The sequence below is a fragment of the Notothenia coriiceps genome, unplaced genomic scaffold, assembly GCF_000735185.1.
Source record: "Notothenia coriiceps isolate Sejong01 unplaced genomic scaffold, NC01 NC01_scaffold00028133, whole genome shotgun sequence".
Classification (NCBI taxonomy): Eukaryota; Metazoa; Chordata; class Actinopteri; order Perciformes; family Nototheniidae; genus Notothenia; species Notothenia coriiceps.
This window is the reverse complement of record NW_011360834.1, coordinates 655,270-727,358: the sequence shown is the minus strand read 5'-3', so window position 1 is coordinate 727,358 and position 72,089 is coordinate 655,270. Positions and strand designations below refer to the sequence as shown.

Sequence of the window (72,089 nt, the reverse complement as noted above, 5' to 3'; positions counted from 1 at the left end):
CCATTAACCTGGACATTTTGGACCTCACCAGAACCAGACGAAGCTCCAGTGTTTCACTAGTGGTGTGTTTCAGCAGAACAGAGGTGAGTGTCTGTGTGGGCGTGTGCGCGCGCGGCGGTGTGTGTGTGTGTGTGTGTGTGTGTGTGCGTGTGGGTGGGTGGGTGCATGTGTGTGCAACATACAGTAGCCGAGTTAGTACCTGGTACATTAAAGCGTGTTCAGGATTGGTGGCTCGGCCTGTGAGGTGACAACAGGCCCATAAACCTCTGAAACGCAAAGACAGTTAAAATGTCAGCATGTTAGTCGTTAAAACTGTTTTTATTTTGTTGATCGGTATACATTTGTTCAGTCATTTTCAGCTGCTGATTCCTAAAGATGCAATAATTTGGAGATAATCTCGTACATGCAGTTATTAATTTTCATGATATACATTAAGGTCATTTTCTATTTAAGGCTCAGAAAAATGTTGAAGGGGAGGGGTTTTCACAGTAGTCTCCTGGTAGACCAAGCTAGCTACAACTGTGGACCAGTAGATAAAAAATGTATTGATTTGTGGAAAATTATTCTGGCAAAGTCGAAAAGGAAGAAGCTAATTGGTGGAAATATAATTAATTGATGACGTGTGTGTAAATCAGAGCTTTTCAAAGAGCTGAAAGACGTAAGAGGAACAGTCTCCAGCAGGTTTGTTCATCACAGCTTTTCCTCGTTGGTGCAGCTGACTTGGGTAAAAAAAAAAAAAGCACAGATTGTGCTACTTACCCATACTGCGTGACTGAGGATCCAGTAGAAGTGGAGAGCTGAACACATGTTGATAGGTGAGCTGTTGTGGATGGTCCACTCTGCCACTGTGCATCCACTCAGTCTAGTAAACAGGCCAAGGTGACCTCTGGACAGCTGGGTTTATACATCCTGTGGTGGGTTGTCTACGTAGTGTGTCGGTGGGAGCAGCGGGAGGTTGACGCAGACTCTGAGCAAGGGATCAGCTCATCCTATTTTATGTGTGTGTGTGTGTGTGTGTGTGTGTGTGTGTGTGTGTGTGTGTGTGTGTGTGTGTGTGTGTGTGTGTGTGTGTGTGTGTGTGTGTGTGTGTGTGCCAGTGTAGTGCACACTTATGTGTCTTGTATGCATGTGCATTTTTCTGACAGACACGTGGTTAACACTAAACACTTTCTGGTAGAAACTGAGCAGTAAATTAATGCATTACTGCTCGGAATATGCACGGTTTGTCTCAAATATAATCCACATTTTCCACCATATATCTCGGTTAAAGGTGCAAATTAAGAGATCTCGTTCCTGCGAAATGTCTTGAAATTGATGTAACCGCCATCGCCCGACAGGAATATCAAAGAAATGCGGCATAACCTGAGAAGACATTTGGACCAATGCAAATGCAGACAAAATGGCCGCTGTTGCTAAGCTAACAGGGAAGGAGGAAGATGGGGCTGATGCTCTTTGAACGCTGTTTGAAAGCAGCATGCTCATAGCTTATTTTCACAATATTAAAGCAAACAACACACAGAATGCTCTCATTTTTAATGGTGCTGTTTTGAGCTGGATAATATTAGGTTTGGCTTCCCTTGTACATTTTGGTCAGACGTGCAGTACGTGTTGTGTAATGAAAGTGGTTCACTTTTTCTAAGGTTTCATGACATCATAGACTTTTAAAACACGTTTTTTTTCTTAGCATGATGTTGTTTTTATTTCCAAAATTTGGAGAAAAATGCAGTAAATAAAAAAAGAATGCACGCTTCAACAGACTTCAATATTAGAACGGATGACTACTTAAATATTTTCAGCCAGAATTGTGAGTTATGAGATGAGTAAAATGTGACAGCTTCATATGAAAGTCTGTTTGAGTCTTTGCAGTTGAAAGCCTTCATAGTATGACACAAGGAAAGCCTTCATATTTGTTCTCTTTTTTTTCCAGATTTAAAGAAGGAGATTGGTAACTTTCTTTCCCAGTATACTTTTCAACTGATCTCAGATTTTAAAGTCTAGATTTAAGTGGTTAGTATATTTATTTTACAATATGTTCCAAAATGATTAAAGTTTTGTTGAATAAAGTAAATTACGATTGCGAAAGATAAAGAAATAAAGGATAATAAGAAAAAAATATATATAATATCAAAATATAATGGAAATTCTAGTTTGTATCTTAAGTGTTTAACCCACTACTTTATATTAATGATGTTCTTAAGATTTGACTGTCAAATTAAATTACATAGTGGCATTACAGCAGTTTGCGTAAATAATACGATTTGAATTAACATCATTTTCTTTAAAATGTTTATTGTTCGCGCTTTCGATAGAATTGACCCAGGTGTGTAAATACAGTTCGAAGGCTTTGTATAGAATAGTAGATTTTTGTTGTGGCAATGTCTAAGTGTCCTGATAAGTAGGAGGGACTTTGCTGACAGTTCAACGTCCTCTCTAAAGATGAACATACGAAAAGCAGATGGTGGCCTTTCATTCTGCATACTGAGAGAAGTTTCACATTTCAATCTAGGAGAAACATCTGACTTGACTCTCAGTTTTTGATCAAAAACTCTGCTTCTTATTTATCATTGCATATTATTTGATTATGAGGAGAGCCTACAATTCTAGACAATGTCCCTTGAAGAAATAAAAGACTTGAAATAAAAGAATCGTCTGCTAGTTAGATACCACCTTGAAATAGAGAGCTAATGAATTGCATTGTCTTTTGATGCGGCGCATGAAGTTTTGCTAATGAAAAAACAATTAAAAAGAATTACAAAGAAACATATAAACAGATGGCTTCTTCAACAAACAGCTAAGCTAACACAAAGTATGCATAATCACTTTCCGATTGTTCTTGCAACTACATTTCGTCTGACATAAGCTGGAAAAGTTTTATATCTAACTTTCTTTTCTCCATCTGATAAGACTGGGACAAATTATACATTTCATTTAAAGTTTTATCAATCAAGTAAAAAAGCCTTATACTTATTTAATCAATATGATAAATTAAAAAAAGGTATGCATTGTTGCTCGTTTAAATTAAAACACTGTAGATATCCAGCTTTTAATTGTCGCTTAATTTTTTTATTGTTTTTTTTTGTCTACTTTTACATATTAAACCAAAAACAATGTTTTCATAATATAAAATCATTACAGAAAAGTGAATTTCTGACATAAAAAAAAATAAAATCCACATCACCGTACACAGTTGGGTTATGTACAGTTACAATATCAAATGAATGGGACTTACTTTGATTGAATTGATATTATAAATTCAACGGTTATAGGGTAATACTTATTCGGAAAATGTGAAGTTTATCTTTGAGCGACATTGGACAGAATCATGTTTACCATGGCGTAATAGTATTTAAATGTATTCGTTATTACAAAAATATTGCATTTTAAAAAAAGTATTGAAATTAATATTTGTACACCATCTGTGTTTAGTTCAATTAAGCGATGAATTGTAGAAATTTGCTTTAGAACATATATGTTTAAATGTTTTGGTACCCATTATTACACATAAAGGAAACAGAGATGCTAATGATCATGATGATGATGATGATGATGAAGATGAGGATGATGATGATCATGATGACTAAATGTATTGAGGACACAGTATTAGTATCTGTAAAGAGAAAGCACTCAAAAAGAGGGAGGCCTGCTTATATCACGGAGGCCCGGCTTTCACTTTGGTTAAATTGATTCACCTGAAGGTTCTGGTCACATATTTCTTTAACTGTACCTTACATTAGCCAGGCTATAATTCTAGTGTACAAAAGGGACATGTCAGAGTCACACAATTGATGAGAAATGAATAGGGAGTGGGTTTTTGTGGACGTTCTTCAAAGGCACTCCAATTTCACACCATCAAATTAAAGCACCCTTATATTTTAGTTCCAATAGTGTAATTCCTGCTTTCTGGTCTTCAGGCTTTTTTCTTTGACATAGGTATAATTTAGGCAATCTGCAAAATTACATTTTGGAGTTTAATTGATAACAATAATGAAAAGATATATACACATATATATGTGTAGTAAAAATAAAATGTAATAACTAAACAGTGTAAGTGTTAAATTATTATTTGACATTTAAATGCAGTACATGATTTTGGTTTTTATGTGAGTTTTGATGGATTGACTCTTTTTGATCGCTGCTTTGGTTGCAATTAAAACAGCCCCAGTTAAAAATGTAATCTGTTACAATAACTGGTTACCTGTAAAAAATGTATCCAGTAACATTATCTAAGTATCACCTGATTATTTTCCGTGACATGGATTACATTAATATCAAACGCAATGCAAATAAATAGAAAATGAATATCAATACATTGGCGTATCAGGTAAGAAAACTGAACGATATATAACATTAGAAAAGAGGAATAAAAGAATGTGTCCTCTAATAGTTTAACAATTACAGTAGATTAAGCTCCCGCAACCTATTTTATGAACATTTGGGTTCACTTACTGAATTATAATAAAAAAGATATAGCAACAAAATAACCAAACAGAAGTTAAAACCATAAAGCAAATTCAGGCAGTATGCGTATATTTGGATCTAAAAGGAGACAGCACATTTTTGTTTTGTTCACTGAAGTATGTGGATTAAGAGCACCCTTTAAAATGTATTGCATCATTAATCCTGCTAGTAATGTTACTGTAAGAGATTACGGTTAAAAACAATTATATCGCGATTATGTCATCCTAGTCACATGTAATGCGTTACTTCCCAACTCTGGTCATTTCTGGGTAACATTTGAGTTGTATTTGCTATTTATCAGAATTATTTTCTGATGTATATTTTTGTATTCAAATATGTTATCAATGTTGCTACCTGTCCTTCCATCACAACACATCAAATTATGACACTTTTCAGTTTAGTGTGTTGCCAAACATCACTTTTTTTTATGGGCATATCCGCTGCATGTCACTCAATATTTACAAAATATGACATACATGATATGTGACCTGTGCACATGTCATTGGAGATGGAGATGGTGCTTATTTGAAGGACTCTGACATGCACGTTTGGAAGAAGAATTGCAATTGACAAATGTGGGGAGATTTAACAACTTTTAGCAGGCTTACATTTTCAAATGAAAAGCTAGCATCAACGAACAAAGTGGTGTCAGAATGTTAAAAGAAAATGGAGAATATATGAACAAAGTGAAAATTCATAAATAACAAAAACTTGTTTTTCCAGAATTGAGATTGGTGCATTACACTTGAGTCCTACAATATTTTTTTCAGTTAAAAATGGGCCAGCATTATATAACCAGGAAGCCGACTGCCAACGTCCTGCAGCTTGTTCATGGTGACATCTCATTGCTTGATCGGCTGGCTCCTGCTAGTGTGCGTCTTTATTAGTTTCTATGCACTGCTGGTTTGGGCACCCCAGCAGCAGCAGTGACAGCCCTTATCCCTCCTCTGTGCCCTACCTCATACTAAGCCCTGGATTTGAAGGACAGGCAGCTCAGGACAGAACAACTGCGCCAAAGCAGATTGTAAGCAAAGCTTCAGAGCAAAAGGCCAGATTCCTGTGTATCTTTCCTGAACAACAAGTACACACTCACTGCCTGAAGAAGACATGTCACAGTTATTGCTTCATCTGCCCTACAGACAGGTTGAGCGAAAAAAAGGGCAACAGTCATGAGTAGGAAGCATGAGAAAGAAGATATCTGTTTGTGTCTGAAGTGGATCTAAAATTTATCTAGCGACCCAAATCTGCAATCCTTACTTTATAGGCGCCATAGTCATACATAGGCCTATCCTGGATCTCAACAGCAAAATCATTACCAGGCAAAAATGCTGCGTTAATCATGAAATAACAGAATGATAGAAACAAAGTAAAACAAACTGTTATTACCTTTAAATCTGTGGGCTGGATTATTTTTTCCAGAAGGAAAAGTTTCCTCCCAGGGAGCACCAGGAGGTGCTGTAAAGCAGTTAGCCTTTGATAGCACCGACAAAAACAAACATGGCTGATGAGGGGGGCAGGGCAGACTGTTAACGTATGGGCTATTCAGGGAATTATTGAAACGTTAATGTTGGAGGCAATAATGAGCCGGAGTTTCGACATTAAAAAAGGTCCCCCTACCTGAGCTCCTACTCGGGCTCAGATGCACCCTGGTATGACCTTTTCTGAAAAAATGCAGTCATGTCGGAAAATGTAGCACTGATGCTAGCATGGTTGCTAAGAAGCATTCAGCAATGCTAAGCTCCCCACAATGCAATATGCGTAACCTATGTAAAGATTCATTTTAGTAAAACAGGCATATAAACACTGGCAACTCAGCTTTTGAATTCACTGCATACAATGACCTTTTGCACCTTTTTTTGTTGTTGAAATGTCAGCTGGTTACCTGTATTTTATTTATATTTTCAAAGCATTTTGGATATAACAAGAGCATTATTCATATTACTTGACACTCTTGTTATGCAGTAACTTCGTTAATAGGATAGATGGAGAAAGGATGAGTTTTGCTGCGAGAGGTCGGATTGATTGACAACAATAAGTGTTGAAGGCTTGTTTCAGAATCCCACATTAGGCCCATCGGAAAGTGATAAACTAAAAGACGAAGCGAGGCGACCTGGTCCTCCCTCGTCCTCATCTGAAGTGCTAAACCTCACCCTGACTTTGCAACGCTGAGGCTTGTGAGTCACAACTGTGAAGATAAAATGTTATTTAAACCCAATCTGTCACCAAATGGAGTGAAGAAAAAAATGCTTGCCAAGTGCACAAGTCCAACATCACCTCTTTCGAGAGACACTCACTCACTCACACACACACACACACACACACACACACACACACACACACACACACACACACACACACACACACACACACACACACACACACACACACACACACACACACACACAACACACACACACACACACACACACACACACACACACACACACACACACACACACACACACACACACGCAAACACACACAAACCAAACACCACACACGCGTACACCTCCCTATTGCATGTCATTACACTTGCAATTAATGAAAAGAGAACTCATGGAGTTGACGTTAACACAATCGCTATTAAAGGTCAGGTTAGACATTAAGGAGTAGTGAAAGAAGTATCAACACTACTATATGAATTAATATGTTACAATTATGATAAATAATTAGTCCCCTAACCGACAGGTTAGTTTAGACAGTAGTGAGAAAAACATTGGCAATATTTTCTTGATATCATTTCATACAATAATGAATAATTTCTCTGCAACCGACATCCTGGCGTCCCTCTTGGGTCTTAGCTGATGCTGCGGAGCGCGACCGGCTTTGCCTTTTAAACAAACGTTGCTAATTTTGACAGCTCACTTCACAAGAACCCAACCCTTAACAAGTCTGCCACCTTCGGCAGCATTACTGAAGATGGTGACAGACAAGGAGCAGTGGCATGATGGTGCCCTGATGGTGCCCAGGTGGTGCTGATATGCATGCTGCCACATGCCCATGCAATCTTCAGGCCAGAAAAGTAAACTGTTTCTAACTTATATAAATAAAGATATTGGCAGTAGGAGGAAAAGTCTTCTGAAACTTTAAGTAGTGTACTCTGTACTGACTTTGTTACAAGTCTTGTTTTTAAAATGTTACTCAGCCTGGCAGACCTGATACCGCATTTATCCCTGTGTTGTAGTTACAAAAAGTTGTTATTGAACATGGTGATTATAAAGAATATATGCATGTTATACTGTTTTGAAAAAATGGGTTCTTATCCTTCATAATCCGTAAACTAATAGAAGGATTTCCAAACTTTTTTTAAATTTTTTTATAAAGTATTATATTAATAAAACAGTACAAATATCGTAAGGGCAATTTGAGGTTGAATCATAGTCTTATAAGTCTATAACAACATTTCTGTTGTATATTATGTATAACTTGAAATAGGAAATGACAAACGTTCTAATGCACCTCCACACACCTCGACACACAGCCGTGCAACTTCAGAAACAAAGCAGTCAAACTTCATATTTTAAAGTCGCACTCACATACATTTATGTTGTTGCCACAACATTTCACAACATTTCACAACATTTCACCAACCTAAATATGTTGTATTTAGTTTCTGTGAAGTTTGTGCTGATGGTAATTTGTTGAAAGCCGCAAAGCAGCCATCTTTGTCTAAAACATAACGTATCATTTTATGAACTCACCATACAATAATGTGAAAAATAAAAGAGCTGCTATAGCGTGGGTGGAGTAGCATGAAAAGTATTTCACCTGGTAAAATATATTTATTCCACAATCACTATCCAAAAAGTCAAAAGTTTTGTATGCATCGTTCACATGCAAACAACACAAATAATATATATAATGCTCAAAGGAAGTACAAGTGCCTCAACATTTTAATTAAGTACTGCACTTGTGTTATGGATAGAGCGCCATGTGTGTGGTTATGAAGTCAATGTACTCATCGTGTAAAAAGGCCTCATGTATTTTGTATCATAGTTTTGCAAATGTGTTCTGAAATATATGTGCTTTTTTACTCTGTAATAAATGCTGACAGAGGTCAGCATCATTTGGATTATTGTTACAGTTTGTGTCTTTGTATGAAGCAATTCAGGCTAAAGGGATTTCTTTTTTTTACAAAAGGGTTATTATAGATGGCAGAGTCCTTGGATTCCTTCCTTTTAACATTATATAAGAGAAACTATTCAGTCGTGTTGAGCTCTAAAACCTGCTCAGTTGGTTTGACTTTGTCTTTGTGAAGGTCAAGTGATTCTGTTGAATTACTTTACGTCAGTTTGTTTAAATCAGCATGTCTGCGGTATAATAGAATGGACTAACCTAAGTACACTCTGGATATATCATCCAGGCATATGAATTCAAACTGCAGAGTGAAGCGATATTTGCAACCTCGGGCCACATTAAGAACCGAATCAACATGGCTTCTTCGCTTGAAAGAATAATAATAATCTAAAAGAAAAAATTATATATTGCCAAAATGAAATTGGCAAAGAAAGCAGGGTGTGCACGTGGCAGTGAGCTACTCTATAAAGACATCTGCTGATTACACAGTTTGGGGAGACCTGGTATAGAGGAGCCTGGCAGTGAAAGGTGTAAAGAGATTGGGACCACACGATGACTGCTGAAAGAACACAGCACTCGGACACTCACAGCCAGTCACTCTGAGCATGAATCCATAAAGACGTGAAGCGGAAAGTTGCCTTCACTCTGTTTTACACACAAGAGAACCTGGGCTGCAGGGTGGCCCCCGAAATCCAGTCATATTGTTTGGGCCTACTGCTCGGCAGGCACACCAGATATTCAACACAGGCTTTCCCACTGCTACTGTGTAGTGTTCCTATACTAGAAAAAAACCTCTATTTTGATGGGGCAGTTCTGAACATGCTCTCTGCATACGTCAAATGTGCCTCCCCAACATGGTGGTAAATTGGTGTCTGTCTGGGCTGACAGGGACGTGCTTGCAGACAGGTCTGCCTACTCACATGCCTGTGTGACGTTGTGTCAGCGCTCTGTGTGGCAGGTGGAGAGAGAAACCTGCTTCAGGTGGGCCGTGTGCTGAAGCTTGGCTCCCCGGGGAGACCCGCCATGGTGCCATTCTGTAAATGTCTTCCAGAAAATGGTAAAAGACCACCAGCTTCCAGAGCCTTCTACCTAACAGGGCCAGATCACTGGGCATAGACAACGCCCGCACACTTCTGCACACTCCTTTTAGATTTCATGCTGAATCAGCATTGTCACCTATGTAGTCATTCTAGTCAACCTCATCATGCAAACATAAGCCTCATAAAGCTGACTTGGAAGTAAGTAAACAGGAAAACATTTAGTTCAGAAGTTGACAACATGTTTAACTAAAACAACTAAAACCCTGGTGCATTAATCAAAGGTAGGCTAGGGTTCAGGATTAACTCAAAATTAAAACTGGTTCCTCTCCTTTATCCGGTGTATCATTGCTGCAGCTGCATCTGAGAAAAATGTTCATACATTTTCTTCTTGGCTATGTCTCTCTGGATAATTACACACAATCGACATAGAGATTGAGAGAAGCAACAGATGGACAAGAGAGAGTCATCTATCCAGGCTTTTATCTTTTATCACATGTCGATAAATAATGGCTGGAACAACCTTTCCTCAGTGGGCCTCAGGTACTCTTTGTTGGAGATCAGTGTTATTTTTAGGATACAGCTTGTAACTGCACATTTAATATTTTATTTTTATATAAGATAACCAGATGAAAATAATGTTACTGTCTCTAAATTGTGGTTTATCTCTAGATTAAGCATCACATACGCCCAACACATACTGTGGTGCCGTGTTTACATTGAGCTTATATTTCAACTGGACATCTGAGGGCATCTGGTTCTACCTCAGCTGAGCCATATGTGTCTCTCTGATCATGTTTAGCCGATGCGTCCTAGGTGTATTTTCTCTGAGCCTCCTCTCTCTTTGCCTGACCTCTCACCCAGGCTCTCTCTTTTGCTTTGTTGTGCAGGTCAGAGTCCATGCACCCACGCCTACACAGCAGCATGGCCGCGGTTTGGTATGCAGATACACAGACGCAGGTAAGTCTGTTCCAGGTGCTCCCCACAGTGATCATGACCCATTCTTATTCACTTCGCAGCTCTCAGGTCAGGTCGAGGGCCCAGCAGGCTCCCAGCACAGGTCACAAAGGGCCTCAACATCCCAGAGATGAGACTCCAGACTGGCATGAGAAGGAGTGTTTGATGTGGCCCTGAGCTGGACTGTGTTACCATGTTGCTATGCGTTTAATTAGCTCCAGCAGCTGCTACTTCCTGGTTGACAGGGCCTGGCACACTCCGCTGTCACTGTAATCTCTTACAGGTGACTGTCAGTTGCATGTCAGCTCGCTGTATAGTATAGTGACAGGCGGAGTGTTCTTCTTTAAGTCAGGTGTTAGAGCTTTAGAAAGCAACACCGCTGTTTACCAAGCTAATTAACTGTGAAGTGACTGTAGACAAGATGTGAATGAAAAAAGAAAATCACTCACACTGCTATAATGACCACAGCATGTTTCCAAATATGTTATGCAAATATATCTCCAAGCACCAATCCCTTGCCCATTATTTTTTTTCTTTACAACTTTTGTGTCTGTTTTCTGAGGATACAATCATGATTAAGAGACTACCAAGTTCTCCTGGTGACAGTAAAAGTGCCACTCTGCATTCTTTATCTGGATTTCCAGCTTGCACAAAGACATCTTAACCACTGGAAATTGCTCTCTGAGGACTGACAGCTAGAAATTGATCTCAGATTAGATGAGCGTACCTCGTTCCCTGCTCTCCTTTGTCACTCCCAAGTTGGTGGATCTTTCCTTAAAACTCCACTAGAGATGAAAAAAGGGAAACTTTGCAGCTGGCTTTGGCATACTAATACCCTGGACTCATTAAATGAATGGGGGCCAGATTCCCCCGACTGAATGTACACTGATGCCCTTTGAGTTTGCCGGGGCTAGAGGGTGTGCAGCACTTTCAAAGCCCTGACCGGCATATTGAACGCGTTTTAATAGAACCCTTTTGAGACTCCTGGTAGGATGCACAGTAACTCTTTGCCTTTAAGTTCCCGCGCCTCTCTGTGTGATCTCGTCAGATAGCCACTCTATCCTTGGATTCAGGCCTGAAGAGGGGGAAGGGACATTGCACGTTAAATGAGGCCAGAGGTGCCCATATCTCAGCAGAAGCCATTCTTTCCTGGAGATGTGAATCTTTGAGACATGGTGCTGAGCAAGCTTTGATGTAGGAAGGTGCTCGGCGTAAGACTGGAACAGGAGGCTTACAGGCCGACACTCAGTGGGATTCCCTCCTGGCCCCTCATTGGACAGTCGTCCATACACTGTTGATTTAATCACTCTATTCTGCTATTCACCTAGACACTAAGGCTGCACTATAAAATAGATTCAGTCCCACATATGGCTATTAAGAATGTCATTGCCCATTTCATGTGAAGACACCACTGTGAATCACTCTATAATGTAAGCGAGCCGCAGGAATGGAGAGGGTCCAGTAAAAGGCTTTTATTGCCAAGGGTGGCAAAAGCTGAATTTGAAGGTGTACAGGGCAAAGAAAAAGGTATTGTTTTTGATGTCAATATATTGGCTCTTAAAATAATGGGCAGAATAGAATATTAATGTATGAATTTAGCATATTTGCCCAAGAGCAAAAAAGATGAATTGATAAGAAAAGAAAGCTGGTTGATTTACATGACAAAAAGTCCCTTTAGAGTACTAATACCTCATGATTACCAGTACCTCAAGTGATATATTTTCAGATAGGGAAAATGTATCGCAAAGGAAATTAAGATATTAAGCTGCAGATTTTTCTTAGCTTAAAGTATTTTTCTTCTTGTATTGTTGTTTGGTAACAGCAGGCTAAAAGCATGTATCTTTCTCTGCCCCGAGCTGAGAGGACATCGTGATAATGATAATCTTGCTTTCAGTTCTGCTCTGTCATCTCGACTACAAGCTCTTGAACGCCATGAAACAGGAAAACATCGCCAACAATGATGAGATTATACACAGTCAGGAATGAGCTAGCAGGACTCGTCCCGGCGGGCTGACATACCCATTAAACCCAGCTAAATAAGACGAGTGAATACTGACAGGAAGATGCAGCGTCTGAGCCAGACAATGAGGCTCTAGCTGCTGAATGGAGTGAATAAACAGAAATCCAGTCGAGCTAAAAATGGCTGACTCAGGTGCGCAGCAGAGCGAGCATCACGTTTTTCGATTAGCCTACAATGCTTTGTCTCTCTCTCCCTCTGCCTCTTGATTTTAGCCTTTGCATGTGACAAAACAGCATCATATACCTCTTACAGAAACCCATGTTGGGCATTCATTTAATTTTCATAGCTAGCTTTGACAGTAATGATTTCATGAAGCCTTTGATTTTAGCTCGATCACCATGGCTGCAACATCGCTGGATATCACGCCTCATTAGGGATTCCATACGCAGAGAGAATGCACTGCTGTAGCTAATACTTACATGCCTCCCACTCTAAAGTGTGGCAGTAATTTATTCTCGCCCTGGTGCTCATCATCCTGATGCAACTCACACAGTGACATGAATCCATCTCTGTGGTACCTGGCAACAAAGCAGGAGGAGGGGTAAAGGGAGGGGGATCACGTATTTTTGGTATCACAACCAGAGGAGAGAGGAACCGTTACTAGGCAGGTTAAGAACCTCCTTAATGCAATATAACCACCACTAGAACATCCTGCTCACACTAAAACCAGAGAAAGGAGGTACAAACTATTCAATGCCTGAGATGTGATCCAATATAAGCTATCTTCGTCTGCCAAAACTTTCTCAGAGTATGGCTCAAGCACTTCAAAGTTAAGTATTATATAGAGGGTACGATTCATTTGGCAGCTCATATTGTCCAGCTTCAAAAACCTAAAGCTAGCCAGAGACACACTGTGGGCTGTTTTCAGCTTCAGAGAAGAGAAAGAATTTGGCTTGAGCTTAGGCCGCCCATCCCCATCCAGAGATGGGCTCTTTTTCATCTTATCGTAGTCTTAGCGCATTGGTGTGGTGACTATGTGCTTCACAGGTGGGAGTCTGCCTCTGTCAAATAAGCCAGTTCACTAAGGACGGGATTTGCCGCTGTTATTTTTCTATTAGGGAAGAATTATGCTAAGCCTTTAGAGGCCATCTTTGTGTTGCTATGGCAGCCCATATTTCCTACCGGGTTGAGACCTTGAATGACTACAGTGCAAAGCCAAGTAGCCCCCAAACCCTTTGAGGATTAGAACCAGGGTCTCATAGTTATGCAAAACACCTCTGATATGATTGAACCTTGAATAGTTGAATGACAAAGTTTATTGAGATTGCCTCTCTTTTCAACTGATTATTGTCATTTGATTATTCCCAATCATTTGGCATGGCTTCAAATGCAGCTTTTCCAATGGCTATTGTTTAGGACAACACTATGAGCTTTTTCTCCCAAAATGTTCACAAAGCTCATATCTCTGGCTATTATATCAGCAAAACCAAGAATGCCATGATTCATGGTGGTAGAAATGTAATACAAATGCATTCATCTCAAACTGAATTACAGTCTAACACATTTTTATATATTAGAGGAATGCAACTATTGTTTTTTATTGTTTGTTTCAAACAAAGTTTTAGATTCTTTAAAACGTACATTAACAGTTTGTATTCAAGCAAAGGCTTCATTGAGCTTGTTTTGTCTCCAAAGCCTAAAGCCACTATAAATCTTATAAACAAAGAAAAGCAGCAACAACTCAAATATAGACATCTGACAGCAGAGAATGGTTTTTTGCCAACTTCAACAACTAGATGATTAAAATGTTCAATTTTATGTAAATCAACATCTGATCTCTGCCTCACTAATTGAAGCAAATCAATAAGTTCATAACAAATGTGCTGCTCATTCTAAGTATGTCAGTGTTAGCCACATTTGAGTATTTCTATCCCTGGATTTAGAGACAAGCCTTTATTATTCACAGCTGATTGGGAATTTCCTTCCTATAGCTCCCACAATGCTTTTCAGTTTGCTAACTGATGTTTTCTGAGTGGTTGTAACCATGACACATTTTTTTTTGCTGATGAAAGCAATTTCACAAACCACGGGTCAAATTTCATGTGCAGCCAAATCAATAGAAATAGTTTTTCCTTTTTGGATTTTGTCATAACGTTCCCAACTGCTTTGAGACCAGCCATCAAAGCCTCAACTCTATTCGGAGACATGTATAGACAGCTACTCAAAGCTGAGACGGAGATGAGGCTTTGAAAGTATGAGATTGACACTATTGTGGTCACAATGCACAACAGGAAACTACTTTGAAGAAGAAAGTGCTTTGAGTATCGGATTTCACTTTAGAATTTGTGGCCGAAGACGAGCTCAAGTATTAGATGTGTTGAATTGGCGTACATTAAACAACAAATCCAGACATGAGCACCATATGCCCCTTCTGTGAGTCTGGCCAAACACAAACCTGGGAAGGTCAAACGTTTTGAAACCACAGATAAATATGACACAGTTTTTATTCAATCTGAAATTTGCTTCAAACTGTCTCTTACAGGCTTGTGATGCAAAAAAAGTTGACAATATATTCATGCACAAGCCGTACTTTTTTCACTTCACAAAAATAAAGTGACGCTATCAGATCCATGTCTGGTTGGCAGTTTGGGAATTGATCAGTCTCAATCCCAAGCTGCATTCTTGTCAACTGGCAGGTCTGCTGAAGATGACACCTTTTCTGACAGTGCCTTGTCAATGACTGCGCTTGAGTGAAATCCCCAGCCATGATGTTTGCTCACTGCCAAAATGATATCTATCATCTTATTTTTGACAAATTCGTCACACCCGTCCCTCAATCTAATTGGTCTTTGAGGTTCCTGTAAGACAAAGACTGCTAATCTTAGGGTTTGTGTTTGAACACCACTTGCCATTGAATACTTCTCAAGTCTTTGAGAGCTTGTGTTCAGCGAAGTTTTGAAAAACATGACAGTCACATTTTAGGTGCTCTGATGTCACACAGTCTTTTTGGCTTAAAAGTTCACTCAAAATGAGGTTTGGTCTACTTTGATGTGGGGTCTCTAGTGATGTGATTTTAGAATGCAATGTGCCTCTGCTGTTCTCTGTCACCCACTCCTGCTAAGAGTGACATGGGAGCTGCCAGAGCTGAGACTCTGCCTTTTATTCCCGGTGACTGGAAATTAAAGACTTGGGAAAGGTACATTCTGGCAGCACATGCGAGCAGAATGTTAAAACTTCTGCCAGTATTTACTCGAGAAAGCATATACTCTAAAGTCTAGATTTGAGTTGTGTTACATGTTTTTGTTTAGAGGAAGAAATAGATTGTATTTTTTATAAATGTTAGGAGCATCTACTTCCTCAAATAGCATGCAAAACAAAGATGTCAAGCAACTATTACTACTGCATCTACTGATTCATTTACACCCAAGCTCACATGCTCCTCTGTTAAAGAGAAGAAACCCATGAATAGACATGCTGGGAGGTTTATTTATTACTATTCATTCAACACCCCCCCCCCCCTGAAAAAACAACACCTTACAAATAATTTCCTGCTCGTTATGCAACCTTTTCTTTTTGAAGCAGATATTGTGAAGTTGCTGTTCTGTGAGGGGAAAAACGCTCCGTGATAAAGATCTAGTAATCTTGTTTTATGCTTATGACGGTGAGAGGAGATCCTCCGCCCCCCCGCGAGGCGCCGCTCACCTGAAGAAGCACCCGGAGCTCCACATGACTCCTGCCTGCTCACATCTCCGTGTCTTGAGAATTGGGATTTAGCGAGGATTAAAGCAGAATATTTCAATTTAGCGGAGGAATTTACCTGACAGTGCCAAAGTAATTACCCCTTCTGGAAAATGATGGGCACGGTAAAACCGTAAATCTAGGACTGTAATAAAAGTAATCAAACACAAAGTCGCACAGCCACAAATCTTGTTTTATTGCCTAAATAGTCAATAGGAGATTGAATTGAGAAAATGAACAAAACAGTGCTGTGTTCAGGGTAAAATGCAAAATACTGATTGAGTGTGAACTCTTCAAATAGGAGAGGAGCTCCTTTTGGATGTAGGCTAACTTAATACGAAATATAAGAATATTTGTGATGCGTTTAAGGAAACTACAATGAATGCAAAATAAATATATTTGATATGTATTTATAATCGCAGAATAATGGAATGATTCATTGCTCGGTGTTCATTTTGCGTGAATGAATCATACAAATTATGTATAGCCTGTTAAATATGCCCACGTACCATATGTGTACTCAACGACCACAGAAAAAAATCTAAAGATTACATTTCAATATTTATGACTATTATTTACTTGTTAAATCCTGTAAAATTGTGAACATATGCAGGATAATTATTAATGTAGTTTTAGATGATATATGCACATCATAAAGGTGGAGAAAAAAACTAAGGCCAAACACATTTTGTATAAAATAAAGATTACTAACTGTTATGGGCTGTAGCCTACGCTTTAAAGAGTTCGCGTTTTAAGGGCGGATCTAGAGTTGTGTTGCAGAGTTCTTGGTACAAGTTGATGCTTTACGCATGAACGCTGATTTATAACAAAGCAAAAACAAAGTGCCCCTTATATTCAGGTTCTGGTGTATCCCGAAGCTTTATATTGGTGCTGCTTTTGCTCGCCTGTCTGATGGCTTCAGGTGCTGCACCGAGTTGGGTCAGTTTACTTGTTTTTGTAAAGAAAAAAAGGGCCTGGTCAATAATTTGGTCGTTATGCCAATAATGTCTGTCACTGTGCAGTCTTGTTAAGAACAAATACTCTTAAGTATGATTAACAGTCTAATACGATGTAGACTTTGTACAGTTCATGAAGTAGATTTGTCCAATCTTTCTGAAATAAATGCCTCACTAAAATCTGAAATATAAATTGTTTATTTTAGGAAGTAACTTCATTGCACGGGTGCGATCACTGGAAAATAAGCAATAAGTGAAAGAGGCTGACGCCCCCTTTACATTAAATCCTGTTGAGGCTCTCTCTGTTTAATATCACGTTATCTGCTTTGATTGCAGATCGGATTTTGTCTTTCATCCATGTAGAAGAGAGAGATAAAATAGTACATCTGTCCAGTCTGAAATGCAAGGAAGACGAGACAGAGGCCCTCTGTGGGTATATCCCATGTAAACAGGGGCCTGTGCATTGTGTAAATTAGGTGGATTAGCCCCTGCTTTTGTTGGACGTGGTGTGTACACACGGACACTCCTAAAGCCATTTTGGCCCTCACAACTTTAAGGAAGTCTTACATGCCCAAATCTTCAGCCGGAGATGATCTGAAGGGAGACTTCTTTTGAAGTCACTCAGCATTCCTCTGTGTTAGTTCAGGTTTTGTTTGGCGAAATGCAAAAACATTCAAATCAGTCGGAGCCTCCTGTAGAAAGAAGAATAGGAAAACAACGTCCTTCTCATTACAATAAGCCCGGGATTAGTTTAACAAACTACTGAACCGCAGACTGTGATGGAGACATTTAATTATCGAATCAAAAATAATCAACAGATGCCAGCATGATTGATTTTAGTGACATGGCGTTTAGGAAATGTGGCAATGTTCAATCTTACACAGCACAAATATAGTGCCAAAGCCAAACCAACGCGTGTGCGTGTGAGTGCACGCATGCTGTATTATAAGGTGTAACTATTTAAACATTTGCACATATCTCTTAATAATTCCTATTTGAAACAATTACGCCAGATCATTTTAGCGGCTTGTGTATTAGCCGTGGCTTATTAAAACGTCCCCACAACGTCTATATTTAGGCTATATCAATCATCCCAACATGATTCACCGAAATCATTTAAAAGAGGATGTGTGATGCTCACGCTGGCCCTTATCTCTGGCAGGTGGGTCTGAAGTCATTTTTTTAAATAGTGTTTTAAGATTCTTTTTTATTATTATTTGGTGCACATTTGTGCAGATCGAAGAAAAGGCTACATCGTATTTTTCATTAACCTGTGTCTGTTTAATTACTCTCTCCCCTTTCTGCTGCCTTGTTGCTGATAGGATATGCAACAGATATCTGCGAAGAAAGAGGAAACTTTATTACATCGGGCACCAATTGATGTGGAATTGTCTTGCATGCAACAACCTATCGTTTTAGTTGCTAAAATAAAGCTGATTGGAAAACAGCCTTAATAAAGATGTTTTAATGACAAGCTGAGTTACACATATTAATCAGAAGGCCTTTAGGCCCAGAGTCCGGACGGGGTTTTCATCAGAATTCATCCACCTGTAGCCTCGAGTCTTTTCTTCAGTTTGCCTTCGCGAAAATGTAAAAATTAAAACTGTTTTCATGTGTAAGTGTTTTTTGTGTTTCTTCTGTCAACTATTTCGTTTAAGTTGTTTAGAATTTGTTAGGCTTATCATTTTCTGCATGTTATTTGAACCGGGCTGCTGCTTTATTTCGTTATGACTAATAATATGTTTATTAAATAACATAAAGGATAGACAAGTGTATTCAGACGCTCAAAAGTGTAATCAAAATGTGTTAAATATGTTCTTGTGTAATGTTTTCCCCATTCAACTATTACAGAGGGAGCAACTAATTTATGTTAATTATAATTACTTTATTCAAACTGTTGTTGCCATATGTCAATTTAGAAAGCATCCTTTTCAATGTCAGATAATTGTCCAAGGAGTAAACTATTATTAATATATTAAAATCATAATTATGATAAAAAAAACTAATATTTAGCAACTACTGCTCTTCTGGAAAGGTTTTTGATTTTGAATCACCAAAACATTGTCGTGTTATAAATACATTTTATTTTAGACTTCAGATCGCGTGGAATGATTTTGCGTTTTTGTGTCTTTTTGTTTGAGAGTTGGCGCATTGACTTCAAAAGAGGGGATTTAACACTGAAAACTTCTCCAAAGGGCAGAGCATTTTAGCGGGTCATCTCAGTTCCTGATACTTCATAACATGTTTTTTGTGTGTTTTTAAAATTAGTACAAATATGACGCTCCTCATCACATTAGCTTGTTTTGAAATGAGTAGAGAGTGAATTGTTCAAATAATCCTTTCGCTGCATTATTCGATTTTTTTTCAGAAGGAATTAATCATACACTTAAATGTGTCGAATTAGTTGAATAATAAGAATATTGCATTTAGTTTCTGAAATTAGGAAAACAGTTTTTTAAACTGAATCCATGTTTATAAAGGTTTATTAACAGGTGGTTATACAAAAGTAAATACCCCCCCTCCCCACCCCTTTCATGTAGTAGGAAGTCTTAATTAAATAACGTTTCCTTTGTGTTTTGTGAAAGGGAGAATGTCTCACCCTCTGCTCCACTGAGATATATATCCTCCTGTCCAACAATCAGAGGGGAATCATATTAATGCAGCCAATGCTGCAAAATACAATGCAACATACTGTAAGTCACTGCTAAATAAAGAAGGTGGATCTCTACAACGATGAATTCTGACTTCATGCAAAAAGTAACATTTCAATCTGAGAACATTTTTTGATTTCCTCCCATCAGGAAACCAAATAAATGTCCATGTCCATCCCCCTGTGAACATGGGATAAGGAGAAGGTAAATTAAACAGAATATTATAGAAAAACTATTTCCTGCCTTCCATCTGACACTCATGAGGAAGATAAGATGTTGTAATGAGCTTTAGAGAGTATTAACATTGTAAATGACACAGATGAAAGCTGTGGTAAATGCAGGGGAAGCTTTACGACAGGGGACAATGATACTTTGGAGTATTCTAGTGTGTAATAAACCATTAGATTGAACCGGACTAAGCTAATTTGCTGCTTTGCATCTTAATGGATTCTTTATTTAAAGACAGGGTCATTAAATTCATTAGTGTGGCGACTGGTTATTACTACATGTCTAATTTTACAGTATACAGTATGTCTATGGAGTTAATTGTACCTAATTGTGTGTGTACTGGAATGTTTGCTCTCATCATAGTTGTCTTTTTGTCTTTGCCTTCATGTGCACATGTGCCAATGTAAGTGTGTGCCCATATGTGGGTGTATGAGTGCTCCACTGTTACTCTGTGCCTGTGTGTGTGCCCATGTGTGTTGTATGCAGCCTATTAGTGGAGTTTAACCCCTGTGTTCAGGGAGTCACATCCCCTCAACACACCAGGCTCCATTCTTACTGCAGCACGTTAACATTTTACTCTCTTCCCTCCCCACCCACCCCCTTCACTTTTGTCCTAAGAGGGCAATTAAGGAAACAAACGTTTTCCCCAAGATAAGCTGGCTGCCAGCTTTGCATACTAATGCAATGCCAAGTGGTTACAAATAGTGAGTGCTCTAATTACCACCACTGTTTTCAATCAGAAATTGCTCAATTTCCCAGGATGAGGTCTCCATGGCTGGAGAAAAAAAGCACAACCTGACAGAGGCAAGAGACAATCATCTCTACGTGGAGTGTTGCTGATTTTGTCTGCCTTTGTGTGTGTGCTCATGTGCCTGTGTGTATGCACGTGTGTTGGTGCAAATAAACTCATCTGCTTGTGTGTGTGTAGACCCCGTCGCGACCCTCTCTATCACTGCTGCCCTTGACAAGTCAAGAAATGGATCCTGTCAGCCTCCACAGCATTTAGCACCACAATTATCCCCTTTTCACAGCCAGGCTGCATTAATGTAAACCACACCAGGCAGTAGTTGCCACTCAGTGATGAGCACGATGTGGTGCACTATCTCTGGGTGAGCAATTTGGTGCAATTTTGCTACTGTGTGATCATCAGTGCAAATCAGGCCCTGCTCATTTATTAAGCAATTTCTGTTGGGGAAAATTAGAAGGCAAGCTCTTTTAATTTGGCAGGAGAATGTAATATCTCTAAAAGCAACAATAAAGTATAATGTGTCCGACATCAAACAAAAAAAGAGATATAGAAGAGAGTTTAGCTCGCACCCACTCATAAGGGAGGTGCGTACCAATTACGGGAAGAATAGCCATCGTCATGCGGCCACCAGGAGATGGGGGCAGCACAGACTAAAGTGACAAGGACTCACTCCCTGGGTGTGAGAATGAGTCACTCAGGATGCGCACACAGGACCCATCCGTTGGCCTTAGCTGACCTTTAGCTCTGATGGTGCTTAATGGAGGGCTGGCCCTCGATCAATGCACCGGGAGATGGGGCTCCGCATCCCTGCCCTTTCACCGGGCCAGGAAGGGACGGATGCTTCCAGAAGCCACGCCGCTAAGCCATCGACCCTGCCACCTTCCCATCCTGTGGGTGACAGCTGCAGTGCCAATCGGCCTAGGGACGCCACGCTGCCCTGCCACAGAGGAAGGACTGCCAGGATTCTATATCTGTTCTGGTGGGAGGGAACGTTACTGATGATCTGCTTGTCAATGTCAGAACCCCAGCAAATCCTTTCGTATGAAAATGTTGATTTGACGGCCTGCACCAGCACCAGTATTTATGGCCTGCATAGCAAGATGAAAACTTGTCTATGTACAGATCTCCTAGGTATATTATTTTGTGTATTGTAAAATATGTTAGTGTTTTCAGCTCATAACGTTTTCCTACGCTATTTCAATGTAGTTTTTCCCTTGCCATTGTATTGAGGTTTAAAAACAAAATCCACTTAACTGCTTACATTTAAGTTGTACGAAAAGCTGAAAACCTTTTGTCAGTAAAAAGTTTAAGTTACTATCAACAAAGCCAGACGCCTGTACAACCCATCAAAAATCAAAAAAATGCTGAAATTTCTCTTTGCATTTTGATCATTCTTGGCATTTGTTTTGCACTTAAAATGTTACCGTAGGGAATATGTTGCCTCGTGCAGCACCATGTAAGATGTGCCTGATGTTGTGCTTGGTGGTGTACTTTGTAACCCAGATGGTGCACCACTGTATATCTTTTATCAACCATTTTTTCAATAAACAATGCTTTCGTAGAAAACACAAAAGACATTTACTGTGCATTTTAATTGCATAGACTTCAATTCAAACATGTTAAGATATGCAAAACAATTGCAGATAAAACACTCATTCCATATGGAGCGAGAAGAGAAGACAAGAAGAGGTTTAGCACAGATTGTTCTTTTTATTATCATTAACAGTAATGTGATTCTGAAGCCCCCCATGACCTCCTCACAGCAGCCCCTCATCTCAGAAGTCATTCATTAGAACAAACAGAAGGCAGGCAGAAAGACAGCGAGAAAGAGACATGGGGAGAGAGCAAAGTGTAAAATAAATTAGATTGTTCTTATTAGATGAACCACTTTGAGATGGCAAAGGAAATGAATGCTCGAGAAATTCAAAGCATATCTAACAGTACAGTGTTTGGAGATGAAGATGTCATGTGAAGCCCATGATCCAGTTGTTGGTCGAGTGCTATGAGTGTAATCACAGTTACACTTATTGTCCATTTTTGGTTGTAGGGCCCACGGGGAGCCTAGAAAAAAATGGTCAGAGCAATGTTTGGATTTAGATTGCAGCTGCAGTGTTTCTGTTCAACACCATGTGCTGATGCAGGCTGTGGTGAAACTAATCAAAAAGCTTCTTATGTCTTCTTCCTCTGATATAAATGGATTGTACAGTCCCTCATGATTTGGCCCAGTGTTTAGTGAATAAGATTTCTTACACTGGAGTGACAGTAAAGGCCACCTCTCTCAGTTTAGTTCCCCTGGTTCCTTTTTCATAAGGGCAGTGAGAAGGCGTTTCGTCATATCTGCCCCCCCCCGGTGCTTCTTATCAGGCCTTTAATGGTCGAGCTCTATACATGTTAATGTATGAATGTATACATAGGTGAGGATAAAAATATGATACCGAGTGGTCAGAGGCTCTGTTGGGCTGGGGCGACAGGGGAGGGGGAGGAGAGGGGGGAAGAAGAGAGCCGTGTGGATCCTTGGAGTGGTGTGACAGACTCCCCAGCCTCCTGGTAGGATTTGTTGGAATGTGAGAGAGGAGGATTTTAGCACCAGGCGAGCCACGCCAGAGTGCTGCAGACTTCATGCCATCTGTCTCAGCCTCCATCCTCTCCTTGCCAAACTCATCAGACCTTTATTTCCTCTCCCTCTATCTCCTTCTCATCCCTGTTCACAAGAGTAGCGGACATACTGAGATCTGCTAATGTATTGGAGGGAAAAAAAATGGCTGGGCTTAATAAACAGATATAAAAAAACGCAATTGATTAATATGTATTCTTGGAGCTAATTGTCCGACAGCCCTCGTGGAGATAAAAATGTGTGTTCGATAGCCCTGCCATTTGTTACTTGACCATCATGGAAAGAGAGATGGAGATTCTCCTACCATAACAGGTCTGTTGATCAGTTAATCATGAAACATGTTTCAAGTGAGAGCCAAAAAGGTCAGTTAATTTAATGCATCATTATACACCATTACCTTCACAAATCTTTCTGTATTATACTGTATTATGATATAAATGTCTTAATACAATATAAATGAAATATAAGCCTCTTTGTTGAGTTGGTTATTTTGTCAGTGAATTAAAAAATAAATGTGTGGATGCACTATACTAAGAGAATGTATTCAGTTACACCTGTTTTAGTTCTTAAAACGAATGTAGAATGTTAACAAAGGTAACAATTAATAACCAAAAACGTTCATGATATGCATTCTAAGCCATGATTAAATCAAAAGCAGATTTTCACATCAAATGGGTGTGTGATTTTGAGGTGTTTGGATAGGACTGATCTCTCACCCTCTCTCCCCGTGGGGGAGACTGGGGAGGTGAGGATCACAGAGACGAGCTGTACGGGCTCCATGTCCTTAACCTGTTCTGAGAAGGGCCATGGAGGGTGGAGGGAGTGGAAAGGAAATGTGCCCTCTGTCCGAAACAGAACACCAGGTGGCAGGAAGTGGGCTGGAGGCCTTTGAAGATGACCCCTGGTCTCTGCGCTAGGAAGGACTCAGCCATCGATCGGGCCAGAAATGGCGGGGAGGGGAGCCAGGTGCCCCCAGAGAGCCTGCAGACCACGCAATATTGGCGAGGACCCAGCCTCGCTGCCCCCAGTCATATCACTGCTCAGACAGCCAGAGTCTACTGGCTGCATCCTAACAAGCAGGCAAACACTGACAACAGTCTGGTGCACAACACGCTCAACAGGCATCATATGAGAACTATAGGAAGGAGTTACACTGAAGAACCGGTGGGTGTGCATACATGCTAGAATGGTACATATGACAAATTAAAGTCATGCAGGTCATATTATTATTATTAAAAAATACAACCACAGATTGCATTATGAATGCCTTTAGAGACTGCTGCAGGAGTTGCTGAAATAACACAAACAAATCAAGATAGGGATATAAAAAAGGAACAGAGAGACAAATAAAACACAAGAGGGAAATTCATTTAGCAGATGTTTGTGCATAATGTGGACACACATGTGATTGTGGGTATAGGCTACTAAGTGATCCGGTAAATTGCAGACATGCTTGAAATTGTCAAAAGGAAAACATCAAAATGAACAGCCAATGTGTGCTTTAGGGTACCTTTGCCTGCAACACTAATGCAACATATCTTGGGATAAAGCTGAAATAATAAGAAATGAGTGAGAAATGGTTATCCTAAGTAGGTTATAAATGTCTATGAATCAGGCAGCCCTTTAAGCTACAACAACACGACACTGTTTGAGCATTTGCATTTTGATCAGCTTTAGAAGAGGTGAGCGCTATCAGTTTCTGAGCGCCCATCCCTCTGTATCTCTCAGATGTTTACTGCAGCACACAACATGCAAGCAAAAACACACATGCACACACACTTAAATGTACAAACAGAAACTCTAATCCTGACCCCCCCACCCGCCCCCCTGCTCTTTCTCGCCCTGCTTCCCTCCCCGGGCGTGGAAATGAAAGCTGGGCTATTCGGAGAGGATGGCTGCAAGAAATAAAGACGTGTCTGATTTCTGCAGCAACCAATGGTGATGCAGCGCTCCATACTCTCTGCCCTCTGATAGGTCTGTGCCACTCTCTTCATCTGGAGGCCCATGTCATTCCCTCTAATCCCCCTCCCAAACACAAACAGGCCAATCCTGAGACAGGGCTCAGGGGCTGTGGAGTGAGGCAGAAGCTGAGGCATGGTGGAAGGAGTGAGGGGTGTAGTTCAGGAGTAGAGAAAGGAGCACCAGTAGCTGATGTTGGTGTGAGAAAGACCCAGTGTGTTATTATTAATAAAGCATTAAAAAAGTGAGCACATCAAAGCATACAGGGGATATGCTATCACACATGAAAGTACTGCACTATGGCTTAATGTTTCCTAAGGCCTGTTATGGCGACGCTGCTTTGATTTGAAATGCATTGTGTGGAAAATGGATTTACAGGAGTGGGACGAGAAAGCTTGGAGTGGGTGCAGACCATAATTTAAAACCTGACCTCATAGGCTCTTCAAAGTATCAGTGAGTGTGGATATTTAGGACTTAGGTATAGTATGTGTGAGACATCTAGCACAGCTATAAAACAAATACATAAACATACAGTACATGTAAGGGTGGTGGAGAGAACTTGAGAAAACAGAACGAGCAATAACTGTCACACAGAAATGAAAAATACATGTCACATTTCGATTATAAGAAACTAATTTTTCAATTTTCCTTTATTCTTTCCTTTCCGAGCAAAGGGTGTCCGCACCTCATTATATTGCTCCTTCGATCAAGGCCTGCAGGTTGTGAGACATCTTTCTGATGGTTCCCCCGTGGCCAGGTAATTATCCTAATCTACCTTCCTCCTGTGCTCCAGCTCCTGTGCCACACTGGCTCAGACCACCTCTGTGTCTTCATTATCGGAGCTGGGGCTCATTAATGGCTCGACGGCCTCAGTGTGCAGGCTGCTGGCAGAGTGAAACCTTGTGTAAAGGAAAGGAAGAAGGAGAAGCAGGAGGAGGAGGAGAACAAGAATAAGAGGTTAGAAAAAATGAGACTCTAAAGAGCAAGGGGCTGCCCTGAAGGTTAACATCTCAATCATGAGGGACAATACTCTCTAGTCCAACGGCTTTGGCTTCTTAAAAGTCATCGCTTGCTGATGGAGGATGAGGCTATAGGGCATAACGTTGTCAAAGAGGAAGCCAGGGGAAAGCCAAAGAGATTTCTGCAGGGCATAATGACCATGAAGCATGTGTGTTTGTGACAAGTTGCCGTGTCCATGTGCACGTCTCTTACACACACCCACCTTGCTTGTTTCAAACAGCTCTAACCTCACAACATACAGAAGGACTGGGGGTGGAAAATCAGTTTCACTATCTTTTTTTCTGACAAATGACACCCTGACAGTTGGAAAAAATGTTGGGGTCCCTGAACAGATTTCTCAGTTACAAAAATAAAATGTGTTGGATTAGACAAAGACAGACATTTTATATTCTACTTTTGAACCCCAATGAGAGCACTGACAAATGCCACCCCACCCCCACTCCGTCTGTGCCATGATTGTTTTTTCTCTCCAGAAATGTCATATAGTTAAGAGGTGGTAATTCTATATGGCACAAACAGACACTGACGTCTTCCAAGTGTGTACATAGCATATAGGCTGACACAGATTGAGATGGTGTAACATGTCCTTGCCTCACTCTAAATAGCCATGAAAGCTTTGCTCACTCTTTATATGAGATTCAAGTGGAAACGTTTCTCGAAAATGGATAAGGAACTCAAATACAGTGCCCTAGGGGACGAGAAACATATATATTCTGAGGTTAAGGTTACTGCAGACCTCAGTGATGTGAGAAAATCTGTAACACTCATGTTTCTGTGTAGGTGTAGAACTCAGAAAACGCCAGGAATGCCGAAAACGGCATGTAGAAACAGCATTTTAAAATGTCCAAGAGTTGGCGTTAACTTATTCAGTTTGGAAAGAGAACCCGCCAACATATCATACGTTTAATGCATATTTATAAAATGCTGATTGATGAGGCATGTTAACATGTGTGAGTGTGCTTAGGCCTTGACTACAGGGAAAAACACTTCTGAAGTAAATGAAAAACTGAATTACAGCTGGCGAAGCAATGGTCCACACTCACATTATACTACATTATAAAAGTGTAGATGGGTTTGTACCAGTCAAATTATCAAAATTCATCCTATGCACTATCACCATCCAACATCATAATTATTCAACTGTGCTCTTTAGCAGTCTGATTGTAGCGCAACCAGGATAAAATAATCTGCAAAAACGACATGTTTTACGTTATACAGGACTGCAGAAACAAGATTGCAAGATTACTACTCTCAAGTATGATGATGTAATGAGGTTTTTATAGTCTGTGATAGTAACAGTAGTGCAGGGAGTGGGTTTTGAGCTAAAGGTTCAGTATATAAATTACAAAATAAAATATTGGTTTAATTGGTCTGGGTTTTTAAATATCTATTTCTGGGATTTCTGCCTCCACCCTCCGGAAAATTTCTTCAATATAAAGTAGTTCCAAATAATATATTTCCCATTGAGATTACAGATTACACAGAGTAACTAGTTAACCCTTCAAAAAAAACATTGCTTTATAGTAGTTTAAAAAGTTTTCGAATGTCATTAATGTTTTAACACCTGCTGAAAATAACAAAATCTCATTGCATGACAATGGCGTTATTTCAATTTTTGTAAATTGACTTTTTAAAAAGGCGGCTCAGGTACTGTGTATCACTATCCAGACTGCTCATGCGGTCTATAAGCCAGAAATCTGGTACAAACGATAGTGTGTGGGTGTATTAAGAGCTGTTGTAAAATCTGAAATGTTGTGCTTTTTCCCTTGCTATTAGTCCTGCTTAGCATTGTCCTTAATGCTGCTATACTGGTGGCTGAAAATTATATAGATACACAAGTATAAAATATCAAGATCAACAAGAGAAAAAAAAACATGTTTGTATTCACACTTTACTAATATATACATGCAGATAACATGACCTTGTATCCTGGTGTAAGTATTGACTTACATTAGTGATACAGAAGTTATATGAGGCTCTATTACTCACATTGCCACAGAAGCTTCGGAGCATTGCCAACATCGTCTATGCACCCTTGAATAAAGTAGGTTTCAGAGACCACCTTATTTACAATAATATTGTTGTCACTTAAATACATCCCATATCATCAAAAATACATTTACAGCATCTTTACATCTTTTGTATTTTCATTTAAAAAAAGGTCTGTATTTCCCATGTGAGTAAAAAAAGGACGTCCCCTCAGAGGTAGGTAAATACGGTATTTAAAAAAATCTGAGCTAGAAATTTGGTACATTGACAGAATGTCTTTGATTGAACATTCAGTAGAAACAGCCTCACCCACTTGCTACAGTGAGGCTACATATTGAAATGTTTCCAGTAAAGTACCTTTCAGGACACCTATATTTGGTAAGCATATAAACGGATAAATGAGAGTGAAGGTAAACGCGTATGCTTCAGGCTCAGGAGGATATTAATACTTTTCCACCCGACAGCGTCAGATGGCACATGCAGTTATATCAGTGGGGCACAACTCTGTGTGGGGTTTGGTGCAGACAAGCATGAAGACATGCTTTATTTTTTGTCATAGGTAATGTGATGATACGTGATGCTACAACAACCTTTTCGCAAAGGATTCAGAATCAGAAACATGCTATAAATAAATATATGCTAAAATGGATTCCGATGGGTTTATGGGAGAGGGAGAAAAAAAACTTCACTGTTTATTTTTTCTCCCCACAAAAAGTCTTTGAGTAAGAAGAAAGTTCTTGAAGGTGAAAGGTAGAAGCAAACCTTTTAATGGCCTTACCAGGTCCCAAGACTGCATGAAAGTTAAGGTACTGTTTATCGGTGCAGTTCAGTCTCTGTGTAGTAGATCACAACCCTTTGTTTATCATCCTGTGTCATGCTGCTAACAGCATAGCTTTCTGCCTGAGGTCTAGTGCTGAGCAATGCGACGATATAGCAGGGATAGAGTGAGGTAATGAATGTAAAGTGTATGCAGGGGAGGATACAGGCAGTTAAAGTCAGCGGTAGGACAGTTTCTTCCTCCACAGAGAACAAGCCAAACCGTAGTCACTTTTATAAAAGGATAATGAAGGAATATAAAACCTGCTGTTCTGTAGCTTTGCTTTGACAAAACCAAAATAGGATCCAGGACGAGTGTCTCACAAACAAGCATCTGTGTAGCAGATGAAATAAGTTGTGGTTTTCTCTCTAAAGCCTGCTCAAAATACATGAAAATAGCACTCATACTGAATATAGATGTCAGGGCAAATGTTTTGCTCTATTTTGATTAATTGCATTGTGTGGGTTTATACAAATCTTTACAGAGATGTCATATTCTAACTGCAGCTGACATTTTGCACAAAAAGAAAATCAGCAGGAGTACAGAACGAAGCCAAAATAGCATATGTTCATCATTAAAATATGTGTGAAAGTTCTTTCTTGCCTTGGTAATAATAGTTTTACTAGATAATCTTAACTCAAGGGCCATTTACCAGTTTTCACTGAATTTTTAAATGCATCTATGAGATTTAAAAATAAATATTTCTGAAATTGCATACTGTAGTTGGTGGATGGAACGTGCCCTTCACTGCCCTTTTGTCTGTTGTTTTGTAAAACTTTTATACAATTACAACATTAGAATCACGTGTATAATACAGAATATTGAATAGTAGTGGTGAATAGTAAACTAAGTAAATGTACTCAATTACAGTAATTACTTAATAACGGTAATTGTACTTCACTTGATTAAATCTATTGTTGCAACTTTATTGAGGGAAATATAATCTGTATGAAGGATGCTGGACATGATTTAGTATGCAATTGAGTATTTTATGCAGTACCTTTACATCTGTAAAGGCTGTGAATATATCTTGAACACTGAGAATATGGAATGAATCTTTGCTGAAACCCTTACTTTAATTAGTGAATATTGTTCTCATTATCAATAGCTGTGTCTGCCACTGCTGCTCTGTATACATTGCTTAACCTGGTCATTGCAAGTCGAAGTCAATATGTACAATGTTACTATTGACAATATTTTCTTATTATAAAAATGCAATTATACCTAAGAGTGGGAGATGACCTATTCACAACAAATTAAACTTATTTATTCCATGTTCCATTTAGAAGCTGCAGAAGTGTGAAAATAATGTGAATAAAACGTACTCTGATCCCCATCTTAAGCAGTTTGCAAGGTGTGCTTTTAGCTTTACCGAGGAGTGTTAGTCGAAGAATGGGAGAGCATTAAAACATGCCAATAGAGCAGTATTAGTCAACAGCCTAAGTCAATACACCCCACTGGGCTGCATGCCTTTCTACAAACACAAGCAATCGCTTAAGAAGGCCTCGGCACTAGATAGGAACATCAATTACAGTAAATTACACCAAAACAGTGTGAAACACTTCAATTTGTTAAATCTCCTGAGCTGTCTGAGCTGTCTTGGATGAAAGCAGAGCAGAGCTGGAGTAAGAAAACATCTTATAGCCCTAGCATACAGTGCATTGCCCTATCTATCTGTGGTCTTGTTTATGCATTGAATGAGAGAGTTCTTTTTTATTTTGGTACCTGAGACTTACTTAGAAAGCAAACATGCTCAAAATATTTCACTCTGTGTGCAGCCTGCTTTTTAAACGTAGAATTAAAAAATAAGCACACTTTGTTGCAGCTACATATTTGAAACAAATACACATTAGCTGCAATGTGTGCCTGTATTTCTGTTGCCAATGGGCATTTTGGGATACAAGTTGTACTTTCAGATTGGACCAAGATCATAGAGTTGAAAACACATGCAAAGGCAGTGTTAAAAGCCCTTTATGTGTTTATTAAGACTTTTACTTCAAAGTCATGCAACACAGGTTTATAAATCCTACATTGGCTACACTGAGACAATAGAAACGGGATAAAAAACTATCTAGGTTTACACACTCACAAATGACAGCCTTCTTAAAGGTAGCAACTACGCTCACAAACGTAAACGTCCAATTTAGACAAAACTTTTTAGTCCTTCAATGACTTCCCTTGCTATGGTTGATTATCCGGGTGGGGTGTTGGTTGCTGGGGACAGATGAAGATTTGGCTGTTTCAGGGAACATTTTGGGAGGAGGGCGGGGGGGCTGGAGTAAATGAAAGACAAATGCGAGTAGTGCCCACTCAGCTATTTTCCCAGTCAAGATCAAAGGCACGCCGGACTGGCCGCTCCACGGGAAACTTGAGATGGGTCCTGCCTTTGTTTGCTGTTGCTAGGAGACCTGCACAAGCCTGAAAGTGTTTGCAGTGGGGTACAACATCAAAACCATTTCCAATATACATTTTTAAGACAGCCATGTATTTGTGTCCTGGGCTTTCAATTTACTGAGTTAAGTGAAAACCCTAACAAATAATGAGCCATCCCTCTGTTTGTCATGGAATACATTTCTTCGTGTTTGTTTAAAAAAGAGGAGCTGTTGCAGACAATTAGACATGTACACACAGAAAGGGCTCTTGTAAGTGTAAACACTGCTTACTACAAGTGTTATGGATAGTATGGAAGCATCACTATATCAACAAAATTACACCAAACAACCATAAAAGTGAGATTATTACAGTTTTTTGGCCCAGTGCAAGATCCGGAAACTGCAAACACAACTTAAATGTAGTTTGATAAATTAATAAGCTTACGTAGGTTTCGGCTTCCCAAGAAAGCTAATTATGTTGCTGTTATCTGTGAATGGGCCCCATGATAGTAAGGGTGGCTAGACATGTGTCACAGAGAACTCATTACATATCATTAGTTCAACACTCCAATAATGTCTAGACCTGCTGAGCAGAAGATAATGACTTGGCCCCTGATATTTGCAGGACTATTGTCTACCAAGCAAAGCACCACCAGGAGGATAGGTTCACATGCTTGAGAGCCGCATGGAAACGAATAAAGCTATACAATAACTTAAGGTACACACATTTTTTAATTGTATTTAAACTGCAGTGAATGCAGCACAGCAAAGTAAAAAACAGCATGTGTTTTTTTTTTTTTATAATATGGGACTAACAGTCCTACTATGTGTATACATGATGCCTTTGTCTAATTCTGGGGAAATAGAAATGTATATTTCCTGTTTGCCTGATTAATTGTATCTCTACCTCACCCATTAAATAACAATGTCAGAGTAAGTTGACATTAATCTATTTTTATTCAATTTAAATTGAAAATGCACATTTTTAGTGTATACTGGCTAAATCTTGTAATCAAGCAGTGACAGTTGAGGTCAACAGAGGGCAGATTTATAGATCTATACATAGTCTATGGAATCTGTCAATCTGGGACACATAAAAACTGCAATCGCCACAAAAGTGACCTTCGTGTCTGGAGCTATAAAGATTAGACTGGTGCTGTGTCTGCCTTGTGTTTTCACTACTTGAGCCAACTGGCACAGCGCTGGCGTCCTCTCCCCGGCTCCCACTCTGCCATAATGACAATGGCAACCAGCAACCGCATGGCATGTAAAAATAACAAAGCAAGCCAAAGGATATTTGGAAGATATAAAAATAATACAACACAATTGATCAATCGCTCTGTAAAGAAAACCTAGTCTTTGGCATTGCTAAGCGTTTTGCAGGATATCAGCCTTTTCATCCATGTTAAAAAGAGATGTGCTTTAAATGGCTTTACAAGAGGCATTTTCTTCAACAGGGAAGAAGAAATTAGGTTATTTGAGGATTCTAAGTTTGTGTCCTCTGAAGAGCTGAATTCTTTCTCACCAGCAAGAACAAAAAATGGCCTATATTGAATGTGCCACAGGCTTATCTGCTGTGTCCTGCCTTAACCTGCTACAGTCAGGAACTGTGGGTGCTAGTGCAGCTCCAGCTGAGGAAAAGGCAGTGTACAGCAGATAGACTCAACACCCATCTATTTCACAATTTCAGAAAAAGTCAAGAATTATCCTGCGTTATTTTCTTCAGCTGAGGAAGAGTGAATTGTCTCTTCCCATGACGACAACCAGAGATCCATCCCTGCATTGCATCACTGCCGCCAAATCCCACATCAGCAGTCTAAATACACTTTGGTGTGAAAAGCTGCTGCTTTAACTGAGTGTCCTGCAGATTAATGACTGCTGAGTACAAGTCTGTAAGAATGTAATTAATTTTTGACTGAGAACGACTTTGTTCATTTGGCTGCCACCTGCCTCTCAGTAGTACAAATACTTCCCTACAGTTATCAACACAGACTCGTATTTGGATTTGTTTGCCAAATCTTTGGCTACAATCAGACTTCACTGCCAACAGGCGGCTATTCGGGAGGGTTGAAAAAAATGTTGATTACAAAATTATATAAATCAGAAACCTATTGTTCTTTAGATGTCCTTCTTTGAGAGTGCAATATCGCAATTAATAAATCATCTATGAGAGAATATATGAATTATGTAAACGTATGCAGCCAGAAGTTTTAAGATATAATAAAACACAGTAGGCAAGCTTAAAAGTGTGAATTGTAAAAATATGGCACATTAATCCTGGGGCCTGATTTCATGATGGTTTTAATCTCAATTTGTGGTTAATTTAGATTTGATTAATAACTAAAGTGATCCTTACATGGTGAAGATGTTTCAAATGATGTTTTTTATTTGAGATAAAGAGGGGAATATATATGTGTTTAAACAAAGAGCTTCTGTTTATTCCTGTGTCTGTATACTAAAATCTACAATAAATTAACAATGAATAATCCACTCTATATTAGTTTTGTGCTCCTTCAAAGCCCTGACAGGTTAGAATGATAAGTTAGCACAGTAGCCAGGACGCTTCCCGAAACAGTTCACCTCTGTTTTGGAGATGACTGCTGCCTGAACTCTGAACTCTGTTCCCCACTGAGACAATAAAACGGCTTGATCACTATAGGACTAAGGCCGACAGTTTATAACTCAAGAGAGGCGAAGCTATACAGCCCATGTGAAGATAAAAATTTAGTAACGCTAAGAGATTGGAATTCTCTCAGCCTGAGGTCAGACGGCCAAAGTTACCTTTCTATATTCCCTGAGGGCGCATGAGCGGACCCTGGATTCACAGTTACATCCCTTCAGCTCGAGACAAAAGGCTTGTCACAGTGAATTAAGGACCTCATCATTCCAGCCAATAATTGCCTACTTGCTTTGTAAATGACATGCTCCATCTGTGGTAAAAAGAACATAATAGTCTGTATTTTTCATTTACTTTCCTGCAACCTTTGACACATTATTACTTGTGCTATGGACATGTAAGGAAAGAATAGTCTAATTTATCATAAATGACTGCATACATACTTAATTTAGACCTGTATAATTGAGTTTAGGTCAAAGCATGCAAACAAGTATTAAATGTAGTTTTTCTTTTAGGTCTATTTTATATTAGTGTTTATTAAACTGGGATACGAAAAATATTTCCTTTACACATTCAACCATATTCTGTCGATTCATTTCAGGAAAATTAAACAACATAATTGAATACTGCCAAATGTTTTATTTATAGTTTTTAAAAAGGTCAAAAAGAGAGATCCACAAGTTTGTTATTTTCTTATGTAAATAAAGCAAAAACATCCTTGTATGGACTTTTAAGAGCTTTAAATGGAACATTCGATTTATTTTCACATACAAATAAACAATATTAAAGCCTCTTAGGCTAAAGCAAAAATATTTAGGCAAATTTGAATTTTCTGTACCAGTGTTCTCAGATAATGTTTCTAAATACAGCTTTATTTTTATTAACATTAAAATGTAGTGTTCACACACAACTCTTGATTTTTTTGTAGTGAGGGTCTCTGGTACATTATGATACAGGAGTAGTTTAAAAGTCTTGATCTTTTCACACTCTAAGAAAGAACTGTTATTGGAGTGGATTTGCTGTGAGATTCCCCTTTCATTCTAACGGTATTAAAAAGCGTAAAGACTGGAAGACAGAGGAGAGGGGCTGACGTCACAGTCCAAGAGTCACCCGCCGTGTGTTCGGCGTCTCCAAGTGAAGACTTATCTGGAAAGAAGTTTGGACGGACAATGTGGGTGGACAGGGCGTGAAACTACTATCATCATCAGTTCTGAATGAAAAAAAGAAAACATATCTTCCACAAAAAAGAAGGCTCATTCCAATTCAGCTGCGTTGTTAGGACAACGAGAACCATCCCTCAGATGATTAGTTCCACTTCAAAAGAATTTACTTTCCGCAGTGGAAACGTCCCCCTTTTGTGTCCTTACACAGGGTTTTCTCAGCCCGAAAGAAGAATCGTATGTTTAGTCAGCCTGTTTATTATTCCTTCTGTTCACACTACAATTGTATTAAATAAATAGAGTACTACTAACAAAGGCCTATTAGCCCATAAACATGTCCTGGTACACACAAAAAAGCCTAAATCACACTCTCTGCATTAGAATTAAGATACTCTAAACGTTGGAAAATGTATAAACTACATTGCTCAGTACCTGGAGCCAACTCAGAATATCATGAAAAAACAATATGTTGCACACACTTGGTATTAGTGGGATTTTTTGTTCTATAATTAATGTGTGAATAAAGCACCAGATCAAGGAGAGTTACATCAGTTATACTGATTTTTAACCTGACTTCTTTCCATTTTAAACACACAATTTGAATGCAAAAGAACCTCAATGGAAGTTCTGCTGGTTGTTCAGATAAACAAACATCTTGCCTCAATCACAATCTGTGCAGAAACATTAAATCTGAAACACAGATGAGTGGAATCAGAATAAAATGTACAACAACAAAAAAAAGTACTTCTCAAACCAATAAACACTTAACATAGGGAACCTCAACAATGTAAAGTAACATTGTTGTCTTCCCTGGAACCTATTTATATTCTTTATAATATTCTACATTTAAATTCCTGGTAGAAAAAAAAAATGTGTCAAGCCACTTCAATCAGTTCAGTGGTCCACCATGGCACTGTCTTTGGTGACTATATATTACAAGTATGAATATTGACTGGAACCGTGCCTGGTGTGGCTCGGGAGCATCTATCCTACCCTTCATGATCAGTGATGGGCCTCCTTTTGACCTACAGTATATTAATATGCTCAGCAGAAAGAGGCCTCTTGGCACAGGACTCACCAGCAGCAGCGCTTTAATGTTAGCAACTGTCAAAGCTTTGATTTCTGATTGATGAGTAAGGTCGGTGCAACAGCAGAACAGTGTAACTGGTCATCTCGACCCTTTTCCACAACAGGAAGCATATCCTTTAACTCCGCAAAGCAGCCCTGCCCCCCACACCCTCAGCAGCTCCTACAACCCCTCATGGCTAGGAATGTAAAGAATAAGTAGCATAGACGTTACATTTTTCGACTGAGCAAGATGTAGGCCAACAACTATAAGAAGGTTTATTTTTCTATCCGCTAGCCAGGATGAAAGAATACTGAAAAGTGGTGGGCAGTGTATCTTCAGTGCATCCATCATTGCACAAGGCATCCTCCTTACTACACATGTCGTTTTTGGTATTTCAAAAGACTAATATAAAGAATATTATTGGATACACAAAGCTCAAACTCAGTTAAATGCAACAGCCCTGCAGCAAATGCTAACTTCATGAATGTTCAGTTTTTGTTGAAACAGTTTTAGAGAGGTGTTGATTCAATGGCCTGGTCATTTTGGAGGCTGGAGTTTGTGGTGCTGTTGAGTAGCAGTGCGTTATACTGGGAGGTGTTTATATTTTGCATTATCACATTTCTACAACAAGGAAACAAATATTAGAAACACCTCTCAGTGAAATGAAATACAACTAACCAATACAAATAGAGCCACCAATATGGCCAGAAAGTTGCATTGGTAACACTTTGAGCCCCCGTTTTCAGCATTCATAAGTCGTAAAGAAATAATTATTGGGATACAACAACATAGTACAATGTAGTTGTATGTAATTGTTACCAGATAAATGTGTACATCTTCATGTGGTCTCCCATGAGTACAACCTGCTTTATAAACAGGAATTGAATGAATGAATATACACAAACAGTTGTAATATTATTAAATGTCACCTGAGCAGAAGTGATAATTGTTGCCAAATGGTGTTGAATAATCAAAAAAGATTAAATTGTTGGATCATCTGCATACAAATTAATTACAGTGTGTTGTAAGAGTCCTGCTTACATTAGAGATATGTACCTGAAAACTGGTTACATGTTCATTTTGTTTAATAATCTTTTCAGAAATACACCTATTGGCCACAATCTAATGCACTGCAATACAACTGTACTGCCATGAAGTATAGGTCCTTTTATGATGCTCAGTGGTGCGGTGTAAATTCAATACGTTTTAACATTAAGGTCATAATTATCGGTGGTTTACTGGCCTGTATTAGATTCAAAAGTTCTTTTTTTTTATATTCTGCCTCCCTCATTTGTAAATGGGAGGACAAAATTACACCTCTTAGTATAATGTAATCAAGCTCAACATCACCTTTAATTACAGCCTCAGTAATAAATCAAATGTACTAATTTCCGTAAACAAAACCTGAACATGATTACATTTGTAAAAGGTAGAATTTATTTGAGAACTGTTGAATTGAATTGCAATGGATTGTACATATGTGTCAAAAGAAGTGGCCGCTGAGTGTAAATAAATTCCACAAACTAAGACCGAAAATGAATTTTGGTTCAAATGCATTGTTATTTTTAATAAATGAGGACGAGTTTGCTTGAAGAAAAAAACTGCAACTAATTGCTCCTTTCATCTATCCAATTAAAGCAGAATTCTAATCCTAGTAGTTTGTTTCTTGTTTTGATAGCTCATCACGTGCCACAGCCTTTTAATCAGTAAGAAAATGTAAGTATTGCATATTAATTCAGCGCTGAGATGAGCCGTGTGTTACGCTGCTGATTTCCATCACTCTCCCTGCGCAGGACTCCTCCAGGGCCAATCCCACAATGACGGGGCCTAATTGACAACCACCCTAAGGATGTGTTGGCAATGCTAGCCCGCTAACTGCTAACATTTTCAATCCATACCCACTCAGGTGTGTATGTGTTAGAGGGTGTGAGGAGGATGTTAAAATGGTGCTGAGGATCAATAGGATGTTGTTGTTAGTGAAAGACCCTTCAAGGGAAACATCAGTAAGGTGACATCACAAGTTGTCATGTGTGATGTTTGTGAAATGTATCTGGAATGTCTCTACCTTCAGCTGCCTGTATAAACAGTCACCAGCGACAGCTCCCTGCATTTGTTGTGATGAAACAGCTCAGTTGCATGAGGTAATCTCACCCTTACCCAAATGAGATGGTAATGCCTCCACTCAGGGAATTCAGAAACGCACAGCAGCACCTAGAAGGAGGCAGTGCAACTCAAATGGGACTAATAATAGAGCCTCCGTTCTCTTAAATTTGAATCTATATTATACGCTTCAAAAACAAGATCAACTATATGGGTCAGTGGGATTTCTGTAAAAAAAAAAAAACGATGGGAGCAACCAAAAGAAAATACGCTCAGCTGACAACAGATCTGAGGAATGCAGCAGCTAATAAGAAAATTATTTGGGCAGAGTAACAGCTCAGAACTTTAATTAACAGAGCTGGTTTTAACTGATTGAAAGGGAATACATGTCCACACTCGTGTGCATGTGAGCCTAATTATTTGCACCCCCTTGATTGTCTAAATAGGCTTTATAAATAAAAGCACAAGTGACTTGAAACGTTCAAAGGAAATTATTTTAGAATTGGAAATGATCAAAGAGCAGTCTCTCATAACTTCTGTGATCTGTGAGCTACAATACAGGGGGACTTCAGTCATCAACGATGCTGCAGCCACACACACACACACACACACACACACACACACACACACACACACACACACACACACACACACACACACACACACACACACACACACACACACACACACACACACACACACACACACACACACACACACATACACACACACATACACACAATCAAGCACGCCACTACTCCACCCCAAACATCTGGCTTACAGGGACAATAAAAGACAAGTATTAATCTGCATCATTGCTCAGGCTACCCACACATTAAACTGAACTAATAGAAAAAGCAACATCAATTAATATCAATATGTAATGATAAATGACAGGGTAGATGATAAATGAGATAAGGGATCATTTACAGGCATCCAGGATGATGGATTCACAACATGGAACAACAGTAATTCCTGTTTTATTAGGGAGATGAATAATAAAACGTGTTTAGATAATTGTGTCAGTGACTTCACGGTGCCTCTGGCAACTCATTCACATGTGTGTATTACCAACAGCCCATCCTGGTTCCTGATCCGTTTACTCTGTTGTTTATGTTACTGGCTGGTATCTTTACTTTATGTGTGGATAAAAGGATAAAAAAATGTATAACATTTCAAAACACATGAAGTACTAACAGTACAGCTGCGTAGTAACAAGCCGGAGAGAGGGAGGGGCATCCCATTCCCTCCTAGGCTCCTTCTTGCCATTATTAATGGCCCCCTCAGACGGGGTATATTCTGAATTAAGTTCATGTACAGAGCATAGTTAATGATATGTTTGATCAAGTGGTGATAATGAAAGTCAAATGCAGTACATGCATAGTTTTTAGGGATTAAACGTGGTATCTGGGCTTGTTATGCTGGCACTCTTAAAAGTCTCAGATATTGTATAATTTCTGTTTCTAAAGTAAACTATTTTCTTTCCTCCTCATGTCAATTTTATTCAGAAATCAGAATTTGTTTGGGCGTTGACCTGATATCTTTCAAAGCTGAGTGGGGGTTACACTGAAGGCGTTGCGTTTCAAGGGACTTTTTTATTTTTGTTGCAGATAAAACATTTGTGAGACTCACCCAAATTGTACAGATGGATTGCACAATTGTGTCAGTTACATAACCGAATGCATACTATGACATTCCCAACACAACACTAGGCTAAAGATAAAGTAGATACAGGAGTAGAGCTGAGGACAAGGGCTAATTACATCAGCCATATCCCACTTTAATAAAGGAACTATATGAAACACTGTGTTTTGCATAGGCGATGTATTTTTGATCCCCTGCCTCTTCCAGATACCTCGAACACAGGATTATTCCCTGCAGACAGAAATAGATACAGACAGTTCTGCCTTGTTCTTTTTGAAAGTCATCTGTGGAAGAGTGCAAACTTCACAGGTTTGAGTCAGCAGTGATACTAGCACAGTACTAATCCTGGAACAAAACACAGCAGCTGTTTTTGATGGTAAATGTGTTAAAAGTGCTCACACACACCTACACATCATACAACCCATTACCATATCATAGCATATGGCCAATACAAGGTTAGGCTACCTCATTGATCATGGACAAGATGAAGGGACAGTCCATCCCTTTGCGACTGTTAAATCCGTTACCTGGGCTCCTCAAAGCAGCCTTCCTTGCTAATTACTCTCTCTCATGCCCCTCGTGCTCCCTTTAGCCTGTGGATAATGATAAACTATTTCCATCAATAGTTCTTTAACTTCCGAGGGGCCTAAATGACACTTTGGTCAGTTTGGATTATTTGATTGATGACTTTAAATAAATAAAGCAACAATGGGTTACCTTGCATTTCTTCCTGTTGCCTCCGTGCCATGAGAGTGCTTCTGTCTGTGGCTTGCCCTTCAGGGTCACCAGCACACCAAATCACATGTGTCCCCTTCATTAATGTCACCGCCTTAAAGCAACATATCATCACAGTGTGGAGCTAGCTTGGTCTAACTGTAATTGAAAAGGCCCAAGGGGAATTCCTGGGTTGTGTGAGGGGCCCCCTAACCCCCCGCCACCCTGCATCCATCATTGTGGAGTTAGGCCCTGGGGTGTTCCCGTAACGTTGAGGGTTAACAGTTAGATCGCCATGCGTCCTCACTTACAGCTCTCTAAAATGTGGCCCCCATGGGCCCCCAGGCCTAAAACCAGCACTAGACACCAGCTAAAAACAACATACAGCATCATGTCAAGTACATATTAATTTGACGGCAACATACCAAGGATTGCACGCCTGAGTGCGTCACCACAACCATGTTCAGCAATTGGACGGTCTTCAATAGGGATGTGATCAGAAAACGAATCCTTCCTTCAGATGTCGAGTTCACAGGCTTGATTACACAGCCGACTTGCAATGCATACTGCAACAGATAAAATTAAACACTCGCGATTACTCGATGCTTTGAAATACCCTGGACCGTGATCAATGTGATCTCTTTTTCAAGTAAAACCTCAAACAACAGAGATTGGAGAAATCATACAAAAGTATTCAAATGCAGTATCTCACAACAAAAATGAATTGTTGCTAATGAAACGTGATAGTTTTGAGAGACAGCAAAGACAACAGGCACTTAGTGTCTCGTTGCACTGTTTTTGTAAAATCGAAGGCATTGTGCTCTTTAGGCTTATTCATCAAAGCTTTTAAAACATTTTATTACAAACGCTTCAAATGCATTCAGGAAATGTGAATCATTAAGAACAGGCTCTACAAATATAACTGATAACTTGTCAAAGAACATAAACTAAAGAAGTGCACATGAAGATAAAGGCATCAATCCCTGATCCAAGGTGCAGATTTAAGCATATTCATCTGGCTCTTCATATACATGAAAGCTAACAGCTGCCCTTGCCAGCGAGCGAAGGACATTAAGGCTCAGCCTGGTTGATCTCTGATGACAAGGGTCTGGGGGAGGGATTAGAAGCAAGGGGACCAAAGTTATGGTCATTCCCTTAAAAGGCTGGCACTGCACCTCATAGGCCTGGAGCTTACAGGAGTTGAAAGATCTTCAAAGGTCTGCTCACTCCACACAACCTACTCTAACTCCCAACAAACCTTGGGTGTATGAATTTGGAATCATGTGGACTTTAAAACATTATTTATTTTCCTTTTGCATTGCATCACAAGAGGCGGCAATAAATATGGGGAGCCATTTCTAAAAACTTTTGCTCTCAGTTTGTTTATTCTTCATATCAGATAGTCATTATCAATTATCCGGTTACCAGCTCATAGGAGACCATTAAAGTGCCCATGATATCTCAGAAACTGGTTCATCCCAAAATGTCAAAATATCTGTTATGTAAGGCATGGATAATAAATGAAAAAATACATCTTTTAAGAACCATCCACAGGGGTAGATTGCAATGCATCAAAAGGCAAATATGCATTAGATATGAGGATAGGCGGGGCATTTCCCTTTATCCCGCTGCATATCGGCTGTTACTCAGTTTTTGGCAAATTCTGCAACAATAGTCGGGGAGTTGAGTGTTTGAGGGGCTTGGGCTTAGGTTGACAGTGGAGCGACGGTTGGGGAGAGTGAATAGGCGCCTAGTTTAATAAGCCTTGGTACAAGCCGGACTTCACAGGGGGCTGGCACCGCTGAAATCAGAAAACTGCTGTGCAGATGAAGACGAGAAAGAAACCTAAAGGATCAGTCTGGTTAATTCACAAGAGCATAGCGCTGGGACATTCCTTTTTTTTTACCATTGTATGGTTTGTAAACACATTAAACATGTGCACATAATTGTAGTGATTGCATTGTCTTACATAAGAGCCCTGCGTCTGATGGTGTGTTTTTAAAAGCGTATTAATTGTCAAGCTATCAAATAAACACAGGCTTAGACATGAAACGGATTACCTTGTGAAAAACAAGTAACACGAGCTACACATTCACTCTACTCAACGTTTCATCACATTGACAGTATTACCTTTTGTTCAATCTTTTCCTTGAGAATCAACATTTGTTTATTGTTTCAGTTGCCCTAGGTATGCGTTGTTATCACCATTGATGCCTTGATAACGAACCCCTCAGACGCGACCTATCTTTAACGGTAAAGAGAAAAACAAGTAAAAGCAGCCATGCCGCTTCATCCAGTTTACAATGTGGGGTTGCAATTTTCGATAAAGAGAGGGGCAGGGAACCAAAATAGCAGATCTACGAGTCAGGTTTCGATGCAGGTTTGGGGGAGAATGTGGCGGAGAACACCTACTTACCATGGAACCACACTGGTAGAGATTAGGGGGCCATCATGAAGGAGCCATAGAGGGTGAAGATAGCCAGGAGCTGCAGGGGTAGAGATAGATGAGACGGAGGAACAAGAGGACCTGGCAAAAAAAAGGGGGGAGGGGGCACAGAGGGGTGGATGAAAAGAAAGCAAGTTGGGGAGCAACAGCACCACTGGCTTGACCTGGGGAGGATGGGGTAAAGCCAGAAATCCAATTAAAAATCACACTTGGTCAGTCAGAGTCAACGCTGACACAGCCTCTCCTGCCCGAGCCGAGTGCCTAAACCGTACTTGGGGAAAGTATGGGAGGCGCATAGTGTAAGTTACGCAAGATGTCATACATGGTTATGATGATGCATAAAACCAAAGACCTGGAGTGACAAAGCAGACCACCCCCTGGTACACAGCTTGGGCTCAACCCAAGTATGGCATAACAGAAACGCAGGGGGGCAGGATGGCAATTCAATGGATACCTAGGTGAAATGGATTTATGTACATTAAATTGATGTATACCCTACCCTGTCCAAAATGGCGCCGGCGCTTGTTGCTAGGCAGAGAGTGCAAGAGAAAAGATGGCGGCGGGCAAGTGGCAAACTGTGAGCGGAGGTCTAATCAGTTGTGATTACCGGGGGGAAGGGTGTGGCAGGGTTCAACGATCATGGAATATTACCACGGCTCGTTCAGAATACTCGACTGAAAGCTTACGAACTAAAGTCGGTGAAATTCACCGTTTAGGTTGCTGCCTTTTGGCTTTAAACATGTCCTCACACAACAAACGGAAAATCAGTTTTCCATATTCCAAATACAGAGGCTTGTCTGAGCACAGAATAATGTTTGATCACCTCCATTGTGTTTTCGGTGGAGAGATTTACTATTTTTAGAAAGGGAGTACAAAAGGGCAGAAACTGGCAGCGCATACAATAGTTGGGGTTTGGAAGATGGAATATCTTGGGATGACTTTAAAAACATTGATAGTAACAGCAAAAGCATTTGATGCTAGCTATTGATAAGGTTGCGATACAAGAAAAAGGGATCTCATACATTTCTGTCATCACGTCATTAAAGTACACTGATCAAAGCCAACCCAGTTCACCTCAATTTACTATAAGAAAGAAACACTTCACATCTGAAATATTTTATAACATCAACTACTTAAAAATATCTTAAGACAATACAACACTACTTATCACAAAATCTTCAACAATAGAAATGATTGTTTTTATCAACATGAGCAGAATACAGCTGTACCTTTCGGGTACACATTCACAACTTATTAGAAAAATCAGATTTAAGAAACTGATTTACGAAGTTGTTGTCTTGTCAATTAATGTTAATGTTGTTGTCGAAGTTATCCAGATACTTAAACTTGCGGATGACTTTCAGAAGGATGCCTCTTGGAAAGCTAAAGCTAAAATTAACTGCAGTCATACTCAAACGGAATCTGCAAAATGCATACTAAAAAATATCTGACTGTCCCCAAAGATGTATCCTCATGAGTGTGGTGCAGCATCCACTTTTAACCAGCACACAGAGCAAAAACAATTTCATCCCAGAATTGCAAAATCTGGAGAATCATTCAAATGTGCTTACAGTGTAATATTTCGCTCATAACTGACAGAGGTTAAAAACTGTATCGTTTTTAAAAATATATGTTTTTAAAAATAGTATGAATGCTGCAACAAAAATAATATAAGCGTCTATCCCGCATGTACTGCAAATAACAGCACCTTATTCAAATTCATATGAACTTTAAAGAACCTAATGTGAATTAGCGGTAATACAGTCTACACTGGAAGAAAGAAAATCTTTTAATACAGTCTTGGAGCATCACCTCAAGTATTTTTGTAGCCATCCAGACAACTGCACCTCCATCAAATCCTTTCACTGGAATAAAGAACATCCCTATTACATCTCGTTAGCTGTCAGATCACTGTTAGCATTTATTTCAAAGAGATGTTGAATTAATGCACTTTTGACCTGATTTCCTTTTGATATGTGTGAAGCAAATTGGTATATATAATGGCAGTCATCATCTGTATGTTTAAGGGTATAAAATGCTGACATCCATACATACAGGTACAAAGTATAAAGCTGTTTCTACTGACAGGGGAGCAGAGATTTTTCTTTTTCATTACCTTTTTCTTCAAAATGTTGACCCATCTGACCTCCACAGTAATCAAGCTATTGCAGTACTTTCCTGAGCGGGAGGAGAACAGAATCACTTTTAGCTACAGACCATTACATGTCCAATTAACTGTACTTCAACCTGATCACTCAGCTAATAACCCTCCCTTTTAACTATTATTGTTAGAGAGAGGTGTAATTTGTAAACCAGGACACATGGAGAATGAGCTATATGAAAATAATAACTCATTGCAGATGATATTAGCTCTGCACCAGGACTAATAACAGAACTGGATTCAATCTCTGCAAGTAAAGAAACAGACAGGCAGGATCTACTGAGCTCATTTCTCTAATATCAGAAGGTTTTTGTTGAAATGTGCTTTCCAAAAGTTACAAAAAACAAGCAAACATGAACAAATATATCAGGGACTGTTACTTATAGGTGGAGTGAAGATAATATTGAACTACTCTGTGTGTATTTAAAACCCAGGAAATCTCTTTTTTCTTTTTTATGTTTTATCGAACACTTTTAAGGGTAATTAATATCAAACAGAACACCAAATATCTGTGTTATCCTAGTGGTATTGTGATTTTTGAACAGTGGAAAACTATTATATCAATTCAGACTCGAATTGAGGAGCTCATTTATTTTCCAATGTAAATTAGCCTTTATAGAGTAACTAGCTTTTTTGTATGAAATATCAATAGAAAAGTATAGGAATAATAATGGAGCGTTTATTTATTAGAAATGGGACAACACTATATTTTAAGACTACACTTGTGTGTTTGCAGCTTGCTCTCAAAGTGAGATGTTTAAGTGTGTGTGTGTGTGTGTGTGTGTGTGTGTGTGTGTGTGTGTGTGTGTGTGTGTGTGTGTGTGTGCGCGTGCGCGTGCGTGCGTAAGCAGAAATCGAATAGCAATGTTGATTATTAGGATATAGCAAAGGCGCACGAGGGCTCGCCTCATTCAAAGACAGAATGGGCGTGACCTTATGCCAATACACCTGTATGTAAAAAAAACGCACATTTTTTTCACGCAGGTAAGAAAAGCAAAGTCTGAAGCCATGAGGTTGCGAGAGGACCGGTCGTTCATGTAATGACCATCACACTTCGCTGGATTTGAGTATATTTGTTAAATGTTATTTTCTTTTGTAGTTTATTACATGTATACGCTCTACTTGGGCCTACACGAGATTTACCTCAATCAAAGCAGATTGCCTCCCGCTGTATCCAGGCGGTGCTTTAGTTTGCACAAAACTGCAAACCTGCAAATGTGGCATGGGCTATTAGAAAGAATAAAATTAGTAAAAACGAAAAAATAATGTGATAAAATTACATTGATAGGGTTTAACCACACACGCCTGATCAAAGAGAATATAGACACTTTAATAAAATATAGAATACATAATTAATTATACAGTAGGTTTATGTACAGTATAACGTTATGCTAATTAAACGTGTTTAATAGTATAACGAACACTGGTCTTACTTTGCACAGAAATGTGAAATATACATATAATACAAACAAGAATACGAATATGTAATGAAAAGGGGCGAAAAGTGAAACTTAATCAAGGGGAGGGAAGAAACGTACTGAGCCTCGCAGTATTTTAATTACAGATATGCTGCAGGCCCATAGCGCAGGCTGGTTGAGAAAATATATTTATCATATGTATTTCATCTTGCGAAATAAAGACTTGAATAATGTTTCTATCATACCAACATACATTACATCTACTTTACATTAAACAACGACCCCTACACATAGGGCTACATTCAGCAGGACATCTCCTTTTACTTTCTAGTAATAGCCTATGTATCCAGAAGACTCAACACGCAGATTTCCATAAAATCCTTTGTCATTTTTTATCTCGATTAAGATAGATATCTTTAATAATTACGTAACACAGCGAACAATTAGGCAAATACACTCTGTAAAAGTTCCTATAACCCACTGCGGGGGATGTGTGTTTAGGCTGAAAGCCAAACCCAACCCCATAACAACAAATAAAGCTAAATTTTCCCAGGATGATTTGACGTGTCACAAAATATTGGGTATACAACATTCACGAAAATACAGAGAATAGAGATACAGCTGTAAGTTGTTTAGGCTATAACCTGGACAAAATAGGTCCGATAAAGTGTAATTCACCCGCATTCGTCCCATCAAGAACTCAGAGAGACGAGGGGATGTTGTTACATTGCTTTGGTGGGAAAGAGTCCACACCGCTGTGGCATGTGTACCATCCATTGACAATACTTTTTTGAAAGGGAGACGCGGTGTGGAAAGTCCTTGAGCTCTGGGCGAAAGTGTGACCTGTCTGGCCGCAGGGATACTGGGAGGACTGGGACCTGTAGCTGCCTCTTTGTAGCAACAAAGGGTCCAAGAGGGGCTGTGACCTGTGTGTGGAGTAGTCCAAACTGCTGTCAAACGTGTGATGGAAACGTGACCTCTGGGTCGACTCGTCTCGACTCTCTGGGGATAGGGGGACATCTTGAGTTGAGGTTGGGGGCAGAGGAGGGCTGATATGGGCTCCATCCGAGACTCGGGTTGAACTGGTCTCCGCGATGTGACCCCCGTCACCGGGACGCGCGTCATCGCTTTTGGAGAGTTGAGCCTTGTTGCAGTGGAGCTTCATGTGCTTTCGCAGGGAGCTCGGGTGGGTGTAACACTTGTCGCAGCCCCTGACCTTGCAAATGTAGGGTTTGTCACTGGAGTGCACGTGAGAATGCTTCTTTCTGTCGCTGCTGTTTGCAAACCTCCGGTTGCAGCCCTCGAAATCACATTTAAAAGGTTTTTCACCTAAAACGTGCAAAGAGAGAAATGACGGCAAGTTAGAAAATACTGACAGGCCGGTGCATGCTGTTCCTGCCCTAAGTGTTTATCCTGATTTAGCCTAGGTTATTAAACCGTGTTCCATTTCACCATGTTATAGAAAAAGTGAGCCTGCAAAACAGAAAAAATGCACATCGAGGCTTTACTCGATAGTGTGAAATTACTGTCTGATCTTCAGCTTTGACCAGCAACTACAAACACTGAGCCCCTTTTTCAGCCTTGGTTGAAAAATGCCTCATCGTGAGAGCAAATTATTAATTGTGTGCAAAAACTTGCTATGGGTCATGAACTGAGAGTTAAACTATAGTTGCTGAAACTTTGCCTGTTCGCAACAAGTGTGAGGCAGTTTCTCTGTGGACTGAATCAATAAGGCTGTAGTTGAACATGCATTATATTATGATAAACCAGTGACCCGCAAATGTAATGATTTGTTTGAATTAAGTTATCATGCAAAACATGAATAATGGCTATCAAAATGCTAATTGATCTTTCTGCACGAAATTGAATGCAGCGGCGAAATACCTCCTGCTGCAGCGGACTAGAGATGGACTCGTAGATCAAATTGATTAAAAAAGCTTTAAAAGTTGCTGCTAGATCACCTTTATATGCCTGTATCTAAATGGATTTGTATCTTTTTGAATAAAAAAAAATCTTAGTATATTCTTCCCACATAAATTAGGTCTAATTAACAACATATTACGCATGTGCAGTCAAATCTAATATCAGGAAACGTCCATTTTCTGTCTCTATTATGTGTTGCTTACATTTGTAAAACTATTGTTAACCAAGATTAAAAGAGGGCGCCTAATAAATCGGTTTTATGCCAGTCATTTTCTGTAAAGGCCATTCACTCGTTCGTTATATTTTACACTTAAATGCCATCATGTTAGTATCATTACACCTTGTGAATTCACGTTTTCACAATCCCGGAAATGTGTGTACAATTAAGAACAACATAAGATTGCAGATTAAATCCTTATTATATTAGATATAATATATGTGCTCATAGGGAAAGGGAAGGCCAAAGAAAGCCAGTTTAAAACGAAAAACATATCTTTGGGTAAAGTAAAGAGCCAAAACGATCGAAATTAAACAATAATGAGGCCGTTAATAAATAAGCTTTTTAATATTCTCCTCTTTTTGTTAATAATCGTTTCATTTTGCTGACTGAGGGTCATCCGTTCGTTCACATTTTTGTATTTCCTCCTACATCACAGTGTGAGGTGCTCTGCTATGAGGAGATGAATCCCTGGGAGGCAGAGGCAGCGTAACGGCTACGTCACAACTCTCCGGTGTCCCGGCATTTATTTAATAATTTCCCTGAATGAAGTGGGAGAGGCACCCAAACCACTAGGCCTGCAGACTATACTCGTTTCCAATTGCTCACTGATCTGCCTGAGCATGCATTTCTCCATCAAAATAAGGCAACAAAACAACGACTGCGAGAAGCAGCTTTAAATATAAACATATTTAGAACAATGTAGGCCTAAAAAACACACTACAGTATATTAAATATATAACATAATAATAAAAATAATAAAATAGCAATACAAAAATAATACAAACAACAACAATAATAAGACGGAATTGCTATCATTTCCAAAATCTGTTTTAATGAAATATGAATGAAAAAAACAGACGACTGCACAACTCATAAATATTAATGAAAGAGTTTTTCATTGTGTTTTGAAAGTTAAAAACACTCACTACATTTTTATTTAAATTACCCTTATTAAAAAGTATGGTTCGAATATTATAATTATGATAATTATCAGCATCATCACATGTTGTGCTTTCGTGTGTTTATTAACTAACCTGTGTGAGTCCTCTTGTGGATCTTTAGATTTTCTGATCTCGCAAAAACTTTCTCACAGCCGTGAAAGGGGCAGGGAAAGGGCTTTTCCCCTGTGTGGACTCTGACGTGGTTCACCAGCTTGTATTTGGCTTTGAAAGGCTTCCTGTCCCTCGCACAATTCTCCCAGTGGCACACATATTCAGAGTGATCTGGTCCTCCGACATGCTCCACTGTCACATGGGTGACAAGTTCATACATGGTCCCGAAGGCTCTGGAGCAAGACATATTCCCAGCCCCCTCTTGGCCGTCACTCCACTTGCACACCAGCTCATGCTTCACTGTTTGTTTAGAGCATCTGAAGAAAGCGTCGCCTCCTCCACGCTGAATTGCCATGTTGAGGGGTTTGTACAGCCCCAGGAATTGCGAGACAAGCTGCTGGCTGTTTCCCTTGGGGTTGATAGTTTGGCCATAAGGGTGAGTCCGGCTGAGGAGGTCTCCAGGTAGACCTAGCATCATCTGCCCGCCGAAATCTCGAGATGCATCGGTGGACGCGTGGGCCTGCTCCTGATAACTTGAGAAAAAAGCATGGCTTCTGTTATCCCTGTAGCCGGAAAAGTCACGATACCTTCCAATCCCGCCATGTTGGTTAGGTCTTGATGCCAGTTGATCAGTGACGGGTGGCATGCCGGCTCCAGAAAGATTGGCTCCAATGATAATGCCCCTGGGGCTGTGCTCTAACCGGTGGCTGGGGTATCCAGAGTTTGAAAAATTGGGAACCGAATGGTCAGCATATGCACTGGACCTCGTCTCGGGATAGTCTCGCAAATTGTGCGAGGGGCAGAGTTTTAAGGAACTGCCAGTGGGGAGTCCCATGTGCTCTCCTGCCAAAGGTGGCAGCACCATGCTGGGATCAGTATTGCTCTCCCCGGGGTTGACGCAAGAGAGAGGGCAGCCACTAAACCTCGAAAGGCTCGTCATGTTTTGTTGTTAGTTTGGCTATGAGTTTGCAAAATCAACGAATTCAGCACTCAGGATACACCTAGAAAGCCTCTTTCCATTTTTCCTTGTTTGTATATCATCTGCATGTGAAATTCTTGGCCGTGAACTTCGCAGAAGAAGGAACCAGACTCAATTTCGTTAAAGTTGGTGTGAGTCCCATGCCATTCACTTTGCCCTCTTGATTTGTGGCAATAACCGTGGTAGTAAAAATGCTTCGAAACAGGCCATGGTGCAATATAAAAGCACAGCAGGCAAACCTGCTTTTAAAAAGGGGGCTTTGGGATTGGTTGGAATGCGCGGTGATTGACAGGCGCTGGGTTTGTTTTAAAAGGGACACGCAGGCGTTCACTGCACGACTCCGTTTTCAAATATCGCAGAGAAAATGCTTTGAAATGTGCCGCGATAGTTGCAAATATTGCTGCCTTTGTAACTGCAAACGCCTTCTCATAAGATCCCATCTCTAAATATGATAAATGCAAAGGTTAATGTGTGATACTAATAATCTGATAAAAGTCAAGTGATTAAATGCAGACATGAGCAAAACACAACACTATCTATCACTGCATATCTACCGGCTTTTATTTCGCTGGAAACCCTGCCAAAGCAAATGTCCCACTCCTGCCCTGTAAGAATAATAGAGAGACTGGCCAGAGCGTGTCCAGACCAATTATTGTCAAGACTTTCATTTTGAGTGTAGTGCACATTTCAGCACGGTGAAAATGGCATGAAACTAATTCTAACGATTAAAGCAGTTTTTTTGAAATTATTTATTTTAATAGGACTAATGATGTCTTTGTGCGTCATTAGCGACCAAAAACATTATTTATTTTTTACAACAGTTTACTCAACTTTCATGAAGGTAAGAGTAGCCTATATTTGCGTTACATGCACGTTGCATTTTAATTAGAGCACAAAACTACTCTGTGGCTCCATTTCCAAAGAGAAAAATAACTTTAATAAAGCAACAAGTAGGCTAGTTATGGCCTACATGACATCAGACCACCAAAGCTCCTATTTATCTTATTTGAAAATAGGATTTCACATCCCAGCGGTGTCTTAAGGGAATGTTGCAGAACATGGTGTACTATTTTACTTTTGAATCCAACGTGAACTATTACCACACACCCTTTTCGTTAAGCTTTAATAAATAAAAAATCATCAAACGTGCACCATGCGTCATGCAGGCTAGCACAGACGTACACCTGTTTGCGTAACAAGTAAATTATAAAACATGACATACAGCAGTGGATAGGCTCCACTGTTCATGGGAAACTGATAAACTTTCTCACTTTGGGGTGCTGTGAGGACAGCAGCTCTGCGCGCTCCTCAGTGCAGCACATATTTCTGCACGTCTCCTCACTTTGACGTTGCTCCGATCTGATCAGCGAACTTTCTCCCATAGACCAGTTTAGCCACATTTGTTATCTGTTTCTTTAATATAAATCTTAACGAAGTGGTGTTGGCTTCGGAGTGCAGCTCGAGGTGGAAGAAACCTAATTCTAAAGACTTACTGCAATTTTCAATATTTTCTTAAGATAAAATATTTGGAAAAAATCCGTTTCCTCATTGTAATGCTGACGCCACCTGCAGTGGATCCTAGGCAGAGACAAAGCAAGGGGCCCACTTGACATTAAGTGCCGCAAAATAGTAGACATGCCCAGAACTGGCCTAATTCTGTCATGATTGTAATGGACGCTCATGTTTGTCAACCTTTAACCCGATGCATTTCCGAAAATTATGGAGGGTTGAAGGCCAATAGACTGAAAGTTTCCAATCTGTCATTCAGAAGCGGAAAGGTCTGACAGACCTGCACCCCAAATCACTCCAGGTCCTTATTTGCATCAATGAGGAAAACACGAAAAAGGACTCTCTTTTATTATTTAATACATCCATTCTGTAAAGCTGTTTTGGCTCACCTTCACACTAATAAACTCACAGGGATTTGTTTACTATTTACCTATTTCATAACTGAAGCTTGAACTGTAATATTTAGTCAAAAGGCCGAAGATTATTTAAATGTAAATGCTCATAGCATCCATATTTCAACATACAATTATACATTAGCCTCATGAGGAGTTTTCTATAAATGATCATTTTATGAATTTTACTGGAATAAAGTATGAAAATGTAGTCAAACAAAATAATTATGTAATTTGTAAAATTGCAAATTCTTTCATCAACATTTCAATTTCGTAAAAATAAATGTTGGAGTAGAAATGTTTCTTCACATGGATAAACAATGCACTTATAGTAATGGCCAAGACATACACATATAAACCGCAATTAACTATTGCTTGTAGGATTTGTTATCTTACTAAGGAATGTTTCCGGTTTTATTTGTTATATTTAATACATGAAACCAAATCTGTATCCTATATATTTGGAAACTACACATAAACTCTAGTTTCAATATGTACATTGTTACAAATTCTAGCATTTTGACATCTGCAATCCCTTCCAACCCTCCAGCTTTATGAGTGTGGTCACTTATGTTGGTTGCTTGACAGGCCAGACACAATCTTAGTGACTGTTGCACACAAAATATCACTCCCAACTATCAAAACACTCATGTCAGGCAATACTCTTTACATAAGATCCCAGTCACTTCCAGTACACTGAAAATGGACCAAATGAATGACAAAGGGCAATATTAAGAGATGTAATAGAAGAAGAAACCAACTGCCAGAAGACAAGAGTTACAGTATACCACTGTGTAGAAGACTGGACTGAAAATTCAGCGAGTTGCATTTCTTTACCCGGGATTGTGTTGCGAAGAATTGTTTGAAAGAAACATGATTTCCTTTTTTGGGTAAAGTCTTTGAACAAAGGCGATAAACATATACTAGCTTAATATAAATATACATGTCAATATGCATGTTTATTCATAATAAACTACTCACAGTCAGTTTATAAATCACCAGGTGTTTGCATAGTGTGTATTGTCAATGTTTAACTAAAAATTCAAAAAAAGAAAAGGATGAGGAAGATCAAATTATCATATCAAATATTCCAAATGTGTGTGTGTGTGTGTGTGTGTGTGTGTGTGTGTGTGTGTGTGTGTGTGTGTGTGTGTGTGTGTGTGTGTGTGTGTGTGTGTGTGTGTTGACACAGAGTTACAATGTTCATATATGTGGTACAACTAATGCCTGTATATGTGTGTGTTTTGCATGTGTGTGTACCATTTAAACAACTGCATATATTTGTGTGGAGCAGTGAGTGGTGCTGAGATACTACAATTGATAAAGAATGGCAGTGTGCAGTCTTTCCATGACTTTATGAAATGTAGATGAATTAACAGGTTTGGGACGAGTCCATTTGCAGACCGATGCTCCAGTAAATCACAGCAAGAAGTCAATTAGCCTTCTCCATCAGCAATAGGAAGGTGAACACCTACTGCAGTACTGTCGCAGTCACTCAAACCCAACTGACCAGATAATATATGATAAATAAACACCGATCTGTGGAGTTATTGTACTGTATGCAAGTATAAACCCTCATAGGGCAATATGAACCCCCGAAACATGTATGTTTCTCCTATGACGAACCAACAAATACACAGCAACAAAATGTGTCCGATAACAATGCAATAAAGTCAAGCATCACATTGTGAAATTCCAAATGACAAGACAGTAAATTGCCTTTCGTCATGTAAAACTTCAGTATCTAAGGCTGCAAATTCCATGTAATTATCACCCGCTACACTTGCACGGATATTCAAAATAACATTTGATTATAGGAGTGTGTTTTAAAATACAATACAATGTATAAAGTACATTTTAGTTTTGTGAACGGTTAAGGATTTCCGAAACAAGTGCATGCATAAAAATGTAATTTTGCCGAAACAAATGTGAATCTAAATGTATTTAAATCTTTGAATGTATGATATTTACTCGATTGTATGAGGGCACACCAGAGCATGAGTCTAAGGGCTCTGCAGAATATTATAGAACTGGGAAAAAGTATCATGGAGAATGCACCTAATGCAGCACACCGAACACAACCATGCATTGCAGTATTGTATCAACCCATAACCTATAAGAGATGCCAAATTAAACCACAGCAAAACCTGCACAATCATTCAGCCCAATGCTCATTTAAACAAAAATAGTGATATTCATTTAACTGTCCCGGGATACATTGCAATTTCTTTCATGTATATACAGAAAACGTATTCATATTCAGTGGTATTGAATACATGGAAGTACTTTCGGGCTATGCTTTTGCGACTGATGAAGATTTCCCTTTTGTCTGGTCACTATTGAGTTAACTTTAAGTCCACAATCTCTATAGCACAAGCGGCCTGAGCCAGCCATGGGCTTCAGGCCAGACAACATGGACTAAAAAAATAACTACTTAACATTGCTATAAGAAAATTATCCAGACGTTTGGGCTGCCATAGGCACATTTCTTTTATATAAGAACATGATCATGCATCCAAGTCAAGTCATTTTTCAAATTATGCATTTAAAACACTTTCACACTGCTGACTCAACACATCTAGTTAGAATAAATGTATAAATGTGAGTTGTTTACCATTTAGGCTGATGGTTATGTTCTGCTCTTTTCCAACAGCATGGGCATAGCCTACTGTCAAAGAGGTATGCACAGTACAATATGGGGATATTTTAAGGTAACGCGCATGCTCAGTTTGAAGAAGCTTATGTTATAACCAATGGGCTATCCAAACGCCCTATGAGGTAATCCCAGCAGAGATAACTAAATCATCAATTTATAGTCTAAATAGTGCTGCAGAATAACGTGATAATTTAGCACGTTGCATTACACCCACGTGCAAATGATCATTAAATATGTTAGACTGTGTCCAACATTGCAATCAAAGAAAACACCTAAACCACTAAGCATATTCAATTAATCGTTTTGCGAAATTGAAACTCACATCTCTAACGGTTTGAACAATAATGTCAGTGGTTGCAAAACTAGAAAATATAACGGTGTAAAATGTAAAAGAATTAAGGGTAATAGACATGTCAAAAAAGAGGTGAAAATGTGAAGGGCGGCATGCCCGAGGAGCAGGGGAAATATTCTGGGGGGAAAATGGCTGGTGTGAGTGAGACAAATGCCTACCAAAAGTGCAGCACTATAAAAAGGCCTGTGAAGCACTTTCCCCTGTTTTTAAGTTTCTCAATTTTCTATTGTTCACCAAAAAAAGTATTTATGCAGCAAAGCAGTCTGATTCTTTGGGTTGTTATTTTTTACCAAAAAAAATATATATATATATGACCTATTCGTGCAACCTCGTATTCGGGGTTGACAAAACAATTAGAACATCGATGTTTTAAGTTCAAATCTTGACAATCCACAATTGTAGAATTAATTACATAATAAATACCGTTTTAATAAATACCAGAACAACTGAAGAGATCTGCAGTAATTTTAGTTTTAGATTTTTAGACAGGCAACAGTTGCTCTTAGGTCTATTTGATGACAGCTTCTCTTTTTCTCAGCATTGCCGACGCTGCTGCTGTCGCTCACAAACATTTGTGACTCATCTAAACCATGTTACGTTATTATTCCATAGTGATAATGTGGCTGCAAATACACGGCACATGACCCTAAGTGGCGTATGGGGCCTACACGTTTCAACAAGCCAATAAAATACGGAGGGAATAGAGGAAAACTTAACAGGCTGCTTGTCACTTGTGAAAGATCACAAAGGTCGCCATAAATCTCATACTGCAAAACTGCAAAGGCAAACTATGTTAACTGTGTGTGTGTGTGTGTGTGTGTGTGTGTGTGTGTGTGTGTGTGTGTGTGTCTCTCTCTCTTTGTAGGCTACGTGTTGGTGTGTGTGTGCTAATAGTTTACTGAGTGTGTTTTCGTGCATGCGCATGGTGTGCCGTGAGACGACGTGTGTGTGTGAGAGTGAAGGGAGGAGTAAACTGTGAGAGGCTATGTATTCGTGGTGAGAGAGAGGAGAGAGGGAGAAAAGAGAGAGAGAAAGAGGCAGGCAAACAGAGGGAGAGGGAGAAAATGGGAGATAGAGGGAGAGAGCAGCTTACGGAGGAAAAAGAGATGAAGTGAGTCTCATTCGTCGTTTTGCTTCAAGACAAATTGTCGAGGTTATGTACAAAAAGCGCAAGTGTTGTAGGCTACTAATGTGCGCGACTTCCATAAAAAAAACAGAGGTATGCAGGTCCTTGCAACATTTAAATTAACATACGAGTAACAGGCCTAAACAACGAGCAGGCTATGTTCACTTCAAGAAAACTAAATCCCATGAAACCTCCACCGGCTAAATATAATACACTGTAGGCTACATGTTTGCACTTCGCCACCGTGCAGTCCACACAGGCCTGCCTCATGGCCCCTGGTACTAACAGACGGACGACGGAGAAGTAAGAAAACTCACCTTTTCAATCTATAACTCTTTCTCGAGGAAATGTTCTGGGGTGAATGTGGTAGGGTGAGGGCGAAGGTAGAATGAAGGAATGATTTGAAGATTTTTTTTGGTCCAGATCCCTTAAAATAAAGAATGTGAGCTCCTTCCTGGGACAGATTGAGGGGGAAAGGATGTGAATGGCTTGGAGTTAAAAAGCGCCGCTTGAAGCACTCAGCGCGTCTCTGAACTTGATCAGATTTTATGTGTCCTGCAGCGAGTCAGTGGCAGCCCTGTGAAACTTGCTCAATGGCAGGAATTTTTGGCTGAGCTAAAAAATCTCAGGATATTACAATTACTGCCATCTTTCTTTCTGCCTTTTATTCCACCGTCTTACACCCTATAGAGCTTTTGCAAAAAAAAAATACCCCCCTCCCCTTTCAAGCGGCTTCAAGAAAGCCACAGTTTGGAACTGTGCCAAGTACATTCAAGTTTTCAGTTAATAAGAGCTAAACTGGTCACATGAAAGAGAAGAATAACAGATGAGTCAATGATATATAAACTACATTAGATAAATAGATAGAGATAGATAGATAGATAGATAGATAGATAGATAGATAGATAGATAGATAGATAGATAGATAGATAGATAGATAGATAGATAGATAGATAGAGAGAGATGTTAAATAGCAGGCATTTCAACATGTATTATAAAGTTTTAAATATGTTTGAAAAAACTCAAAAGGCTTAACCAAAAACGTTTTTTTATGCAGTGTTAGTTCGTTGCTGTATACTGTGAAATAATAGAGTGGGCCACTCTAGAAATATAGTTGTTGCTGGGTGGCATAATAACTGATCCAATTATTTGTATATTTATTTATAAAACTGCCTGGTAGTTTCTGAGGAATATAAAACCATGCAAGGCTGCATGAGACATGCTCTGTACATAACACATGTAGGATCTGAGCTAGTGCTCCGCTTTACCTGCAAAATAATGCCTGTAAGAGCCAATCAAATGAAACCAATTGAGACGACCTGCCATCTTCAATACCAAACTGTGCCAATCACCAGAAATCTAGCCAATTAACACCCTCCTTCGCAGTCACGTGTCAGAGGGGTAGCTGAGCGCTCATTGGCTGTCGTAGCACTGCCTCCTGAGTTCATTTATGTTCGGGGAGTGAGTGATTGACTTTATCAGTCCAAGGACATCATCCGGCTGGAAAGGGGGGGAAGTTTGATCCTCTTTCTCACGGATCGCAGTCAACGGGAGTTTTTTTTCTCCCAACTCTTTACGCATAGGATTTTTCACCGTTTTTGCCCCGTTGTTTTTTATTTTAGGATTTTCGTAAAACGTGGTAAATCTCTGCGCGGTGTCTGCAGCTTGCGTGCTCCGCTGCACTGGATTTTAATTTTGTTTTCTTCCCCTCTCCTAAATTTGCTTCAAGCTCATGACTATGCTTCTTGATAGCGGTCCGCAGTTTGCATCGTTAGGAGTCGGGGGTTTCGGTACACCACGGCACCACGACCTCGGGAACAGAGACCCGGGTCTGGGGTTGAATCCCTTCGCCGATCCCCCCCACTCCGCAGCTTTCAAAATCAGCCCCGGCGTGGCACACGATATCGCCTCCAGCCAGACATCAGCTTTCACCCCGCAAGCCACTGGATATGCAGCTGCCCTGGGACACACTCACGGCGGGCAGGTGGGCTCGTACGGTGGGGGAGCTTTCAATTCAACACGGGACTTTCTCTTCCGGAACCGGGGTGTTGGAGAGTCCACGGGGCCGAGCGCACAGCATGGGCTCTTTGCAGCTTCGGCGGGTAGCCTCCACGGTCCGCCCGGGATGAGCGATAACCCCGGACATCTGTTGTTTCCAGGACTTCACGACCAGGGGGTTAGCCACACTTCACCGAGTGGACATGTTGTTAACAGCCAAATGCATCTTGGCTTACGTGGGGACATTTTCGGACGACCTGATCCGTACCGTCCGGTTGCGAGCCCTCGGACGGACCACTACGGGGCTCAGCTCCACAACTACAGCCATCCCATCAACATGAACATGGGGATGAATGTGCCGACACACCACGGTCCCGGGGCCTTCTTTAGATACATGAGACAACCAATTAAACAAGAATTATCCTGCAAATGGATTGACGAGAACCAGATGAACAGACCCAAAAAGACTTGCGAGAGGACGTTCAGCACAATGCACGAGATGGTCACTCATGTGTCCATGGAGCATGTTGGCGGCCCGGAGCAGAGCAACCACATCTGCTTTTGGGAGGACTGCCCGAGAGAAGGGAAATCTTTTAAGGCCAAGTACAAACTCGTCAACCACATCCGTGTGCACACGGGAGAAAAACCATTCCCATGCCCATTCCCCGGATGTGGGAAAATATTCGCCAGATCGGAAAATTTGAAAATCCACAAAAGAACACATACAGGTAGGCACCGGCAAAAGCATGCGTAAAATAACACTGTTTTAAAGTGAGGCTTGTATGTTTAGAAATGCTGAATCCTGCCTGTTTTAGAGTGCTAACAAATGTGTGCATATTTTGTTGTTTACATAACCATCTGAGAAGTTGGGCCCACATGTATCCAGCTGACCAGTTTTCAAATAGTTGTAGTGCAGTTCATAATAAACAAAGCGATACATTATTATTAGCATGATAATTCAAGAAAAATGTGTTATTGTTATCCAACTCTTTATGTTAACCCTTAATCCCTGTAGTTTTCTGCTAGGAAGTTGGATGAGATATATAAAGATACTTTACGCATGTATTCACGTTAAAGTGCTCTTTAGAGCTATAGACTACCTCTTGTGCCTTCTGAACTTTATATAAAATGATAAGGAATCAGTTTGTAGCTAATTATTGTCCTTGTTCAGCTATCATATAGTGCAGAAGATGCCCTGTTGATTCAATGTTTACTATACGAGCAGACGCAAGGAGCAGGCCAGTAGTAGTATGAAGGAGCAGGCCTCTTGAATAAATAAAGCCTGACAGAGCAGAGTGTAGTAGTGTAGCTGTATCCATGTCGCCCAGAAAATGTAGGTTACTCTTGTTATATAATACGCTGCAGACCATTTACATCGGGCTGCGGCTTTACATGATGTGTTACAATGGGAGTTTGTTTGTTCGGGCCATTGGGGTAACTCATGGTGTGTGTTTAATCCTGCAGGTGAGAAGCCGTTTAAGTGTGAATTTGATGGCTGTGACAGACGCTTCGCCAACAGCAGCGACAGGAAAAAGCACATGCATGTGCACACATCAGACAAGCCATACATCTGCAAAGTGTGCGACAAGTCATACACACACCCCAGCTCTCTCAGGAAACACATGAAGGTAATTAACGTCTTCATTACTCCTTAAACACATTAACACACATATACACACACTCTCCACCCCCCACCCCCCTGCAACAGACAGGAACTATCACAACTTCAGGCATTTCTTAAGCTGTTACAGCACTATTTCGGTGCAAAAAAAAGAAACATTTAAGATGTTATAGAGTAGAGGGATAGGCCAACTTAAAATCACAATTAAACAATTTGAATATATCAGTGAATTATCTGTGAATAAAGCCTAGCCCATGCCTGCCACTCTAGATTTACGGTTTGAAACTATTTTGCATTAATTAAAAAAAAAAAGCCTGGTTTAAACCAATGCATGCGTCTAAATGTATTCTCTTGACATTTAAATATTTTAGTTTAAAAAGAAAAATACGTGTTACGATGCACGTTAATGGAGCATTGATTTGGACATATTTTGCAGTGTAGAAGTTACCGTGCCTGTTTTAAGTTGTATGTGTGTTATAGAAGCTCTACAACATCCAGAGTTAATCCGCATTTAAATCCAACACCCTGCTAGCCACTTCACAAGGACTGGGGCATATAATAATAGTATACGTTATTCTTAGTGTTTAATTATTTTTATTTTTTTTCAGGTACATGAGTCTCAAGCATCCGAATCGTCTCCAGCAGCCAGCTCTGGATACGAGTCGTCCACACCACCAGTGCTGGTCTCGGCCAACACGGAAGACCAGACAAAAACACCGCCATTAGCGGTGCAAAACACGTCTGGTCACAGCGAAGGACTGGCACCCAACTTTAATGAATGGTACGTTTGAAGTCGGAAGAGCAAACCATCTCTCAATGTGGACCGCGGAGTTGAGGATAAAAAAAACAACTGAAAAACTATTCCTGTTCTCTTCACACACACATGCGCACACACAAACACAAACACAGTCTCACACACATACACGCTGTCAGACACACACAAATGGGATTGGGGAATCAACAACAACAACGACGACAGGACATGAGAGCAAAAGCCAGCACCAAGCAGGCCACGTACGTTCTCAGGATCGCAAAATGTGACTTGTATTGCGCAGTTTTGAGGAAATCAAACAAAAATCATGAATAAATAGAACTCAATACTTTCTCAGTATAAATAAATGTTTTTTTATCTTTTAGTTTACAGAAAAAATGTTTTATTTTTCATTTTATGTATTTTCTCAAATTTTTATTTAAAAAAAAGAATAAAAAGGAAGAATATTTCACACTGTTTTATATGACGGTGACGCGCTATTGTCGCCTCTTCAATTGATTGTTGGAACTTCAGACAGTCTTAAGAAACGTGCCAAAGTCTTTGTCATGAACTTGAACACAGAAAAAAAATCCTAAATAAATATTATACTCGTGAATGTATTTCCTTGTTTGATGGGGTCGAATCTATTGTCAACGTCCGTTTTCAGGTGGAGAAATGTGGTATTAGGTTACGATTGTTACCGTTAAATATAACGTTGCCTTTTGTTAATACCGTTGTAAATACATATCCATGATGCCATATTTATCAATTTGTAATTTAATTATGGGTATGAGTTCTGAAACTTAAATGATATTTATGGAAGTGTTTTCTAACAAGAACTGTACAGTTTTGGTCATAACCAGCTTAACATTGAACACATGATAAACTCTAAAGCTCCAACATCGCGATTGTATCCTTCTCCTTTTCTTTTTAACCAATAGGCCTATATGTGTCTTATTTGGATCGAAGAAATCATCTATATGAATATTATGGATTTGTCTATATATAATGCAGATATTTCCGTCACTTTTATTTTCTTTATGAGACCATTGACATGTAAATCATTGACATTGTAGAACTGAGTTCAGTTGAGCTGAGAAGCTATAAAAAACGGTTCTGTTGATATCTTTATTTTTGGTTAAACTTTTTTGTGTATTTTACTTTTCTAGTATCAGAAATAGATGTCAATTCGTAGCATAAACTCAGTATTAAAAAAAGAACAAATCCATCAGCCTATTGCACTCCTATACAGGTCTTAGTCGATTGTGCGAAGTTCATGATTTCCAAATCAAGGAGACAGCATTTTATTTTCAATTCGGGTTAAGCACCCACTTATATGCGCCAGTATGGCACTCTTTATAGTTCCAGCAATGTCTTTGTGCAAGTATGTTTAAATGTGTGCATCGGCAACAATGGAACTGTCACAACACAGTATCTTCAAAAATAAAAAAAGTTTTTTTGTCCGTCAGCTTGCATTGTTTTAAATGTAATTCTTCTGTGAAACTAAGTGTGTTATTTGTTGTGGTGTTGCATATAGAGCAGTTTGATTACACATTTGCTTGTTTTGTGTGAATAACTTGTCAAGATGACATTTTTTGTGTTTAACAAAATCTAGTGGAAGGAATTTCAAAATATGTGGGGGAAGAAGCCGTTCAGTGGCAAAACGAGTTACAGCATTGCATTGTAACCTATTCTCAAGAATTAAATATTATGCATACACAAAGTATATTGTACTCATATGAGGACAATTTTCAGACCACCAGCACTACTTTTAAAATAAAATGTAAAAAAACGGTACCTCGTGACAGTGATATATGAAATAAGTTTATTTAAATAATTTAAGGAATATATGTTTTATATGCTATTTTCTATACCTTAATTTAAATGAAGTACTTTTTCTTATTCCCACCACCTTTCTGCCCCATGTCCAGAGGTCAGCGAAAAAATATCTGATGTATAAAAACAGCTAGAATGTGATGTTGTAACACTTTCTGGGAGAAATGGGTCAAACTCCAAGTTATTCCTGAAGAGCAAAAATGTTTTACTGATGAACTGTGTCACTGTGCCACATTGAGGCAAACCCTGTTGCAGCAGGCCTATGAGTTAGCCTATTTAGCTACCAGAGGCAAAGGTTCCTTGTACTTTTTAGGCTACTGTCTGTTGGTTGATTTGTTTTACCAACTATTTATGAAGAAATGTGAACGGAAATTTTGACTGAAATTAAAAATCATTATGAAAAACAACTTCAGACTGGGAGGTTGATTATTATCACCGTGTTGTTCTGCTCCCTGCATCTTTACACATCCGACACTGTTTGATATGCTGTTTGTATCAGACTAGTAGGAGTCATTGAACTTGACACTGATTAAGGCGCCATCTTAGTATCTTGGCTGTGTGTGTGTGTGTGTGTGTGTGTGTGTGTGTGTGTGTGTGTGTGTGTGTGTGTGTGTGTGTGTGTGTGTATGGGAATATTAGGGGGACCAAGTTGGAGCACCACTTCTTGGCAGAGAGTATGGCTATAGATTGGGATTACGGTTCATCCATGGCTGCGAGAGCTGCACTTGCAAAGTTTATATTTTGTTATTTTATTCTGCTTACCAAAAATAGTCAAAAAATGCACACGACAAGACGGGCAACTGAGGACACAGTGTGACCGTGAAAGTGGAGGGGGGTTCGTTGCCAAAAGTGGAGCTGCCCTATGTCTCCCACTACCCGATTAACAAGGAACCGCTTCATAAAAACAACCAAAGGAGTTACCACACATCAATGGACGCCATAATACGCATTTCAACGGCGAAAAAAATCAGTTTGAATCCGAACAAGAGCTCATGCAAAGACTCTGAATCTCTAATATGTCATAGTGTCGCGAATCAAGTGTTTTATAAGGCCATGTTAATGCAGGAACAATTATGAAATACACAAGGTGGTAACTTCAAACACTTCTGTAAAATAAATACTTTACTAATTATATTCTGAAAAGCAGAAGAGCCTTTTTTAAACAAACTACCGCATGGTGTTTCAAACCATAACACACACTCCCAATATCCTTCAGATTTGGGGAAATTGATTCAATTTAGTTTCTGACTATTGCGCAAGCGCAACCTTTGCACTTGGTTTGATTCGTTTATTTCACTTCCTCTTCCCTCCTCTCTTACCCACATCACCCTCCTCCCTCTCCTCCTGCCTGGCTCGTCTAGTCTTGTCGCACATTTCAAGTTCCCCCTCTCAGACAGTGACGTCAAAAAACCGAGACCCGGCTTGCTCTGAAACACGGCGGCACATTTTTACGCATGCATCTTGGATGTGCTAAAACGAAAGGTGGCTGCACTTTGACCTGCATGACGTGACCTCAATTCGGAATACACGCAAATTATTACAATTGCATACATTTTTTACATTTAAATGTGCATCATGTGCTCAAGTCATTTGCACAAATGTATGTTATTAGTGAATAGTCAACCGGGTGGATCAGATTGAACATTGTTTTGAGATTTAGAATACTCGATGTGTTATTTCCCATGCATGAGCTTTATGCTGACACCCAATAGGCTACAAGTCATCGTTTCCACGTTATTTGAGAAACCAGGGCAGGATTCAATCCATGAAGAGAAAGAAAAAAAACATGAAAGGCTCCCTTTCTGCTGGATTCTCAATGGATTAGAAAGCAGTGACGGTCACGTGGATGCAGTTGTGTAAAGACTGGCTGCTGTATCACAGCAATGCCCCCGTGCAGCAGACTACAACTGGCTCTGCATAACGTTAGCGCCCATTCATCTCAAGTTATTTTATGGATTGCTGCGGTGTGTGGACGCGGAGGATGGCAGCTGGCAGCGTGCAATAGCTTTAATCTCTCTCTCTCTCTCTCTCTCTCTCTCTCTCTCTGTCTCTCTCTCTCTCTGCCTAGGATCTGCTGCTGGTAGGATCCGAAGGAGGAAGGGAGCGGAGGCTGCTGGGGGGAGTGGGGGGGTTTGTGTTCTGCAGGAAACAAACACTGAGTTGTACTCCTGGCTAGCGTGTCGCTGAAGTTTGATATCGGATTGATTGGTCAACCCAAACTCATCTAACTTCCACAGTCGCAGGGTAGTTGTTGGCTAAGCGGGTGAGCGCGCTCTAAGAGGATAAACCGGCACGAGCAGGTCCCCAACGCCTTTTGTCACGCAACCGAGGATGTGATCTTAATAAACACAGTGGCTAATTTATCACTCATTAATAATCTGGTCATTATTGGACACAACATGCACAGACCTTATCTCATTTGACTGTGTATACATTTTATCTGCACATGCAATGTGCTTTTAATCCTTTAAGGCTTGATGGCACAAGTAAAGCTTCACACTGAAGGCAACTGCAGGGTGCATAGGTCTTGCTCAAGGGCACTTCTGCAGAGCACTTGGCCGTGAATCTTATATTAGAAATGGGAAGGGCCTTACGCATCAGCTGTCTGCAAGGATGTTCTGATTTCCTGCCATCAATGCTCAAAATAGAAACGATCCATGCTGCCAAAACTGAATCATCATGAATTAATCTGAGAATGTGTGTGAAATGCAGGGTTTATCTTTCCACATATGGCAACAGAACAAGTTAACATAGTGGATTACTGGATATGTATAGCAGTTTCTATATTCAATCAAGACATTGAGCCTCGTCGGGTATTTTGTGTCACTTACATAACAATCAGATTGATGTTAGATGGATTGGTAACATCATAAGGGGAAAAATATCGCTTGATACACAAATGATTGCAGAAGAGCTAACATAGGCCTATCTGATAATTACTTAAACGAGGGCTTCCATTTGCGCGGAAGTTGATGCTCGCCAATTATCGATGCTTATTTCACCTCCAGCAGGGTGTTGAATATGCATTCACAAAGTACCTTAATCCACGGTGTGCCTTTAACGTGTTTCATGGCTTTTGTGATGCAAACTGATTAACACAATGGCTTTGTCTTTGACTTCAATTATTCTTCAATTGACATTTACATACCCCACCGTACTGTATACTGTATAGCCTGAAGGCAACTCTGCTGATGAGGAAATGAGTGAAAGTGGTACAATTGGTAAACATTATACAATGATAGGCTATGCCGTTTTCAATTAGTGCAGTTGCTTAAGCGCCCACTCTGACACAAGAAAACTTAGTAAAACAGAGGAAACAGATCGAATTCATGTTAAGGCTAAATGTCCACAATAAAAACATAAATAAGTACCAAGGGGCCATCATTTACAACACCACCCACCTCTCTAGTAATATTTATTTTTCTGCGATGGGGTGAAAGACAAACTATTAGTAAGATGTCCAACAGGAGACATCGCTTATTCCCCAACATCTGGCTGGGTGTCAGAAACTTGATGAATTCCTTATCAGAGCAGGCAGGAATAAACGCTAATAGGTCCCCGGAGTGAAGGCTCCGGCAAACGCTCATTCAGCAAAGCAGATGTTCGGCAATTGTGCTTCGCGTTTGTCTTTTGACAGATATATTTTTCGACACTTTTGAGAAGTGGTAAAATGGCAAATGAGCAATTGACATCATTTTAATGGACCGCTGCTCTGCCCTGAGTGCCATAGTATGCCAGGCGCAATAACAAGCATTCCCCGAGGGAAAATATAGCTTTATGCATCATTGGACTGCAGGCTATTGGACAAGGTGTTGTGTTGAGGTTAACATTGTTAAAGAATAAGTATCCTTTGCAATCAACCAAACATTTAATTTAAGTCATATAACTGTTACCTAGGCTTTAACATAAGCTGCTAAGTAAAACAAAAAACGGCCTTTGTTTGACATTGCTTGAATGCCGTGATTCAGCAGTTTAAGCAAACTTTTCACCTGAGAGCCGCCCCCGTCCCGGGACAGCCCCCACCCCACAGGACGGTGCTCCCCTGAGGCGACGGACAGCAGTGCTCACATATTCATCAGCCTTTCAAAAATAAATGAACAATGCTCGTTAATGCCCTCTTTTCCAGAGACAATGAATTAGAATTGGAGAGTGCCTTTCCATTATTTAAAGACTTCATTCATCGCCTCTTGTGGTGATTTCCCCGCGCAATGCTATTAATAGTGTAAAGCTCCAAATCGGCTATACTGCAACATAGGGAAATGGAATTTACGCGCATGTTTATATAAAAATAAACGTTACACCGAAGTATAGCCACAAAGGTATTCACGTGAACAGGTTGATACATGTATAAACTACATTAACGAACAAGAAACACATAAATAAAGCCTCTATAGCATTGTTTTCCTTAACCAAAATAAAAGTATGACACTACAACAACACAAGTGGCCCATATTTCTTGCACAATTCCGATTTGTGCCCCAGAAATGCCAATCAACGCGGGAAAAGACCAGCTCTGGTTGCATAATGTTTGCGCAATCTTTAATCCGTTATGGATATGCATGAGGCAGGGAGCACTATGAATAACAATCCGCTTCATCTTTCCAGAGCCTCAGCACGTGCGCGCGTTCCTGGCATCTTAAACATGGAAACAATGACATATATTTGTTCCTTAAAGTTGTGATCACTCTCTCTGGCAGGTAGTGGGATGACGCATATACCCTTTTTGTAATAATAAAATGCAGTCACTTTTATATTGTGACAGTTTCTCGGTAAACTTAATTGTATGGCACAAAAAATGTTTAAAAGTTTGGTTTATGATTATTTACCCACCTCTGCATCACATTCTCAATTCCCTATTTGCAACCCGCCAATAAAATGTAACTAATAGACACATCTAATATTACTGGCTGCTATTATTTCCCAAAAGATGATCGGTTTTGAAAGATGAACAGACCTGTGATGATTCAGAGTAACATGGTGCTATATTGGCACCTTCTGTGGGACTAAATATTATTCATCACGCATGCATGATAAACTTTAACAAGAACTGCCTTGTGAAAAACATTGCTGGAGACACAGTCCTTGCAGAGCAGTTGCTCATCATGATGTAAAATAAAAATGAAAGGATGGAAGTGATGCCTCTGCACATTTACTTATATTATACATTATACTATAATGTTAAAAAACAAAAATAACATACAGGTTTTGCTGTTGGAAATGGATGTCACACCAGTGCTGGTCTCAAATTACTGAAGCTTTGACCTTGAGAATACATGTCAAGCATAAGTCAAATTCAGTTACACTAAGAGGATAACACATTTAATTGTGAAATGATTTCTTTAAATAATTGTATTTTTTTCCAAACAACATTTCATTGTTCACAAAGAAAGGTCCTTTATCTGATATATTTAAAAAAAAACAGAAAAAAATAACAATTTATATTGAAACAAATGTATCAGTTTGTGCATTTTCAGCATCCTTCAAACGGACTTCCATGCTAGGGGACTTATATATGTGTGTGATTCCTGCTGTATGGCCAAAAGCACCATTGTGAGGATCACTATATAGCAAGGAAGCATGACAAATAACAGCAACAGGAGCTATAATCCACCACAACAACAACACCATCAATGCAGCCTGGATTTTCCACATAATGCCCTAACCTTTTCTGTACTCAAGGATGAGGGGTGATGATCGTGTAATAATGTGTGTTTGGATGACTCAACCTTACAGGAAAGGACAGTGTTTGTGGATGAGTGCTGGGGGTTCTGAGAGTGATATTCAACATCTGTGTTATACAGGTTCTCAACAGCCATAATAAAAAGTGTTAGACATAGCACCAGTTATTTTCCTCCCACTTTTCTACTAATCTAGACTCGACTCTCCCACTGAGCCTTTTGGCCCTAACAGTATACCAGCGGCTCATATTTTCACAGCATTAGACATGCTATTATTCTGTGGTTTTGGGGTATTTTCACAGCTCTCTCTTCAACTGGACCAACAGAGAAGACATTTTCTCCCAGAGAATGATCAGAAATCACCTCCATCATGGTAGGAAACAATTTGCACATCTTCAACTTTGTGCCATACTCATTGGGCAGTTATTCTTTTTTATTTATGGTCACCATCTTGGGACAATAACAGGCAAGCAGGGTTGGAAAGGGAGGAGGAGGAGAAAGAGAAAACAGGTAGGAGGGCCTGGTGAAGGGAGGGGGTAGGGAAGGCCAGGTGCTGGTGGAAATTGGCAGGCGATTGCCAAAGCGACCTCATGCCAGGATAATGCATGGGGCCATAGGTGTCCCCCAAGCCAATCCCAACCCTCATGCTGATAGCTTTTCAATGCCTGTGGGACAATCTCTACAATAATTGCTTTTCCTGTTTCAATTCTGCTACAAGGGCCAGTAACAAAAGAGAGGACTTTGTTTCTCATAACCATTGCAAAAGTGCGTGGTGCGTATTTGGAGCCATTTTTAGTTTACATATAGTTCTGAATAGTACAATACATCTTAGCATGCCACGTAAAACCTTAAATAAGTGGTTTTGGATTCGAAAGAATATCACAAAGAGCAGAATGAAAGTGTGCTTTCAAAGTCTCTTCATGGCCGTGTGATTGGCAGATCTCTCCTTAATATATTGCACATTTCCCTTCAGGAGACCTTTGGACAATGTAACTTATCTGCTGTTTGTTAAATAATTACATAGCAAAATATTTTCATTTTTATCTCTGGGACACTCTATCCATCCTCTGCTATGATGACCAATGACATATTTCCCTCCTGATGGAGGGAGTGAAGCTCAGCAGGCCTTGTAGAAACCCAAAACCTCCCTCCACAGCTCCCTCAAAAAGTTCAAAGAAGAGTTTGACTTGTTGCTCTCTCAATGAGTGATTTTCATTTTTCTTTCAGCTTTTTTCCCTAAATAAGCAGTTTTTAAAAATTCTATCCTCTATTTTCCCAGCACACATCTGTTTGAACTTATGGTCAATGTATGTACTGATTAAATTACCACTATTCTAATAAGACTAAAACATGACTTTGTTAATACAAATAAAAAAAATCATAGTAATAATGACATTATCAAGCATTTTAGCAATAATCGTATTACTAATTGAAATAGTATTATTGTATGTATTAGCTTAAATAATATTATTTGTAAAAACCTAATGACGTCAATTGTATTTTTTTTTGTTTGCTTGTTAATTTATGAAGCGCATCAGAGTTAAACCAAAAGAATAGGCAGGCCTCAATTGTCCAACTGCAGTTTTCTTCATCTTACCGCCATGCACAACTCAAAATAACTGAAAAGGAATACGTGCGCACGTCTAATTATTTCCGACCCACTTGTCTTGTCCTTGAAAAGGTTTGGGCGAAATGAAGTCAAGAATACCGAGTTCATTTTAAACGCGCCCGTTTTCAATAGAGGGGGACTCTTTAAGGAGCAACGGTGAGGAAAACCCTCTCATTAAAAGGAACTGCTCAATAAATTGAATTAATACCCGTGTGTCGTCGGCAGAAACGAAATTCACTCGACTTTTCCCAGGACAAAAACAATATTTAAACCAATATCAAATCTTTAATCTTAACTATTAATGTTTTTTTTTCTGCTGAAATGATTCGTTATAGCGGGATGGTTTTATTATCCGATGCATTAAAGAGCCACATAAAGATAACCTAACTTAGACAGATTTCCCCTTTAAATAAAACAAAAGTCTGGGGATATAATTCAAGCTGTGTCTGGGTCAGGATACAGTTTAATACTGAGAAACGGTACTACGCAGGCAGTTTGTTTTCATTCTTGCGCAGCATAAATAATGTAGAGCCTCGCCTGTCTGTCACTTACATTTAATATGCCGTCATTCATGCATTAGAAATGAAGGCGGTGGAAGCTGTTGTTAAAACTGATATTATTATAAGACGTGACTTTGGCAATTGGCTCAAACTTTAACGACCAAGTTCAAACCTTAAGAAGAGATACCTATTTTGTATTTGCACAACATTTAAAAATACATTAATAAGTTAACAAAACTTAGGCTACTTGGCCGTTTTTAAGATAGCCGTTTTTAAAATCAGTGCTTAGTCAAATAACTCAAAGTCTGCAGGTTTATGAAGTGGAGGGAAATCTTTGAACTTAATTTTCATTTCCAGCATTTTACCGTCAAGTTTATTTGGTAGAGTTCCCCCCTCACTGTGTGATACTGTTCATATTCTGTTGAAATTGGCAACAGTGTGCCAGTCCAGTGCCTAGTTTAATTTACCTTGTCTTGGGAATGATTTTCCTGTATTACCTAAATAAGGTGAAATCTGGGGCATGCAGACTCTACTGCTTGTCGGAATCAGTGGAGTGTGAAATTGCAACACCAGACAGCCAGGATAATAGCTCAGAAGGGGGCTAATGTCCCTGCTACATTCACAGAACATTTTTATAATGACTGAATTAAAAGAGGGGGGGTAAAGATGTATGCTATAGTCTGTGTTGTCCCTTTATTCCTGTCTTGATCTGTGCTTTAGCTTTCTGTAGGTGCATTTGTCCTGTTAGGATTAAGCAGTGTAAATAGATTAGATCGAAAATTCTGTTTATAAAATGGAAATAACCTGTATACAGCACAGTCGAGTCTGGCCTCTTTCTGGCTCTCATTTGGGCCCTTTAGGAACCTCCTCTCTCACCTTGCTTTGTCAAAGTTGTAATATTATTGAGGGCTGTTTCTCCTCCATCATCCGTCTCAAGACACCCGCTCACATCATCACAGAATGGGCACACATGAACC

General features: G+C 39.6%; 2 protein-coding genes and 1 long non-coding RNA gene across 5 annotated transcripts; 1 reads left to right on the top strand and 2 right to left on the bottom strand.

Moving 5' to 3' along the window:
* Window positions 1–25,264: 25,264 nt before the first annotated feature.
* LOC104957988 (uncharacterized) lies at window positions 25,265–57,979 on the bottom strand. 3 transcript variants are annotated; one of them, XR_799724.1, is made up of 5 exons: window positions 57,437–57,979; window positions 43,302–43,412; window positions 43,016–43,130; window positions 41,311–41,451; window positions 25,265–26,282 (listed from the first exon to the last, which is right to left on the bottom strand). It is a non-coding gene; the product is annotated as an uncharacterized lncRNA (long non-coding RNA). The 3 variants fall into 3 exon arrangements; XR_799722.1 differs by lacking the exon at window positions 57,437–57,979 and adding an exon at window positions 55,600–55,652; XR_799723.1 differs by lacking the exons at window positions 43,016–43,130; window positions 57,437–57,979 and adding an exon at window positions 55,600–55,652.
* Window positions 46,802–51,248, bottom strand: zic6 (zic family member 6). The gene is made up of 2 exons (XM_010785672.1): window positions 50,088–51,248; window positions 46,802–48,239 (listed from the first exon to the last, which is right to left on the bottom strand). Exons 1-2 carry the CDS (start codon window positions 51,043–51,045, stop codon window positions 47,611–47,613), a joined length of 1,587 nt encoding a protein of 528 aa, XP_010783974.1. The 5' UTR covers window positions 51,046–51,248; the 3' UTR covers window positions 46,802–47,610.
* A 309-nt stretch (window positions 57,980–58,288) lies between the features above and the next one.
* Window positions 58,289–63,732, top strand: zic3 (zic family member 3 heterotaxy 1 (odd-paired homolog, Drosophila)). Its single transcript, XM_010785673.1, has 3 exons — window positions 58,289–59,845; window positions 60,582–60,745; window positions 61,347–63,732. The coding sequence occupies exons 1-3, from the start codon at window positions 58,852–58,854 to the stop codon at window positions 61,527–61,529; spliced, it is 1,341 nt and encodes a 446-aa protein (XP_010783975.1). The 5' UTR covers window positions 58,289–58,851; the 3' UTR covers window positions 61,530–63,732.
* Window positions 63,733–72,089: the final 8,357 nt, after the last annotated feature.

Bases quoted from the DNA above. Each gene is read 5' to 3' on its own strand.
- zic3 (XM_010785673.1), top strand. From the start codon at position 58,852: ATGACTATGCTTCTTGATAGCGGTCCGCAGTTTGCATCGTTAGGAGTC. The intron at 59,846-60,581 runs GTAGGCACCGGC...TTAATCCTGCAG, and splicing joins CCACAAAAGAACACATACAG to GTGAGAAGCCGTTTAAGTGT. The intron at 60,746-61,346 runs GTAATTAACGTC...ATTTTTTTTCAG, and splicing joins CTCTCAGGAAACACATGAAG to GTACATGAGTCTCAAGCATC.
- zic6 (XM_010785672.1), bottom strand. From the start codon at position 51,045: ATGACGAGCCTTTCGAGGTTTAGTGGCTGCCCTCTCTCTTGCGTCAAC. The intron at 48,240-50,087 runs GTTAGTTAATAA...TGCACGTTTTAG, and splicing joins CCACAAGAGGACTCACACAG to GTGAAAAACCTTTTAAATGT.